The sequence below is a fragment of the Protobothrops mucrosquamatus genome, unplaced genomic scaffold (assembly GCF_001527695.2).
Source record: "Protobothrops mucrosquamatus isolate PMUCROS unplaced genomic scaffold, P.Mucros_1.0 scaffold1120, whole genome shotgun sequence".
Lineage (NCBI taxonomy): Eukaryota > Metazoa > Chordata > Lepidosauria > Squamata > Viperidae > Protobothrops > Protobothrops mucrosquamatus.
The window spans coordinates 167,512-239,600 of record NW_015387338.1 but is presented as its reverse complement, the minus strand read 5'-3'; the positions used below and the strand labels follow the sequence as shown (position 1 = coordinate 239,600).

Below are 72,089 nucleotides of genomic sequence, written 5' to 3'. Positions count from 1 at the left end.
ATTCCACTCTATTACCAGAAGAGGCCGTTACCCCTGGGAGGAGGGAGGCATTTGGTGCAGTGACCATCTGAAATTATACTTAAATGTGTAGTAGTTCAGAGAGTGCTTCAGATAAAGTCAGAATGGTCTTATTTACTCTGATTAACAGCTTTTTAGTGTTTCTGAACTGGGTCATCTGATCCATAATTTTTAAGTAGATGTGTAGGAGACAAATGTTTATGAACATACCATGTACAGTACCATACATTCCATGAAAAAAAAAGTTGGGAAATAAGGTGAACCAGCTAATGTGTTATATCAAAGATAGGAAATCACAATTGCATTTGATTCAAACATGTGAAAAAATACTAAGAAGATAATTTCTGGATTTTGTTGAATTGGCTGTTGCTAGTTGGGGGTGGGTGGGAGGAATCATAGAAAAGGAGAGGTTTGGAAGTGATGTCTGGAATGATGGCTCTTTTTCTTTCTAAAGATCCATATCCCTTATATCAAACTGATCATGAATGATTAGGAGCAGATACTTGGAAATGAGATGCTACACAGCTCAGAAGGCTAGGCCATCAGAAAAATATTGTGGACCTTATTATCTTGCAGACAATGAGGTTCTAAGGCATATCTGGGTTTTTGGTTTTGTTTTTTAATATGCAAGCTTGCTGAAAGCAGACTAAAACAGTTTTCTTGGCAGTTGTAAAAGGTCAGTGTGTTCTACCAGTTTGAGCTTATAGTTAAAACACGTGGATTAGCCTTAACTGAAATCTTCCTCCACCCCTTTAGAGGGCCCCACTTTAGCCACAGGAGATTCTATGGATTAGAACTTGTGTTTCCCTTGGCCTACCATTACCTTAAATGTCACAGACCATTCAGATGCCTGGAGTAAACTGGAACACTTCAATGAAGCAATAACTTCTTATTAGCTGTTTAATTGGCCAGGCTACTCAGTGTCCTGGGGAGTTGAATTTTCTCCTTCCGTGCTCCAAACTTGCACTGTTTTTGCAAGGAAATCATACTGAAGATACAACCATAGGAATTGCTTAAGTATTTCAGTGCACTTTGAACTAAAATATTTGCAAAAAGCATATATCTTACTAAAATAAGTTATACCAATATAGCCCCACCCTCCATTTTGGGGGAGGAAAAAAAAGTTGAAAAGATTATAAACCAGGACATGGTTAGTTCTAGTCCTGACTTAGGCATGAAAGCTGGCCAAGTGACCTTGGGCCAGTCACTTTCTCTCAGTCTAGGAAGAAGAAGACAATAGCAAACCACTTTTGAAATCCTGTGTGGAGAGAGAGAGAGAGAGAGAGAGAGAGAGAGAGAGAGAGAGAGAGAGAGAGAGAGAGAGAGAGACTTGATTATGCCAGACCCAGCTGAATTGAGTGAGGTCTCCTAAGTTAGTCTGCACATTTTTGCCAGTTCTACAAAATGCAGCTATACAGGCTACATACCAGAGACAGAAATCTGTACAAGAAAGAAAGCTTCTTAATACTTCCCCAGTTGATGCTTTGTCCTTTAGAAGTTGTTGCTTTTTGCAAAAATAAATACAGCTAACTTTGTTTTTGTTTCCTAACCCCGATTTTTTAAATTCTGCATTTCCCACGCCTGTAGATTGAATGTCATCCATACTTCACTCAACCTAAACTTTTAGAATTCTGCAAATTGCATGATATTGTTCCTGTTGGGTACAGTCCACTAGGCACATCAAGAGATGACAGCTGGTAAGATTTTGCATTGAAAAAGAGGAGGAGGAGGAGGAGGAGGAGGAGGAGGAGGAGGAAGAAGAAGAAAGGAGGTGTAATAGTGAAGCAAATGTTAAAGGATTTATGGTTTAAACAGAGAAACAGAAATAAAGAATGTTTTGTCATGGATCAATTGTGATGTTCCATCATTGAGATTGACATGGCATGAAGAGAGAAACAAATGTGAGGTAAATCATCAGAGTAGAAGTCCTCCTGGACTACTCATGCTAGCAAAGCAGAAAGTTGAATGGTGAGGATGATGACAGTCAGCTCTAACATTTTCCTGATCCATCCTCACTGAACTCCTTTTTTCTTTTAATGGCTGACAATGCACTACTAATAGAGAAGCAGAGAGGGATCAATTCTCTAATTATATGTCCTGCAATTTGTCCTTTCCATACAAGTCCTGTTTTATTTTAATGCTACAGCCATCAGAACTTAGCCTCAACTAAATGGGCTCATTTTCCTGATAATCACAAAGCGTCTTTTATTCCCTAACAAAAATAAGAGTTCAGACAAGGATTAAGAGTAGGATAGTCACCTGATTTCAAAATAGCATTTTGATTATGTGCCATCAAGACATTTTTGATTCCTAGCAAGCACATAGATACATTTTCTCCAAGACAATCTATCCCTAACATGTTCTTTCATGCCTCCCAATGGTGCAATTGTTGCTTCTATGACTAAGCCCATCCACCCCATCCATCCACTGCTACTTGTCTTCTTTTCTTTCTGTCTCTCTTTCCCAGCATTGGAGCTGGGTTGATTCGTTCAATGATCCATTGGTTGCTTTATTGGCTGTCCAGGATATCCTTAGGAATCTCTCTATACCAAAGTTCAAAAGCTCAATGCTCTTCATAATCCTGTTTCCTTAAAGTCCAACTTTTGCTTCCATAGAGTGCCATAGAGAATACTATAGTTTGCACAATTCTGATATTTCTAGGTGTATTATTATATTACTGCATCTGAGTATCGAAGCTATCTATCACTTTGATGTCTTCATTGTCAATTCTAAGGTTGTTTGTTCTACCTGCTATCATTAATTAGATGGTCTTTATATTTAATTTTAGTCCCATTGTTTCACTATACTCTTTGACTTTTAATATTGGGGCTTGCAGATCCTGTGCATTTTCAGCTATTAGGATAGTGTCGTCAGCATAGCACAGGTTATTGATGTTTCTTCCTCCATCTTCTTTCAATCCAGCTTCTCTTAATATATATTCTGCATATATAAATCTCCTTTTTTTGGTATTGGTTATGTACATTGACTTCTTCCTATTGCTTGGTTACTGTGTCATTCTTCCAATTTGCTGGCATAGTTTAGCTAGAACCTTGTATGATTTTTATTCTGTTGCTTGCCATATTTCATTGCGTATTCTATCAATTCCTGTAGCTTTCCAACTTGCATACTAATTTGAGGCTGAAACCCCCTTCTGAGTTCAGAGATCTTTTGAAAGATTTTCCCTGTTTTTCCATGTTTGTTTTAATGTCTTTACAGGTGTTATTGTAACACCATTTCTTGTCTCTTGTAATATGTGTCTGAAATGCTTTGTTAAGTTAATTTCTGAGAGTTTGGGCTTTGGATTCTCTTATCTTGCATGGTTTGTTCTGACATCCACCTTGCTTTCTTCTCTTTCTTTGTTTTTGACAGTTCCTTTTTTACATTCATCCTTAGCCGGCTCCTTAAATTCATACCATAATTCTTCTCTCAATGAAATTCAGGACTTCAAAGCAATTCCTGATGTTCTCCTTGAAAATGGTGGGTATATGTTCTAGATCATATCAGGGAAACTGACTGGTTTTTTTCTTCTTTAGCTTAATGTGGAGCCTGCATATGAGCAATTTGTGATCTGTTCCACAGTCAGCACCTGGCTGTCTCTTTGATGGTATAACTGAGCCCCTCCAGTTCCTTTTAACACTAATATAGTTAATTTCTATGTACTCCATCTGGTGATGTCCATGTATAGAAACATAATTTTGGATGTTTGAAGACAGTGCTAGCCGTGAAGAAATCATTGGAGTAGCAGAAATGGATAAGTCAGTCTCCTGTTCCTTTAACTTTCCTAAGCCATACAATCCAACTACATTCTCCTTCTTCATGTTTCCAGCTTCACCATTCCAATCACCAATCACAAGCAACATATCTTGCTTGGATGTTCTATTAAATTATACATAGAAAACAAACCATAGTTAATATTCTGATTCAGTACTTTTACTTAGAAAGAAAGCAACATTAGAAGTCTTGATCATCCTAATTCGTGGCTGAAATTATGTAATTTTTGAAGACATGAATTTTTATTTGAAAAAAAAAATAGAAGATGAATAAAAATGTGTATAAAAGACAAATAAAAAGTATGCATCAAATAACAACCAGCACAGGAAAATATAAAACATGGAAAAACAGACTCTTTCAATGCAGAGCAAAACCTCTATGCATGAAAATATTCAGGAGAAGATATGTGTCTTCTTGGCCGTGACTTCCATTATTGACTTGGAAGAGACATTCCTTTCTATATTAAACTGTCTCAAAGAAGAGATAGATGACCTCTTCTAAGGTCATGTCTTCTGCAGATGTCTTAAATTCTTCCATTCTAGCCAATTTACTTAAAAAAAAGCTGAATACATGGTTTAATGCAATTGAAAAAAAATTAATTATATATTAGTGCTACACATAAAAACAGTTGTCCTCTACTATGGCAGCTAAAATCATGCTTTCAGCCTGAGGACAACCTTTGAGTTTCAGTTGTCCTTTCACCCATCTGTTCATATGCTGGCACGGTTTGATTTCCCCAGGGAACTAATTCTGCATCCATACGTAACATGCCTCAGTTTGAACAAGGATCAATACTGCATCTGATTTAGTAACGGATGCACTTTTGATTATTTTCAAACTTGATCACAATAGTTGTTGTCTTGTGCCAGCTCCTTTTCAACCCCATGTTGTAATCTATCTATCTTCCTCCTAAGGAAAATCTGATTCTTTTCCCTTTGTGTTTTTTTACAAGGGTGAATGTATCTTCCCCTCCACTCTTGGAGGATCCCCTGCTAAATGCCATTGGAAAAAAATACAAGAAGACAGCTGCTCAGGTGGCCCTGCGCTTCAACATTCAGCGTGGCGTGGTGGTCATTCCAAAAAGCTTTAATTCAAACCGTATTAGAGAAAATTTCCAGGTAAACTCAATGAATGAATGCAGTGTACATTCAAAATGACCCAGATTCTTTCACGGACAGAAGTCTTCAATATTTTAGAGTTAGAGTCTGTTACAAGTGCCATTACTATTACTCTATCTCCAGTTATATCTGGGTGGAGATATTGCAGTTGTGATTCATTCATTGTAACTCAAGAATGAAAATCATTCTACACCATCAGCCTTCTTTAACCTTGCACCTTCCAAATATATCGGTTTACAACTCTCATCCTTTCCAGCCAGCATGGCTCTGGAGGAGTTTTCCAATCCAAACTATTTGGAAGAAGTCAGATTGGATTAGAAACCAGAGGGAATAAAAAATCAGACATCTTTTTTTTCCATCTCCATTCTTTCAGATGTCTGTAACACCTTTTTTATACATTTTGAAAGTTACAAGTTGTCCCCTTTAAAAAAGCAGATAAATATAGTAGGTAGCATAAATGAGAGCATCTATTTCTCAGATGTTACTGAACTATAGTTCCTAGCACTCTCAGATAGAGTGGCTGCTGCATGTTGAATTTCAAAACTTCTGAAGGAAAACAGATTCCATATCCTTAGAAATATTATAGACTGCTGGATTTGGACTGATTAAACTAAGGCCAGTCATGTTCTTACAGGGTGACATAACATGTGATAAATGTGAATGCCCTCTTTCTCTCCTTTTTTTAAAAAAAAAATCCTTCAAGGGATTGCTTCTTTCTTTCCATACAGTCAATTAAATTTGCTATTTTGTATCCTCATTTTAAGTGTCCTTTTTGCAATGTACTTATATTATGTTTTTCTTCCATAAGCTGCTGCTAGAACATGGCTAAGAGTGGCTAACAAACAATAATGAATAAAAGCAGGGTGAAAACAAAGTTTTCACCAAGTTACTTTCATAATCTGGTTGATTAAAATACTTGAGATACAATTGACAAAAGTGAACAGTGTTGTGCCTAATTATACAGGTTCTGTGACAAGTTACTTGTGAATTTGCTATTAATCTGCTTACTGTCATTTCCCACAAAGCTGTGGGAAGAAGGGAAGAAGTTTGAAGGCTACCTGCCTTTTGTGAATTAGCAGTTGGGACATTATTAAAAGACATGTTTAATTACTACTCATATGAACATTTTTTTTTCTTTTTTGTGTTAAGATCTTTGACTTTTCTCTCACTGACAAGGAAATGAAAGATATAGAAGCTCTGAATAAAAATGTCCGCTATGTGGAACTTTTAATGTAAGTCCCTGAATAATTTCAAAGATTGACAACAGGGGGAAATTTGTGATTTTTATGGGATACTCACTACTACACTGTCACTTTTTATGAAAATAAAATTGGGGGCCATAAATGACTTTTAAGCAGCCTGGGAAATGTTTGGTTTCAGCTTTGTATGTCTTGTGAACTTGCCCATCCATGCTTTGTATAACACATGGCTAAAACTAGAATAATGTGTGAAGAATCCAGGATCCTAAATAGCCATCATATTGGATGGATCTCTTGAGCTTCACACTTTGCCCATCCTTAGGACATCACAGAGCAGTTGCTAATAGCCAAAACCAAGAATTCCTTTGATAGGAAGTTGGCACAAACCAATTTTCTGTTAATTCATCGCTCTCCTAATATTCATGCTCCCATGAGTACAACAAAGATTAAGGTTATATGGGAATTATATATCAGTTTTCCTTTAAAAGGTAGGTTCACTTTTCCTCAAGCCCTTACCTCAGCACATAGAAACGTCATCAGTACCACAGAGTTCTATAACTAAAAACAGGGGAGCATCCCTCATGTACTTGAGACAGAAATTGGAATATAAAATCAATAGATAAATGCTAAGATCCATGACTCCTTCATATATTGGATTATAATCTCCAGAATTTTTAGCCAACTAGATAGTTTTGATTCTTCAGTCTTCCCACAGTGCAACAGTCTCTGCCATGAAATTCTGTTCATCCTGAAGCTGGAAAATGGCTTTAGGTTTCCCCTAAAAAGATTTAGGAGCACAACAGGCTATTTGATGAGGCTACTGCTCACCTTATAATTGATAACATTGAAATTGGTGTCAAGAAATCTGCAGAAGAATAAACTGTGTAAGAAATGACACCAAGAGAGGCTAGGTTTTATTTTACACACTCCAGCCTGCTGGAATCTATCAAGACTATCCGTGTCCTTAGATAACCAAATGAAGGTTCCAGCTTTAGCCTCAGCAGCCTAATTAAAAGGGTTAGCTAGTCTTAAATTGGATGCCTGGCAGTCCAAAGAAACTAACAAATAGTTAGCCAAACTAAAAAGGCCAGAAACCTTTGGCAGTACAGAGAGCTGAAACAAAATTCAGTAATGGCTGTAGTCCTCAGCATATATAGCTAAGTCAGCAAGTGTTAAAAGATGTATAATTTTCTTTCACTTCTCAATAGCCAAGCAATACTTTGGACATGTCCTTTACCTAGGACAGGGGTCTCTAAATTTGGCAACTTTAAGACTTGTGGCTTTTCCTATGGTGGCTGGGGAATTCTGGGAGTTGAAGTCCACAAGTCTTAAAGTTACCATGTTTGCAGACTCCTGACCTAAGGCTTAGATGTAGATCAGTGTTTCTCAACCTTGACAATTTTAAGGCATGTGGACTTCAACTCCCAGAATTCCACAGCCAGCAATGCTGGCTGTGGAATTCTGGGAGTTGAAGTCCACATGCCTTAAAATTGTCAAGGTTGAGAAACACTGATGTAGATTGTAAAATTCCAGACAGCAAGCCAGTCCCACAAAACTCATTGAGTGATTTTAGGCCCCCACTGTCTCAACCTAATCTACTCAAGCAAGTGAGGTGGAGTTAAGATTAGGTTGTAAGTCACCCAAAGTCATTGGATATGAGATGGGCAGCAAATAAATTTCATAAAAACAAACAAACAAACAAACAAATAAGATTGGGGCCTTGAGCTCTCAGAGAAAAGGAAGGATAAATGCAACTAATACGCTTACTAATACTAAGTCATCAAGCTGAGTCCATAATCTCCATCAATCATATGAAAATTAACCTGTCTCATTGTGAGATGTTTTTTCAACTTTCCAGCCTATCCAGATACTTGCTGAAAATCTTTCATCCAAGTAATAACCCAGTCTGACCTACCTTAGCTTCTTGAGGTTAATTTCAAGGTCAGCTGGTGCTGCCAGCTACTGTCACTACACTAGAACTAATAGTAATATTCTCTCCATTAAATATTTTAATACAATGCTCAACAAAGCTGCAATGACAACCAGCATTTTCATTTCTTCAGAGGCCTAAAGGGAGGTGGGACGCCAGGAAGAACACCTAATAATATTAATATACAACTGTGGTCTTTCTGCTACAGCTTCCAGTAGCCTGAGGCATCATGGGCCATACTAAATAATATTGAGAGTTCTGGTTTAGCAATTCTGGGAGAGCTGCAGTATTTTCATTCCTATGCTAGTTTTGCTCATAGCAAATGCTGTTTGTGAACCAGTTATGTGACTGTGGTTATTTTAAATTGATCTTATTAATCCTAGCTTCTAATTTCCTGCAGGTGGAAAGACCATCCTGAGTATCCTTTCCTTGATGAGTACTGAAAATTTTGGGCATCCAAGAACAAACACTCACTTGTAGTGATCTCAGCTAATATCTTATCTGGTAGCAGTTTGTATCTGGTGGTAGTTCTTAAGTCACATAGCCCAGTCCAATCCTTAGTGCTACAACTTATGTGGTGAATATACGAAATAAAGCACATTCAGAAAAATGTTTTAAAACGTAGTGTGCAAATACAGCCAAAGGTAAACTTTAGTAGAGGAAGACAGGATTGCCTTTTTTTTTTTACATAGATATGAAATATATATCTTTCTTCAGCTGTCTCAAAACTTGTCATGATTAACACACATGAAAGAACAATTCTGGTTAAGCCTGCAGTGAACCAGAACTACTGGATGCAAAGGCAGGAAACATTGATTGAGGGCAGCAATTATTCCAAGTAAATCTGGAAATAATTTTTGAAAATTGTTTGGGTTGCTTTTTATTTATTTTTTAATGGCCTTCCAGTTTAGAATACTCTTTTTACTCTTATATGTTTCATTCCTATTACAGTGTTTGCGTGAATAATCACATTGTGTCCCCCCCAAAAAAATAGCTCCCTGAAAATGCTACTGCCAGATGTGCTAGACTGCAGCTTTCATAATTTCCAGAGACCACTGGCTGCAATAGAGAATGGGGAGATAACAAGAAGGAATATCTGCCTTCACTTCCAACAGTTTCTTGATGTTCCACTCTACGCTGTAAACGGAAGGAGAGAGGAACTCAAAATGTGAGCCACAGAAGAATTTAAAGCCGTTCTACTCACTTAGTAAATCCAAGTGAACATTTTGTAGATCTAAGTGAATACTTCGAACAATTCAAAGTAAGACTACAGGTCAACGACCTTTTAGCAACCATTTGACATTACGAGGACACTGAGTGGATTGGTGGTTATGACTGATCCTTGGAGTTCTGCCTGTCCCAGCACCCCCACAGTCACGTGATCATAATCTGAGTACTCAGCAAACCACATTTTTTATTGGTTGCCAAGCACACTGCAGCCACATGCTCACCATTGCTACCTTCCATACCAATTTCCCCAGGAAGTCAAAGGTGAAGCTGGCAGGGAAGATTGCAGGTTGCTGGAATAAGCTTCCCTACCTGCACACCATCCCCCAGTCCCTCTACGTTTACACCATGCCAGCCTCTGGTGTGCCCAGAGTCCCCCTCCCCAGCCCATGTGGCTCCTCTTGTTTATCCCACCCACTCTTATGTACCTTCTCCAATCCACGCAGCATCTCTCATATCCCTGCTCACCCCTCCCATGTCATGCAGTACCTCTCATGCACCCTTCCAGATCATCCTCCACACCCCCATTCACCCCTTCACTCTCTCCCTCACCCAGCAGCAGCCATTTATCGGCCTGTAGGCCTGTGACTTGCATCTTCTTGGCAGCTTCTCCACTGACTTTGATTGTGGGAATTTGGCAGGAAGTTCCCTTACCTAATGATTGTAGGATTCAATTGACAAAGGCAACCGGGTCTTCAGAGATTGCTATCACTAAGCAATGCAATTCCACTTTAGGACTGCATTGCTTAGCATTGGAAATTCCAGGTCCAATTGCCATTGTAAGTTGAGGGCTATCTGTGCTGCTATTCTCATCCCACAGTTACAGTTTGCATTAGAAAAGGCATGGCAGTCATGCACAGAAGGGCAACTTCAGCAGCATCCTTACGTATCCTTGACTGGGATGTAAAATTTTAATCCTGCTCCAGTAAGATTAGTGGGACCTTGCCAGTAAATCCAGTAGGAGTAAAATGCAACACTCTGTGCTGTACAAAATGTGCTGCAGTTTAACTTCTGTATGCATTCATCAAAAAGCTGGAGAGGGAGAAGACATTAAACAAATAGTCAAGGCCACCATCCAAAGCTAGATGTGTCTACATCCCATTTAGAACATGATAGTCTTTTAGCAGCTGGACAGTCTGCTTTTATCTGAAACCACAACTAGAAAAACAATAATTGTCTTGGGGTGAATACATACTTTGCCTGAGACTTTCTTCCAAAACTTTAACCATTTGGCTTTCAAATGGATACCAGCTGACAAATCTGCACTGAGATGCAAAAGGCTCAAAATGGGAATGATAGTAAAATTGGTCCTCTAATTTGTCCAAAGAAACCTTGTGAATCCAGTCCTGTTTATTTGTTGAAGATTTAAAGCAAATTAAGCCAGGAGACCCCGTTTCTAAGAGGACAGTCAATTCCCAAACTTATAAAGGGGCAACTTTTTTTTTTACTATAGACATTTTGGAACTGGGGACAATCAGCATGTTATGATACAACTTCATCTTGATTTACCAAATGGCATATGCAGAATGCTATTTTTCTGTTAGAAAGATGAAAAGAATGTATTGGCTAATGCCATCCTTTGTTCACCAGGCAAATGCCAAGCCCTCATAAAGTCTGATACATTTCAATGAGCCACTTACTCACAAGTTGTGGGAATTTTTAAAGATTTGGGATTTATCATTCCAGTTTAATTTTTTGAGATCTTGGGCATTGGATACGATGTTGCCAATACTGCCAATCCAAGCAACACAACACATGGGCTGGTTGGCTGGGGGATTCTGGGGTTGAAGTTCACACATCTTAAAGTTGCCAAAGTTGAAAAACACTGATCTAAAAACACCTTTCCCAATCTAGCCCAGCAAAGGCTGAGCCTAGAGAGAAAAATCTCAGTGAGATAAAGAGTAACAACTGATAAAGTCAGTGGCAAACATCTGCTTTGTAAAACATGAAAATACAGTGAGGGGATGGGGAAAAAAGAATGTTATATTACACATTACAAAAAAAAACCCCGTGCACATAGCTATCCAAAGGAAAATCTGCATACGATTAACTGCAATGTCTAAAATTACCAACCTACAGCAATAGGTGTGAACATTTGTTAGAATTCTCGGCCATTATTGAATTATAGCTCTAACACATCTAGAAGGCATTAGGCTGTGAAAGACTAACCTAACCTCTTGAGTCATCCACTAGTTCCAGAGGCATGCAATGATAATCAAATAATATATCCCGATTCAGCAAAAAACACAAAATAAACCCAGTTGGCTATTGTAAGCAATACAAAATACAAAATGGTGTGTTCCCATGGCTTAAATGAAAAATAAGTGTTCTTGGTTTAGGATCAACACTGAAAAAGTGAGATGCCTATTTCAAAGTAATTCTTCAATTCACTACAATCAAGCAGAGAAGCCAGAATGAAGTGTGCTTAGAAGGATTCAAAAGTTGGGAGCCTTGTTTGAAGTTCATCATCCAAAGAGGATGACGACAAAGATGATTAGGGGACTGAAGGCTAAAACATGTAAAGAACAGTTGCTGGAATTGGGTATGTCTAGTTTAATGAAGAGAAGGACGAGGGGGGACATGATAGCAGTATTCCAATATCTCAGGGGTTGCCACAAAGAAGAGGGAGTCAAGCTATTCTCCAAGGTGCCTGAAGGCAGGACAAGAAGCAAGGGATGGAAACTAATCAAGGAGAGAAGCAACCTAGAACTAAGGAGAAATTTCCTGACAGTCAGAACAATTAATCAGTGGAACAACCTGCCTCCAGAAGTTGTGAATGCTCCAACACTGGAAGTTTTTAAGAAGAGATTGGACAGCCATTTGTCTGGAATGGTATAGAGCAGGGAGTTGGACTTCCAACTCTGTATTCTGAAGAAGAGATGTGGTGTAATCCAATGCACAGCCTAAGGGATTTGAGGTTCAAATCAGCTCCATACTATAAAAAAATAAGTGAAACATGTAAATGTAATATTTAAATTAGATTACAGTTACAACCTCCATATCTAACACATACATCTAACACTTTAAATATTACAATTTGGCAACAATTTAGAGAAGGGATTGAAAGAGGTAGAGTTTCAGGGAATATAACTTTTTTAAAATCCTGGCCTTGTTTCAGAATTGCAACAAGTCCATTCAAATTCAAAGGCAAACAAGTTTTTCTGTCCTAGTAAAGGGCAAATGTGGATAAGTAGGACAGATCTAACATAGCATATAGCAGATTGGTTAATAGATAGAGGAGCAGAGTTTTTTTTAATGGAATTAAAGATGTGTTTGACATACTGCTGTTTGAAATTTTATTCTTCTTGTCTAGTAGTACAGAACAAACCGGTTTTATCATTTCCAAGTATTCCATTAAGTCATCTGTAAAATTTAAAATTCACATATCCAGACATGAAAACTTAGAACTTACTTGCTGAGTTTACAGTTTAGAATAAATGGTGGTATTTTAAAGCCTTAGCCAAAAAGTAGATCTTTTCACATATAGTAGTTCTATTGACAGAAGTCCATATATTATAAAACAAATTCTTTTTTACTTGTATAATTCTATTGTTCAAAACTGAGCTTCCTACAAATGTACTGGAAAGAAAACCAACCTAAGTCACAGCTCATTTCCACAGCTTTCTTTGGATTGGGGGTTACTATTGGACTAATACATTGCAAAATTTCCTTTCAGCTCTTGGAATTATCAGAGAAGATCTCAGAAAAGATGCAAAGGGGAACAATGCAGATGTTTGGCTTGGCTCTTAGAAGTGAGGGGATGGCATTGTTTTCTGAAGCAGCTTTGAGCCATTGTCAAAGTAAAGGACTCCAAAAGTCTGCATGGCCCTATTGTGTAAGACAGTTGCTACATATGCAGGGAAGGCTCTGTATTACCCTCAGTTTTAATTTTGTCAATGCCTACTGTAACCAAACCTTGATGTCCATGCATCTGGAGAACATAAAAGTTTGGGGAAGGCTGCTGAAACATCTTCTCTTGGTATAGGATTTCCTGTCCCACTTCTTTTCTAGATTCTTTTAATTAAAGGAAAACCAAATAGAAAGCTGCAATGCTTCAAAGGGTCAGTTTCTAGAATCATCTTTATTTGCTCTATTGACATCCTTAGAAAATACAACTTGTGTTTGCAGCTCTGGGCTTTATTTGGAATGGGTAGTAAGCAGCCTCTTGATGACCAGAAGGAATGGGATATTTTTGCTGATAAATGGATATTTGATGGCTAGAAGGCCTAAAGTAACAGTCTTCTAATAACTATGCAAGCCTTTTTAGTGAGCATTTTAGGAAAGCGCCTCTGACTTGCTCTCGGAGTTTCAAATGTGCCCATTCCTGGTTTACATCTTGCCTTTCAAGCAATGAGCTTGAAAAAGGTAGACCTGTTCTCATCCATAAACTGATCTTCGCTCAGATCTTTACTTAGCTTTAGCAACATGGCTTGAGAATCACATCAGCTCTCTAGTGAATTGTCAGAAATATTCATCCCCTCCTTTATTTAAGGGTTACATGCTGCACTACAGCTAAGAAGGTGATGATGAAAATATAAATTGTATGGAGGCGATTTTCCAATTTACCACCTGGAAGCTGGTAATATGTGGCAAAACTATATGCATTGCAATGGGTTGGTAACTAAAAAAAGTAGAAAGTTAAAGTGGAGTGAGTGTTCCAGTTTCTCAATTCTATATTGAGCTTCCAAAATTGTCCTCTAAAGCTATGATTTTCACTCAGTTCCCAGTGGCAGGCCAACTGTCAGTCGTTCTCACGATGAACTGTGACCAATGGTCAAGAAACCAAGACTAGGGGAAATGGGGGTGGTTTAAAAAAATCAAGTGTGAGTTACTGGTATGCCATTCATGGCAAGGATGATATCCCTCACCTCTCAGAAAATAATCTGATAAAGAATGAGTTTTCTCTGCACTTACCTGGAACATTAAGAGACAACTTGGCAAAAGAAAGTAGGAAGAAAGGAAATTCCATTTAGACTCCTGCAGGATGGTAGATACATGACTAGAAACACAGCAATTAAAACAGTGTTTGTCAACTTTGACAAATTTAAGCTGTGTGGAGTTCCAGAATTCCCCAGGCAGCATGCTAGCTGAGGAATTCTGGAAGCCCACAAAGCTTAAAGTTGTAAAGTTGAGAAACACCAAGACTGATATATGCAATATTTTGTGCAGTCTCTAACTTGTGTATCAAACCCTTTTATCATGCCATGTTTAATTATGGCAGGGAGACACCTCCCACTTGACTCCTAATGTCAGTCCCTTAGGTTTTCTCAAAAAGGGAGGCTTTAACTTCTCCACCTCCCCTTATTAAGTGACCAATACAGTAAAAAAAAATGGCAATCTAGCTTTCCTTGCATTATTGTAGGAAGTGCAGTAACTCTACTTTATTTATACACTAAATCCTCATTATATAGCTGAATTTTGCCCTCCAAAATAGCAACAGAACATCCAACATTCAGAATTTAAATTCCCCCACTCTGCTCTTTTCTACAATGAACTTAAAACAGCAAAGCATTATCTTGAAAATGTGTCCTCTGACATATGAGCCAATTCCTTGAAAAAAGTACATGCCTTCTGGTTCTCCAGATGTTGCTGGATTACAAGTCATTCACAGCCCTCAACCGGCTCCCAAAGCTGAGGAATACTGAGAATTATGCTTCAGCATTACTTAGAAACCTATAATCATTTTCATGCTACAGCTATTAAGTAACTTTCAAGTTGATTTAAATTCAATCATTTCATGCATGACATTTTAATGGGCCAATGATTAAAGAAAATGAGCTTTCTGTGGAATACAACAGTGTTTCTCAACCTCAGCCAGTTTGAAGATGTGTGGACTGGCTGGGGAATTCTGGGAATGGAAGTCCACACATCTTCAGATGGCCAAGGTTGAGAAACACTGAAATACAACATCCCTTAACAGGAAGTGAGTGGAAGATATCCTAAAGATTTATGGGTGATTTTTATGCAAGATATAGATAGTATAAGCCAAGCCATGTTTAAAACATCTTTCGTTATGGTTCTCCATACCGCCTGCTCCTTCTTCTCAAGTGCATCTTTTTCTGAGCTGCAAAAATTGGGAGCATCGTTAGATTATAGGAAAGTGCTAAGATTGATTTCTGCAAGCCAGATCTGCTACCCTAATATTTTCTAAACTGTATTAATCCAGACTAGCATTATGCAATCATATAATCTTTATTAATCCAGACTAGTATTCCACAATCATATAAAAATTACCAAACCTCCTGAGATTTCACAGAAGAGTTGTTTAATCTCTTATTTATCCTCCTGCTGCCCTCTACCGTTAGCCAAATGAAACAGCTCTCCATTTCTTAACAAGTAGCCACCGTATAGCAGGCATTTTCAAAAAGAACTCCACAATGGATATCATGGTTGCACTGATTGGTTGGATTATGGAGAAGATCTGATTCCTATTCAGAAAGCATTCATTTTGCTATGCACCATAAAGAGGTATAATTGTGCTATTATTTCACGATTAAAGGACTAGGACTTCAGCCTCTTAAATGAAAGGACCTGTAAATGTTTGTGTGCATATTTGTTTGTGCACACAGCCCCATCAGTTTATACACATTTTGCATGCTTATGAAAGTTTTATGAAAACAAGAAGACCCAGTTTCACTTATTTCACTTATATCTTAATAAATGTTTCCAGTGATGATAAAATCATTGAGCAAAGTATTCAAAAGAGGGTTTGCCTTCTTTCTTTTACCTCCAAGAGATGGAAATAAAGAATCACAGACATCTTTTAAAATAAGAAATATTTTAAATTTATATATACATATAAAAAAAAATGAAAGGCCATGAAAAAACAACAACCAAAGAATTGCTGCCTTTACATGATCGCACAATGGGATAGTTCCTCATACTCAACAATATAGGCTGGATAAATCTGATACTTCTCAAAGATGACAAAAATAGAAGGATTCAGAACATCGTCCACGCAGCTATCATAGAAGCCATTCGATTGGTTAGGTCTAGGAGGAGGGCGGACATAAGAAGTTTTTCCTTGGACGTAGTCTCCAACCAGAACTCTAGCTACAAACATGGCCTTTGTTTGTCTTTTTGACTTGCAGTACGCGTGGGAGTAACAGGCATCTCTGGCAAAATAGCTTCCTACAAGAAAACACATTTTAAAAAACCAAATCCTTTGTAAAGAAAAAAAGGAAAAAAAACTCCTTTCAAAATAAATTTGCTATATATTGTTTAAGGTTTTAAATATTACTAAACTACAACTCTTAACATCCCTTTGGCTATGGTGGCTGGGACTACTGGATACTCAGATTCAGCAACACTAGAGGTCATCAGTTTCCCAGCCCCGTTATAATAACACATTCACCCATGTTTCTGATGACTATCTTTTACTTCCAGTGTTCAAAAGTAAGATCTCTGCTTACGTAGTCCAAATAACACAATTTTTATACAATAGGAATGTATCAGTAGGTTCAGTGTGTGTCACAGAGCTAGTCTGAGTGTTCATATATGGGAAATGATTACGTGGCACACTGAACCAAAGCATTCAAAACTGCAACTCTATGTCTCTCACCTGAACTTGTCCGATAGCATGATATGCCAAGTAATTGAAAGTCAGTGTAGTTGTGTAATGGTTAAGGACTTGGACAGCAGAGGCCCAAGTTCAAACCTCCACTGGACTAAGAAGTTTTTTCCAGTGATTTAGATCCAGCAACCACCTTTCAGATGAGCAGGGTTATTGTGGGAATAAAATTAGAGGAGGCTTCCCACATACTCAGATTTCAGCTCTCAGATAAAAGTCAGGACATAAATGCATAAACTTGGGGAAATGGATAGAAAAACAATACTTGAAGATGCTGAAACTCAGATATCTTCAAATCTTGCAAATTATGTGAATTCAAGGTAGGAAATACTTAGCTCTTCCAGAATGCACTACTTCTTCCCAACTCATCAGTACCTTTTCCATATAGTGTTCCATGTGTGCCACAAATTCTCCAGTCAAAGTTTTGCCCACAGATGTCATACAGGTGAGATGTGTTAGTGCCATGAAACAAGAGACGTTCATCAATTTCCTTTCCTCTATTCAACTTCTTCATCTGCTCTTTTTGCCTAGAAACATACTACTTCAAGTTATGCTTGATGTCAAAAAGAATTTAAATCACTTCTCTCTTCCAACTTGGAAGACATACAGCAAAAGGATCTAAGAACACTTTACACATTTATTATCCCAATTTAATGTAGCTTTTCCAAACAAAGTATTAAATTATTTTTCCCTGATCTATTAAGCTATCATTAAGCTATAGTATACATAAATGATGTAATTCAATCTCTAGCATATTGAAGCTGTGCTAGAATTCTGCAGAGCTGCAGTATGGCGACAATGATCTAAGTCAGTCGTGGCGAACCTATGGCACGGGTGCCAGAGGTGGCACTCGGAGCCCTCTCTGTGGGCACATGTGCGGTTGCCCCAGCCTTGCCTCCCCCCGTGACCCCCTCACCAGCAGCCCCCCTGGAGGAGAGTCGCCCCCGGGCGTGGCCCACGTGGAGCAGCGCAGCCAAGGACATGGCAGCCAGGCAGCGTACACAAGACTGCCCTCACACCCCATTGTGCACAGTTGATGCTGTGGGACACGGGCAGAGGGTGTGGCCGCCATGGCGCTGCTGGGCTGCCTGGGCGATCTGTGGCGGGCCCTGGAGGCGGTGGAGTGGCCCTGTGGGCAGGTGGGATGGGGCGGGGCAGGGGCGGGGCAGGGGGTAGAGCAGGGGCGGGGCCAGTTTTTGGGCACTCAGTCTCTAAAAGGTTCGCCATCACTGATGTAAGTCAAAATGGGAATAGATCAAAATTTACAGCTGATGCTTCCAGATTTCTTAGGGGTACTAAAGATGGCATTTCCCAGAATTATGAGTCTGTGCAACTAAAATAAATTCTGCAAGATGTAGTCTCAAGAACTTTAAAGATTAGAAAAGTCTGACTTAAATAACATCCAGGGTCCCTTTCTACATTTTGTTTATAGGCCACAGCCTATTCATAGCCAGATAAACACGATATATGATTACAAAATATACATTCACAACTGTACTCAATAAACAACATAAGTTCCAGATACTGGATCCAATTATTTTATCATGATTTTGACTCTCCAGGAAGAAAATTAAAATCTAGTACAAACCACTGAAAGACTTGCCAGAGAGAAGGATTCTGAATTCTTTGAAGTCTATGTATAATGTAATCTTGCATTGTCTTCTCAAAAAGCATCTTGATTTCATGATATTCTTCTGAAGAATCAGAGATCTCTACCAGCTAGGAACAAGATCAGAGCTATTGTGAATGAATTTTTTATTTGCTTTTGATCTATCAAAGGTTTTCATTCTTTCTATATCAAAATAGGGACTCATAACATAATCCATGCAGATGAAATAAATTAAGAGCAGAATAAGTTTCTTAAAAATAATCATAGTTGGGTTTACAGATTGGACTAAGTAGTTGTAACATCTTTTTCACAATGAACAAACCTAACCACTCTACTTTATAAACTATGGCCTCACCATGTACATAAAAAAGTCTTAACCACAGTACATCATTGTTCCATTTACTATGACTTTAATCCCTCTAATAAATTATTCAACCTTGATTTACAGTTAAGCATTACATATGAACAAAGACATCATGCTAAAAGACCACAATTAGAAACAAGCCATGGTTTAGCATGAGGCATGAATAAATAACTTACTGTAAATCATCCTATTCTAACCTTTGACCCTCAGATATTAACTTCAGCTCTTAACATACCCAAATGTTAAGGATTATAGAATTGTCATCCAGCAATATTTCAGTACTCAAGATTATTTTTAATGCTGCTGAGTATACCCTGCTTGATAGATTCTTCTGTACAGATTTTACTATGAAAGTTTGAACAGAATATTGCCAAGGTACATGATGGGGTAACCTCAGTAAATCTATTCACATAGCCAGAGAGCTATTTCACATTTAATTCTATCTGATGTTCACAAAAAACATAAGTATCTTTCAAGCTATCTAAAACCCAATTTCAGAAGAAGTGGTGGACTATTTCAAACTATGTGGCTTTTATATGACATAGGCCAGAAGTAAGAAGGCATGGGTGTCATCTCTATGCACTTACAGGGGCAAAGGGAATAGCAGTAGCAATAGCAATTAGCCTTATATACTACCCCATGGCACTTTACAGCATTTTCTGGGCATTTTCCAATGAAGAAGCATTATTTGCGTATTGCCCCTAACAATTTGGGTCCTCATTTCACTGACCACAGAAGGCTGTATCAACCTTGAGTCCTGTTGGAATCGAACTCCAAGTTATGAGCAAAGTTTGCCTGCAGTACTGCACTTTAACCACTGTGCCACCAGGGCTTTTAGAGAAACTTATGAACCAACCATACCACCAAACAGTATTTTTCTTGGCTAATATCTTTCCCTAGAAATGTTGTAAAGAATGACCTCTGTCAACAATTCAGCAATGGTCAAATGGCCAGTAACAAAGGGAAATGCTGGTCCCCAACAAACTCTGAATGCATTTGAGCCCTTATGGACTTCAGACAAAGTTCTAGGAAGTAGGGTGGCATCAACCTGGAAGAATGTACCAAGTTTGGGGTGGGCAGAGAAAGAAAAAGGGAAGTTAGTTCCCCAACTGCACATGGAAGGTGTTTTTTAATGAGGGCAGAAACAGAGGTTGTTTCTAAAGTCAGATAAAAAAGAATACCTTATAGCCTATGTCAGGAAGGGCTGACTGATCCCAGGTTGAAGGAAACAAGTGGAAGGGAAAAGAAGATTCAAAACGGTAGCTGCAAATGGGAAATAAAGAAACAAAGAGGATTCCTGTTGTAGACAAATCTCATTTAATTTCCAATTTTCTCTATTTTAGAGCAGACTTCCCCAATTTGATAATCTCTGCTGTTTTTTGCTAAAATATTCATTGTGCTGGAAATGATGAAAACAGCAGTCTAACTCTCTGAAGGATACCAGGTCAAGAAAACCTGTGTTAGTTACCCAAACTAATTTTTCCAACTGTATTTGCCCATTCCCAAGTTATTGAAAGCTATTAGAACTGGAAAGCTATTCCTAATCTCCTCAATTTTATTTCATCAAATCCAGGATTAGTAAAGGGGTAAAATGATGGAGGGGAGATGTTTGTGTATAACAGTGTCCCAAGACTGGGAACTGAGCCGAAGCTATGAGCAATGAAGCAGGTTTTATAACTTTAACAAAAAGATGTATTTAAAGAAATATATGATAAGAATAGACCTAGCACCCACTTGACCACAGTTTACAGGAGGAGAGCCAGAGAACAGGCTTAATTCCCCGAAGTATCTATATCTCAGAGCTCCTTATGGTCAGATTGGTTGAGAATCACACTTCCAACAAAATCATTGGGAAGCATACAGTACCTTGGAAGTGGAAGCTGAATATAAACATGATTCAAGTTTCAGCAAACTGCAGGAATCTATTGTATTTAGGGATCCTACTTGAAAACAGCCCAGAAATTAGACTCAAGCACAGCTATAGCACAACTCAGGACAAGGTTACAAATGCATTTCAGCAGTATATTTTTTATGAGACCTAAGCATTACTGAGAAACACTGAGCTTCATTCGTTTAATGGGAGGGTTTATGTACTTCATTCGTTTTATGGAGGGTTTTATGGGAGGGTTTATGACACACTAGGTTTTTAGCTTAGCGTGAGATGTGAATCCACTAGTTTGATTTGGAAGTTTATGATAAAATGAGTGTGAATCAGGGCAACAAAACCATGGTTTAAATCAGTAGTTCTAAGCCTGTGGTCTGTGGACCCCAGGGGAGCCGCAATGTCATCACAGGGGCCCCGTGAAGACTTGAAGAAATGTTACAATTTAAATTTTGAGTTAAGTCTTGAGGGTCCATGGCCATGGTCAGTGACCACAAAAGGAATTTAAAGGGGGACCATGGTGAAGAAAAGGTTGAGAATCACTGGTTTAAATAATAATATAATAATATAATATAATATAATATAATATAATTAATATAATATAATATAATATAATATAATATAATATAATATAATATAATATAATATAATATAATATAATATAATATAATATAATAATATTATAATATAATATAATATAATATAATATAATATAATATAATATAATATAATATAATATAATATAATATAATATAATATAATATAATATAATATAATATAATATAATATAATAATATAATATGTACAAATCCAGTTGTTATTTATTTGTTTAGAAATGTTTCGTTGGATTAATGCAACAGAGATTTTTTTTCCACAGACCTTTTGCTTTAAATGGCTGAAATGCCTTTCTTCATTTTCCTATTAAAATAATTGCTATTTTTTCTTCCCACAATATTATGTGGTTTTAAACAGAGGTCTGGAGTATGATGATACCGCCTGCCCAAAGGCCACAGGGACTGTGGCTAGCATCACTGTGAAATTACTGAAGTAGCAGAACTGAAACTGGGAGAAGGGGGAGGGATTTTTACATCACGTGATCAAAATTTGGATGGTTGGCAACTGGTTCATATGGTTGCACATCCTGGGGTCATAATCACCTTTTGTGACCTTCTGACAAGCAAAGTCAATTGAGAAGTCAGATTCACTTTACAGTTGTGTTACTAACTTAACAACTGCAAGTGATTCACTTAACAACTGTGGCAACTATGGTCGCAAAATGGGGCAAAATTCACTTAACAACTGTCTCACTTAGCAACAGAAATTTTGGACTCAATTGTGGCGAATCCCCAGTGCTGCTGCACAGAATCTAGCCACCTGTGCTGTGATCACTGCCTGCTCGTCCTTAAATAAACATTTTAGATCTTTTTAATAATCTTTTATAATCAATTTTATTACGTGTTTTTATCCAGCATTAGACTATAGTCAATGTATTTTTATTGACAGGTCAGTATGATTCAGTTTTTCTGATGCTAGCTAGTTTTTTTATACTGCCTGTAAAACTAGGCAGACCTAGGTCACCCATTGATTACATCATGTGTAATCAATGGGTGATTACACCCCTTCTTGTGTTGGTTCTGTTTAGTTTTGTTTTATTTGAATGTTTAATTTATATGTTGGCCTTCGGCTGTAATAATAAATTGATTTGACTTGACTCAATGGTGGTTGTAAGTCGAGGAGTACCTGTAAATGATTTTGTGAAAAATATTAATTACCTCTTCTCACTTTTGCGTCTACCTCCAAAAAATACAAGTCGGGGCCATCTGCAGACTTTCCTCTGTGTTTCGTAGTACACATTTCTCTGAACCATCTCTTGAAGGAAAAAGCAATATACACTGTCAAATAACTCATCTATGCTAAGAATTAATTCACTTATCAATTTAACTTAAATACAAGGCATTGTAGGCTGATACTCTTGGGCTGCTGTTATCAATAAAGCTATGTGGACTATGCAGAAAAGCCACAAAAAAGAGTATTTTATGTATACTGAGGGACTATATTTGGTGCACTTGATCAGATTTACATTTGATTATCAATATAATAGAGGGAAGCCTTTCTGATTGGAAATCAAAAGACTTCCAAAGAGGAAGAGAAACACCCATTTTCACTTCCTAAAAACACTGTGCTACTCCACAATTGGCAATGTTGGGTTTAGTAATATTTAAAAATAAGGTAAGATACCAGAATTTCAATCAGATCAGTCTCATGGAAATTTAATCTTTAAATTTAAAATATTATCAAGAAGTGACAAATTATACCACGAGGACTCTGGATGAACAAAATATTTAATTATTAAATTTGTTAAATTAATGATCTATCAAGAAAATGCCTATTATTGGCAACAGTAGATACTTGTTCACGATGTTTTTTTAAACCCACAGTACTATTCAGTAATTTTAAATGATAATTGTTTTGCCTGTTTGCCTATATTTTTTCATGTGACAGTTTGAATAAATTAGGCTAATTCATATTAGCAATGAATGTTGGGAATGGCTGCAGGGGGAGTTTTAAAAAATCAAAATGGTAGCCTCAACAGTGTGAACAAAATTCCATCCCTGAAAAAGAAATCCTCATCATATGAGTTGCAGCTACCATCTTGACTTCTTTGATATATATTCACCTGGGCATCCCAGTTAGCAGTCATTTTCACATACCAAGCTATTATTGCTAAAAAAAATACCTTGAAAATGTAATGAATACAGCTGAGTCCCAGCCTGGAAGAATACAACTCTTCTGTAGTCAGTTAGGAAAATAACTTCTAACTCAGAGGATGATATTGAGGCAACACAGTGCTCAGAATCCTGCAAAACAGAAAGGAAAAAATACGGTAGAAAAACACAGACCAAAGGGAAAGGAAAATGGATAATTTAATTTTGGTCATTGTGTTCAAACCCATTGGAGAGCAAATCACAAAACAGCATGTTACATTACAGTAGTCCTTGCTTATCAACTCTCTCAGTTATGATGGTGATGAAGAACTAATTTCACCACCAATGCTCACATTTACAACTTTTCCAGGTCTACAAAGCAAAGAAAAGCTGAAGTATGATCATAAGCACAGTTGTGGTTTCGCTTTGAGATCAATTCACTTAACAATTGAATTTCTGGTCCCAATTGTGACCACTAAACTATCCATCTGTACAGATAGTCCTTGATTTACAACCACAATTGAGCCCAAAATTTATGTTGCTGAGCGAGACAGTTGTTAAATGAATTTTGCCCATTTTATAAACGTCCTTGCCACAGCTGTTAAGTGAATCACTGCAGCTGTTAAGTTAGGAGCTTGGTTGTTAAGTGAATCTTAACACTTAAGGTGAACCTGGCTCCCCTATTGACTTTGCTTGTCACAAGGTTGCAAAAGGGGATCGCATGACCCTGCACACTGCAGCCATCATAAATAAGTCAGTTGCCCAGCATCTGAATTTTGACCATGTGCTGCAACGGTCATAAGTGTGAAAAATGGTCATAAGTCACGTTTTTTCAGTGCTGTTATAACTTTGAATGGTCACTAAATGAACTGTTGTAAGCCGAGGACTACCTGTATTTAGCTCTACCATCCATCCTCTAAAGCAGAGACAAGCAATATTCATGGGCCCAGATGCCTAGAGCAGCAGAAAACGATCAGGTTCGAATATCACATTCAGTAATAGTTTGCTTTATCATGATTTAATAAGCTGTTATAAATATTAATAGCTGAGCTCACAGTGTCTCAAGTCACAAAGTGTGCAGCACACTAAGCCAAAGGCAAAGAAATTGCTTTACATTATAATTTATTGCCGTGTGTGAACCCAGCTAATAAATCTGTGTAGCAAAATTGAAGCTCTTTGAAGCAGCAACAACAGCAACCTAGGTCTGATTCAGCAGCAGATAAAAGTTTACCTTTTGGCCATACTCAATCCACTTGCCATTTCCATCCAGCCAATACCAGATAAACTCTACTCTGACAATGGAGTCAAACAGCATGACCACTGGCGTTTGCTAGGAGAGTCAGATATGAATTCTGGCACCAGGCATCTTCTGAGAAAAAAAAAATCAGGCATGTCAGCAAGCACGTAAAAACAAAGGAGGGAAATCAATCAATTCACATTTTACTCTGAGACAAAGAGGTAGACATTCACTGTCCTCCAGTTAGGTTCTTCTGTGTAGCAACCCTGCCCTGTGGAACACCTTACCCCCCCCCCCCCAGAGATGAGCAGGGCCACACTCTTCTAGCCTTCCGAAAGAGCGCTAAGACCTGGTTTTGCCAATTAGTATGTGGGTCAAACAAAGAGTGATAGGGAAGCTTGGGGTCATGATGAGATTCTCTCAACCTTTTTAATGTTTTAACTTTAAATATCTTAACTCTGTCTTTTAAAAATTGTTCTAACTTGTTCCTATTTATGCTTTTATTTCAGATATTTTTACTGTAACCTGTGTCACTTAGGAGAAATGAGCTGTGTAGAAATGTGATGAATAAATAACGGTAGCCATTTCCCTACCAGGCTGATAGAAGTAAAAGAAAGGTCTTCAAAATTTAATATTGAAAGAGAAATTTAAAATTGAATTTGCTGCAATGGAAATTTACAGAGTATAGAAGCTATGGTGGGAAAGAGGAAAGGTTAGCATAAAGAAAGGATATAAAGGAAATATGTAGGCAAAAATAGCTGGGTCTTAAGAGTGGGAAAAGGAAGAAGAAAACATCTGTAATAGAAGATAACTAGCAAAACAGGAAAGAACCTATTTTTCTAAGAAGTCATAAAAAAGAGGGCCAGAATTCAGGCAACTGAGCATGCGCAATTAATTGATTAATATTAACTGACACACCTTGCATAAATTATCTCCTAATTTTAATGTACATGTGATGTATGATTTAGTATGTAGTAGGAAATATGTAGGAGGCGGTCGGAAAGAGTGTAACCTCATAGTACCTCAGCCAATGGGGAAAGAGGAGGGATGTGGCGGCCGGGATAAGGGATGTATAAAGAAGGAAATATTTTGGGTTAAAACTTTGGAGAGAACCAAGCTTTGATAGCTTCTCTCCCCGCTTATTGCAATAAACGAAACAAAAGGCCTTCACTGTGTCTTGGCTGGTTATTGGTCAGGCGAGCTTGCCTCTGGTCATGAAGGAAAGTAGCCAGGAACACATAACAAGGCTGTCTTGCAAACTATATGGCTTGCAGTGCTACCTAAGAAAGAACAGAGAAGCAAAATCTGTGTTTGGCAGCCAACTTCCTTTCCCTAGGAATGGCCTCCCATCTTGACCCATAAAAGAAAAATAGCAACATTAGAACCATCCAGTGTGACTTCATCAGTCATTGCATAATGTCCACTTTAACCCCAAATCTCATGGCCAATGTTACCAACTAGCACCGACAACACTATAGAAAAGACTGTATGCTTGATCCTGGCTTAGCACACTTTTATTTCATTATTCATTGGATTTCTCTCCTGCCTTTCCTCAGGAGCTTGAATTCTAGTTGTTACATCTTCAGTTCTTTAGGCATTGAACGAGGCAGAGTGTTGAAACAGCAAACAAGTTTATTAACTCAGAACAGAAGCAGCCCTAAAGGCTGCTGCACAGCTATTTATACCAGGGGTAGTCAACCTTGGCTCTTTTATGACTCGTGGAGTTCAATTCCCAGAATTCCTGAGCCAGCTTAGCTGGCTCAGGAATTCTGGGAGTCCACGAGTCATAAAAGAGCCAAGGTTGACTACCCCTGAATACAGTTAGCCTCTAGGTGGCAACCAATAGATTTAAAGTAACAGTTTCCTGCCCCAAACCTCATTATCAGCTTGGAGACAGCCAATCTGGCTTTCAGTAACAGCAACTGTTAAACAATACAGCAATGTAGGTCAGACATTAAGCAAGTCATTTAAATCAGTTGTGGCCAATACATTACACTAGTCTTCCCCCCAGAACAGCTCATCTGTAAGGTAGGTTGTGCTCAGATTGGTCCAAAGTCCCCTAGTTGGTTTCAGTAGCTGAAAGCGCATTTGAAGCTCCATCTTCCTGGTGCCAGTCCAAGTTTAACTGCAACATGGTGTGTGAATCTAGCTAGTCTTACATTCAAAATTGTTTTTATATATATATATTTTATTGATTTTTAACATACATCTTAATATTTGATAAACAGCATGTTGTCTGGGTTAGTGTTTAAAAAATAATCAGTAATAATTAATTTCTATATATAGTCCATATAATAGCTTTACTTGATTTCCTCTTCTTTCAATAATATTCTCTTTTGCCAACCTTAAATTAATACAGTTCTTATTTAAATAAATGACAATTAAATTTAGTCATTTTTCTCATGTTTCTGGAAATAATAACCAGATCAATATAAAACTTCTTTTCATTGATCATCTTGATTGCCTCGTCATAAATCCTTTTTACATTCTTATTTAAATTTGTTTTCCCCACAATATTCAAAACATTCTTACTGGTTAAGATTTTCTCAAAATTAGCTACACTAAAGTATTTAAGTCTTTTTTCTCACACAAGCCATCATATTTTTACATTTCTCATATCTTAAAGAAAAAGAAAAAAGAAAAAATAACCCTCAAGTAATATAGTATGCCTTCTTTCTTTTTTCTTTTGTTTTTGGTTTTTTGACATGAGAAATATAAAAATGTTGGGATGGTTTATATAAAAGAAATGTTTTCAAAATTGTTAAGTATCCATCCCTTATGCAGGGCTGATCTCTTCCATCTTCTCCAATTCTCCTGGGGAAAAAAAAAATCTTACTCAGGCTCAGGATGGTCATATCCTATCACAGCAACAAAAGATTTGACCAATGCAATCAAGGAAATTATCTATATCTGAAGTAGATCTGAGCAGAACTGAAAAGTTGTAAAGCAAAGCACTTGCTTTCAAAAGACCTCCATTTTAGATATTAGTTTCTAGGGTAGCATTGAAAATACTACTAAACTGTCTGAAATTTCACAGTATCCAAATCAAACCTGCTTTGATAAGATTCAGCTCGATAGAGCCATGGTTTACAGTACTAGACACCTTCCTAAATTATATAGTACAGAAGCAAATCTGGGACTTGATCATGCATTATCCTTCCTTTTGGATATAAAAACCAAATCCAATGACCACATATCTATATCTATTTCTATATTGCAACACTCAATGGGCATCTCATTATTATGAACATTGTAACATGCTTGACTTGGTTATTGAGTCTGTTGAATATCATAAAGCATAAACTGAACAAATGCCCTGGATTCATGCAATACAGTATGTTAAACTATCTCAGACTAGCCAGCATGTTGCATACATTCAGACAGTAGGTTTGCAACTGACCTAATTTAAGCATGTTTGTGTGCATACAGTTCCTTCCTCTTGTTGCTCTAGTTTAGCCAAGATGCATTACCAATTAAATGGATATGTTATTCTGTTATTATCCCCAGTTCAGTGGTGGGATTCAAATATGTGAACAACCGGTTCTCTGTGTGGATGTTGCTTCCCAAAGTCCATTCTGGGCCTGTGCAACAAAAAATTAGCTACCGGTTCTGCCGAACTGGTGCAAACTGGCTGAATCCCACCACTGCCCCAATTCCTTGGAAATACATATTTCAAATAAACACTTTCAAAGGATTTCAGCAAGCAGCACATTAAACTTTGCCCTGAGGCTTTCTTGTGAACATATTTAAACGATACCTTTCTCAATTTAATGTTCCCAGGTTACAACTTCATCATATCCACCCAGCTGTCCTTTGCTAGGCCTGGGGACAGATGCTGTTAAAAAAAACCCCTTAAGAGAACCAATTTATTCACTTACCTTTTCTTCAAGTTCCTTCTCTTGTCTTTTATTATTCTCTAGATAAATCCAGCAACAATATTCATGTGGAAACAGCAAGGAGAAAAAAGTATATATTCATTTTTTTATGTGAACTAATTTTGCAGCAATCAAACTATACTAGTAAGTTTACAACCAGCCCAGCAAAATACAAGGCTTAATCAAATTCATGCCAGAGGGGAAGTTTTACAAACAATCAGAAAAGGCTACAAAATGAAAACAAGGAAACAAAACAAAATCTCACTACAAAGTTTCTAATTCCCAAAATTTTATGGCAGACGTCACTTCCACCTAATTCTAAAGTAAAGCTTTCATATTGCAGGTAATCAAAATCCCAGTGTCACTTTTTTTTCTTCTTTTTCACGGAGACTAAATACAAAAAAATCTGCCAAGCCTTGTCTTCTGTCTGAACTTTTTTTGAGCTCCTGCTCTCTAACTCAGCTGGGAGGACAAAGAACAGGCCTCCAGGATTATCTCTTGGGCGGGATAATTAACTGGAAAGTCAGCTGCTCCTAGGTAAAAGTCCACCTATTAACCCCTTCCCAGATCTTTCTTGGACTAGTTCCTGCCTATAGAAAACTATTATTCATGCAGATGTTACAGTCAACTGGGATAGGCTTTTTAAAAAATAATTTTACGGCCTTTATGTTACAAACTTCCATTATTATTTTATTCCCTCCTGAACCAGGAAATTAATTCAGAACAGGAGAGGATACTGGCAGAAAACTCTCCATAGTCACGAAACTATAATTATTCCCAGAATTCGTGGAGCTGGCTCTATTGATTTGTCTATTTTTTTCTGTACACAAGTAACACTGTACTTCAGAATAACCACAGAACTTGTATTTGAACAATCTGCTAGGCTAAAAGGTGGCTAGCTGGTTTATGGTGCAGTGTACCTAACAACCACAACCTAAAACTAGTGGATATAAATCACTCCAATTTCAATCAAAGTGATCCACATCTAACAATCTCTTGATAGCAAATGCATTGTCAAATTGGGGAGCATTGTATTGACATAATTGTATCAGTTAGTGTGTGTGTGTGTGTGTGTGTGGTGTGTGTGTGTGTTTATGTGTGTGTATACTGAATGTGAGGAGGAGGTAGAATGTTTTTTTAAAAAAAATCGTTGTAACTGAATCTAAGAACAGTGAGGTAGCCACAATACTGGATGGATGGATGGATGGATGGATGGATGGAAGGAAGGAAGGAAGGAAGGAAGGAAGGAAGGAAGGAAGGAAGGAAGGAAGGAAGGAAGGAAGGAAGGAAGGAAGGAAGGAAGGAAGGAAAAATATCTGGAAGAGTCATGAATTAGCAGATAAATTGGAACATAGATAGGCTGAAACAATCCACTCCACACAATATTGGTTGAGTTTCCACAATGCTAATCTAGTGAATCATAGATCTCTAAATAAACAATTGTTTGCATTTGTACATTATATTGAATCATAAACTGGCTGAGTGTTTAAAACACTGCCAGAAACTAACCAATGCCATTATAGCTGAGCTCACTATGTGAACCCAGTCTTTATTCTTTCCTGTCATAAGTGACTTGGTTCATATTACCGAAAGTAAGGATGGGAGATCTCTAAGCTTTTCTGCAAAATTGAACTACAACTCCCAGCACTCTGAGCAAATATTCTCAGCGATGAAGAAATCTGAACATGAAGCTGGGAATGACCATGAAGATGGTAGGATTCCCTCATTCCAACTTCAGGTTCACATGTAGCTGTTATGGCAGGCATGTCAAACCCGCGACGTCACGTGACGTTGTGCGACGTATCGGAGCTTTTTTTGCCATTGCCGGCAATGGGGTGGGCGCGGCTCCAGTATGATGAAACCGGCCCGTGGGCCGGCAGTTTGACACCCCTGTGTTATGGCCTCAGTTCCTGGTTCTGGTCTATTATTATTTAAAATAAGGAGATGAACATATGTAAAAGTCGGCACAATTGTGGCATACCAGTTGTGCAATGATCTCTTCTAAGAGAGATTTACCATCAACTGGCTTCTTTTTCCAGGGGAAGCTGAAATCTTTTTGCCCACCCAAAGCTAAATAAGCAGGGAAAATATATAGTTGCATTTAACATGACTAGTTTTTAAAACAAAATGTGAGACCAGCACAGAACCAAAATTTGCACTGATCTTAAACATTTAAATACACTTAATATTCTCTGTGTTTCTTCTCCATCAAGTTCAATTTACAGCAAGTTTTGGACACTGAATCCAGAGGCTGAACCCAAACTTCAGAGGGTCACACATTCAGAGCCAGTGAGGAAGATTGTTCATTTAGAAGAAAGAATAATAATAATAATTTTATATTTTAGCATGATTAACATCAGCATTTCTTGATACATTTCTGTTTCACAACTGCTGATTTGAAAATCATTCTGGTGGTGCCAATAGCATTAACTATGGACAAAGAAGAACTGGATTTGGATCTATGATCAGCTGTAATTCTCTGTATAAAATCTCATACCATTAAACCAGTTATTACTCTTCAGCTCTGGCACTGAGAACAGTGACAGGTAAAAGCCAATAAGCATTAATAAATTACAGCAAGCAATTAAAATACAAAATGGTCAAAGTCCATATTACATAGACTGGTCCAAGTGCTTTTCTTTTCAGGAAATGGAATCTTGATTTGAAACAAAATATCAAATTGTACTCAATTTTTTAAATGAGATTTATTGAAATTGATAGAAATCAATTTTTGTCCTGAAAGAAGACAGTGATGGCGAACCTTTTAGAGACCAAGTGCCCAAAAACTGGCCCCGCCCCACTCTACCCTCTGGCCTGCCCCCACTTCACCCCCCCATCCCCCACCCCACCTGCCCACAGGGCCACTCACTGCCTTCAGGGCCCGCTGCAGATCGCCCAGGCAGCCCAGCAGCGCTATGGCAGTCACACCCTCTGCCCGTGCCCTGCAGCATCAACTGTGCACGATGGGGTGTGAGGGCAGAGTCTTGTCTACGCTGCCTGGCTGCCATGTCCTTGGTGCGCTGCTCCGTGTGGGTCACGCTCAGGGGTGACTTTCCTTCAGGGGGGCTGCTGGAGAGGAGAAGGTCACGGGGGGAGGCAAGGCTGGGGCAATGGCACGTGTAGTGCCGCCTCTGGCACCCGTGCCATAGGTTTGCCACCACTGGTATAGTCTAATGAAGAGAAGGATTAGAAGTGATATACTACCAGCCTTCCAGTACTGGAGGGGCTGTCACAAAGATGAAGGGGTCAACCTGAGGTCAGGATAAGAAGTAATGGGTATAAGCTCCTTAATGAAAAATCCTATCTGGAACTAAGGAGAAATTTCCTGACAGTGAAAACCTCTCAAATTAAATCCTTCCCATTATTTTTTTAGATTTTTTAAATCCTGCCTTTATTATTTTTTTTATAAATAACTCAAGGGGGCAAACAGACGTAAAGTTTCTCCTCCTATTTTTCTCCAGAACAATAACCTTGTGAGGTGGGCTGGACTAAGAAATAGAGTGACTCTCCCAGCTAGCATTCATGGCCAAGGCAGGACTAGGATTCACCATGTCCTGGTTTCTAGACCAATACCTTAACTATTACACCAGACTGGCAGTTTAATGCTTCTTCAAATGTTACACCATCATTTTCAGTCCCAATAAACAAACTTGGATAGTTTACAGCAAAATGTATATTTTATGACAAAAGGCATATAAAATGAGTATATTTTTCTACTTATTTTCAAAAACATACAGATTAAGGCAGAAATAGTACATATTTATGAATGAACACATGTGAAACATACATGGACTGAAAAGAATTAACACTGCTGCCATTTAATATACAAAACATTTACAACATGCTCTGCCCTCTATCTTACAAAGACATGCATTTCAGTCTGACAGATCAATCTTAAACATGTTAGTGAAAGAATGGAATCTTGCTGTTTTAAGCAAAATACTATGCAAATGCTGCAGAACATATGGGACCATGGCCCTGCTATGCTACTACTATTAATGTTATTGTTATTGCTGCTGCTGTTGTTGTTATTATTGTTATTATTTGTTTGGCTAGATCCTAATCACTGCAACTATATCAAAATCATTATTCTTTTGCATGGGTAGAGAACAATAGTTTTCTCCCAACTGAGGTGATGGCACTGAAGTATTTAAAATTAACACTTAAGTTACTAACACTTAGTTACTAACACTTGCTGAAGTGCCAGTAAAGTAACTGAAAGTGGGATGTCATTGTGGTTGAAAAATCCTGTTAAAACTGTATTCCAAATGTACACCATCAAAGTCAGAAGGAATGTCAATGGTGATTCAGCACAGCACCCTGGTGTGCAGGAAACCCATTATAACACCACTGGTCATGTTTAAAAATATCTTGAATCCTACCAAATGCACTTACACCTTTGAAAAATGTGTCTTTTGTAAAGCTTTTCATAGGCTGAAAAGCATCCAAAATTCTCTTTAACCCAGAAATGCTTGTCAAAATATACCATAACTATAACAAATTTATGGTATTTCAAAATCTACAAATAATGTGTTTCTACCCATGCTTTACGTAGAAATAGAGAGGTATGCAGATGCAACTGCATCAGATTTATTGGTTGCACCTAAGTGCATCTGCATTGCAGATGAGGATAAGACTAAGAGCAGCATAGATTACATTTTTAAAACAATCAAATAGTAAGCAAAAATAGTAAGCTTCTTTGTGCCTTTGATCTCTGATGAACATCCCATATGGTGTTGGAACTCCAAACTGGAAACAGCTATGCAAAGCTACTCTAGGTGTGATAGGAAATACAGGCTTGTACAGAAGTCTCCCCAAAGTCAATATTTCAAAGTAAGGACTGGTCAGTATGTCCTGATCTCCTGCTGTACCACCTTCAAGAGGATCTGAAGCTTCAGTGTAAGAAAGTCTGCAGGAAGAAAACAGTAAAGAATATGAATATGGTGGTATTTTAATTTGGTTGGCTGAAGCAGTCAACAAATTCAGAAAGGAAATATAAATTTAAATAAAAGTTAAAAGTTAAGAACAGCCCCCCTATGCTGATTGAACAGTGGTAACTGTTCTACTGGTTTCCTAGAACTTTATCATTTGGGGGGGGGGGCTCACATCCCCTTATTGATAATCCCCTTATTGATAATCAGCTATGATGTAAAGTCAGACTCCAAGCTGTAACATTTCTCTAGTTAAGGCTCATATGTATGTTCAAGTTTGAATTCAAGCTAAAGAAAAAATATTTTTTTTGTCTGGAACCTCAATTCTTTCAAAAGAATTTTGGAGTGGGCAACTATAAGTTTAATTAAATAAAGAAAAGTGAAACCGTGTGCAGAATGTTTGGAGGAAGTTCTATTTGGACAATAAGAAGCCCAATAACATAATTTAGGAACCAGATTAATCCAAGAATGTGTTTGTCTGGATACTCTTTGTGTCCCAACCTTGACACCTCCAGATCTCAAGACTTCAAGTTTCAAAATGTTCAGAAATACAGTAGCCATGTTGGCTGGGAATTGCAACTGAGTTGCCAGAACTGAAGGTAATTCTTGGACTGGGCTGGTCTTTAAATAATGTAATTATTTTATTTTTGTGATGTAAATAATATAATTATAATGTAAAATGTGTATTATTGTGTATATGGATTAGCCTAAAAAATTCTATTCAAAGTTAATCATGTAGGATGGACTATTTTATGCTTGCTTATTGGCTTAAGCTATATAATGATCCCTATATTATATATCAAATACAGGGTACTACAGGTGAGGCAAATGCATGCAAAAACCTCCTAGTAGAAGATGACAGACATGCCCCTTTCTCCAGCATCCTGACCCATTTTGTCAAGCTTCCTAGAGATATCAGAAGTGGAAGCTGAGCAACATGGGAGATGTTGCTCCTGCTTCAGCTTACAGTATCATAGGCTATGATTTTAAGGACATCATAATCCAAAATGATCCACTCACAGAAAGTTTTGCGGCAACAATTTGGCATTGATTGTTTGATGAGCAAAAAGTAAACTGGAAGACCACTTAAAACGATGGCACATCCAATGCTGATATTAACTGGGTCTGAGTAGAAAGACATTCCCACTGTGAAAAGGCAGATGACAGTAAAGGAAACAGGAATGAAAAGAGGAACCTGGAGAGAGAGAAAGAAAGGTATGTTATCAGGTAAAAATGTTTCATAGGAGGTCTTTGTCATATTGTAATTTAAGTCTCCATCATAGATGGAAGCTGCAATGATCTGTGAGAATGTCCTTGATAAACAGCAGCAGCAGCCTAGGCAACGGTCAAATAAAAGGCAACTGAACCTCCCTAGTTTCTTGAACTGTAAAGGTGAGAGGGAGATATATGTATTTTCAGACTTGCAAGATTCGGTGACTGTAGCCTTGTAATGAAGGTAGTGTTAGTACTCAACGTATTTTTGTCTGGAGTATCTCTGAGGGTTAACAGATCCTTCTAGGGAATTATCATCTTGACACGGTGGCAGAGCTCAATAGCTTCTGTGAACCTGAGAGTGATTCCAGCGAGAGTGTAAATTTCTAGTTGGATCCCCCAGGTGGTAAAGTTCAAAGGGGAGGGAAGAAGCTAAGGATAATCCACTGCAAGAATGAGGACAGTAGGGCTCTGCAGGTGACAGGTTAGTCAAATTGCCTTGGAGAAATCAGGGACTGGGTAGCACCTTTTCCAACAGACAAATTCTATTCAGAGGCATAAGATTTTATGAGCTGCAGTTTATGAAAACATGTGCTTTTAATTACATATTTAATCAGAAGTTATTAAATCCAAAACCAAACCAGAAAAAAAGACAATCGCCATTCCTTTCTGCTAAGAGAGCTGTATGGATGTGACTGAAACCTATAGTCAAGTCTAGATAATGAGATGCATCCCATTCACCCTCCCCCCAAAGGTATTTGTCTGATTAATGGGGAAGACCATCACATTCTCAGAAGCACAACCGTGAATCAAGACAGGGTTTTTGTGGCCTTTTAAGAGGATTAAGGTTGTTTTCTCAACTACGGTTATAAGGGAGCAGCAATTTTACATCTGTCATAATCATATCTCTTTTTTCCTAGATCTGTACAAGTAACATGCAAGTTGCAGAAGTGTCATTCCAATTTTTTAATTAGTTTTTTAAAATGTTTGTAAGAAGAACATTTCACCACATTCGTGTGCTTTTGAGAGTTGCATAGATTTTGGTATAGGAAAACTTTGAATTTCTGAATTACTAAAAAAGGAAGGTGGAACAAAGTAACTTCAGGACTTCTTGAAGGCAGAGTAAACACTCTAGTTGTGTTAGTGCTCATAAATAACATTTGTGTGCCACCCTTCTATCAAAGACCCAGGACTTATATTCCATTAAGACAGATAAGTTGTTATTGATCTCCTTGCCAGTTTCATGGCTAAGCAGAAGTTTGAACCAGGGTATCTCTAGCTCTTGTCCAGCACCATTTGTATGTTGGCTTCAGATTAACTTGCCAATTGGTTGATAATAATTCTTTTTTTTTTTGTTTATACCCAGTTTGTAATTCTGCCATCTCTATCCTTCTTTCTTCCTTGTTTTTATTATCCTGTTTTTCAAATAATTTCTAAATTGCCCAAAGCAGCTAATAATAATTCCACTTTTCTGAATATATTTGAGAGGAATTAGACCAAAGAACTCCTGATTCACCTCTATAGAGCTAATGAAAAAAGGTCAAGCATTATGTTCCTAAGAGACTTCAAACTATCAAAGCATACCTTGAATGGACTTAATATATCAGGATGGCGGCAGCGATGAACTATAAGCCCAAGGGTGGCTAATCCTATGAAGAGCCACCGGGAAAAGCTGAAGAAGTTCAACAGGTGGTAAAGGTCTCCTACACAAATCATGGCTGTGACCAAAGGAAACTTGAAGAAATAAAATGAAAAGACAGTAAACTAAACCATCAGCATTTTCATGGGAAGAAGGCAGAAACCCAAAGCTAACTTGGCTCATTTGCTTTGGACAAAGCATGAAAAGTATGTTGTTGTTTCTTTCAAAATCATTTATAGGGTTTGCACTTGTATTGCCAACAGTTTCAAGAATGCAAGATGGTTGCTGCTTTGTGAAAGGAGTTTAAATTTAAGACACATGTTTTAATTTTGAAATCACAATAGCTCACAGGTCAAATTCCAAAACAGAAACAAATTTCAAAGCACAATATTTTAAACTAAATAAGAACAAATCCACTGAAATATTTTATAAATCATCAATAGAAAATCTATTGCCAATGTGGGCTGTCAAGCAATTAATGAGTTTTAGATTATTTGAATTTTAACATATGATCAATACACCAGCATATTCATTGGTTCCATCAGTCTTAGAAGGTAAAAAATCTAGTAAGTGGGTTGTTTCATTTAGGAGTAACACCTGGCATTACACGAAAAAAAAGCATTGTAGAAAATTCACTCAGAGACGGAACACATAGATAAATCTTGCAAAATCAGGTGCCATCTGGATGTCTTGAATTAAAGCCATAAAATCCCGTATTAGCAATGGCTTTTCACTGCTATTAACTGCCTTTCATACTCCACAAGAACATACAACTGACTGGTGAATGGGAGTTGTAGTCCAACACATATAAGTGCCATCAGGTACAACTAGAAGACTAGCATAGTAATTGAAAACTCTTTTTGTAAATCACATATATATGCATGAAGATACTTATGCAGACATGCCACCATTCACTACACAATCTGGGAAATCTATATATTTTTTTGTTTAAGACGCTTAAATAATAGTATTGGGAAAGGTAGAATAAAAGAGAAGAGGATGACAGCAGTGATGGATTTATTTATTTACAGAACTTACAACTTTAGAAATGCTGAAGGGCCAGTGGTGGAGAAGACCTATCTACAGTATATAGTTGCTAAGAGTCAACACTGATTTGAAGGCACAAAATCATAAGCAATAATCAATATAGGCAATCATGATGATTTTAAAAGCAAAACAACACACTTTAACAACTTTTGGTATTATTGTGGTCAGGGTATCAATAACACAGGCTGTTTGCCTTATTGTCAGCTAAAGATGATTGTCACAGGCTTGCCACACTAGAGCCACTGAAGTAAGAAATGAATCTGACACTATAGACAAAGAAGCATACCATTAGCATGACGGCTGGCAGTGGGGTATGGCGTTGGATGTGGATCATAGAGAAGAGGGTGGGCCATTGCCCCTCCCTGGAAGCCACAAACAATGTCCTAGAAGTAGAAAATTAGCTGTCAAAGAGCTCAAAAATGTAGGAAACTTCACTAGTAGAAGCCTGGTAGATTGGAAATACATTTCATAGAGGTAACTTTATGCCATCCTTCAAATGATAGCTCTAAATGAAATAATATTTTTTAAAATCTAAATGCAAAAGCAGTCAGCAGAGTACCTCAACCTCTCATTTCTCTTGTTTCAAAATATGCTTTATTTTATTGGTATTGATTTAATTAACTATTTATAGAATGACTTATTCCTCTTTTATCTAAATGGCTACTATTTTCCAAGACATTCGGTAATTTTAGAGGGGACCAAAAAGGCCATCATTCAGGGTGTTATATGCACAATCAAAGCAACAGGAAACATCTGCCCCGCCTTCTGAAATGTAAGTTGATTTTGGCTTATCAACTGTGTCAACCCAGCCATTAATGTTTGCAAGTCTAAGTTTATATTTATATGAACTTGACCAACAATGATTTATTTAACAGTCCATGTTAAGCAAGCTGAGGCTCAGCATAATGTTCAACATCTGAAAATGGAGTATCTGTAAGAAAAACACAATTTTCTCCTCCTTTGCTTCAAAACGTTAGAATGGGCCATCTGAAGGAGACAAGCAGTTCATTCCTCCCCCTCTCGTCTTTTTCCCCTGAAATTCCCACATCTCTTTTTTCTCCACAGCTGACTTCCACATCTGTGTAGTGAAAATGAGGACCTGGAAGTTAATTAGGGAGGGGAAAACAGCTAACAGCAAAGGCCCAAGAAGGAAATGTAGGGATACAAAATTCCTTATAGTCCAGTGGTGGCGAACCTATGGCACGCGTGCCAGAGGCGGCACTCAGAGCCCTCTCTGTGGGCACGCGCATCGTCATCCCAGCCCCGCCTCCCCCCACGACCCCCTCCTCACCATCAGCCCCACTGGAGGAGAGTCGCCCCCGGGCACGGCCCGCACGGAGCAGCACAGCCAAGTACATAGCCGGGCAACAGGGACAAGATGATGCTGAGGGGTGTGGGCGGAGGGTGTGGCTGCCATGGCGCTGCAGGGCTGCCTGGGCGATCTGCGATGGGCCATGGACACGGTGCNATAGGAGGTCTTTGTCATATTGTAATTTAAGTCTCCATCATAGATGGAAGCTGCAATGATCTGTGAGAATGTCCTTGATAAACAGCAGCAGCAGCCTAGGCAACGGTCAAATAAAAGGCAACTGAACCTCCCTAGTTTCTTGAACTGTAAAGGTGAGAGGGAGATATATGTATTTTCAGACTTGCAAGATTCGGTGACTATAATGAAGGTAGTGTTAGTACTCTACGTATTTTTGTCTGGAGTATCTCTGAGGGTTGACAGATCCTTCTAGGGAATTATCGCCTTGACACGGTGGCAGAGCTCAATAGTTTCTGTGAACCTGAGAGTGATTCCAGCGAGAGTTTAAATTTCTAATAGGATCTCCCAGGTGGTAAAGTTCAAAGGGGAGGGAAGAAGCTAAGGATAATCCACTGCAAGAATGAGGACAGTAGGACTCTGCAGGTGACAGGTTAGTCAAATTGCCTTGGAGAAATCAGGGACTGGGTAACACCTTTTCCAACAGACAAATTCTATTCAGAGGTATAAGATTTTATGAGCTGCAGTTTATGAAAACTTATGCTGCTTCACAAAAACATGTGCTTTTAAATACATTTTTTAATCAGAAGTTATTAAATCCAAAACCAAACCAGAAAAAAAGACAATCACCATTCCTTTCTGCTAAGAAAGCTGTATGGATGTGACTGAAACCCATAGTCAAGTCTAGATAATGAGATGCATCCCATTCACCCTCCCCCCAAAGGTATTTGTCTGATTAATGGGGAAGACCATCACATTCTCAGAAGCACAACCGTGAATCAAGACAGGGGTTTTGTGGCCTTTTAAGAGGATTAAGCTTGTTTTCTCAACTACGGTTATAAGGGAGCAGCAATTTTACATCTGTCATAATCATATCTCTTTTTTCCTAGATCTGTACAAGTAACATGCAAGTTGCAGAAGTGTCATTCTAATTTTTTAATTAGTTTTTTAAAATGTTTGTAAGAAGAACATTTCACCACTTTCGTGTGCTTTTGAGAGTTGCATAGATTTTGGTATAGGAAAACTCTGAATTTCTGAATTACTAAAAAAGGAAGGTGGAACAAAGTAACTTCAGGACTTCTTGAAGGCAGAGTAAACACTCTAGTTGTGTTAGTGCTCATAAATAACATTTGTGTGCCACCCTTCTATCAAAGACCCAGGACTTATATTCCATTAAGACAGATAAGTTGTTATTGATCTCCTTGCCAGTTTCATGGCTAAGCAGAAGTTTGAACCAGGGTATCTCTAGCTCTTGTCCAGCACCATTTGTATATTGGCTTCAGATTAACTTGCCAATTGGTTGATAATAATTCTTTTTTTGTTTATACCCAGTTTGTAATTCTGCCATCTCTATCCTTCTTTCTTCCTTGTTTTTATTATCCTGTTTTTCAAATAATTTCTAAATTGCCCAAAGCAGCTAATAATAATTCCACTTTACTGAATATATTTGAGAGGAATTAGACCAAAGAACTCCTGATTCACCTCTACAGAGCTAATGAAAAAAGGTCAAGCATTATGTTCCTAAGAGACTTCAAACTATCAAAGCATACCTTGAATGGACTTAATATATCAGGATGGCGGCAGCGATGAACTATAAGCCCAAGGGTGGCTAATCCTATGAAGAGCCACCGGGAAAAGCTGAAGAAGTTCAACAGGTGGTAAAGGTCTCCTACACAAATCATGGCTGTGACCAAAGGAAACTTGAAGAAATAAAATGAAAAGACAGTAAACTAAACCATCAGAATTTTCATGGGAAGAAGGCAGAAACCCAAAACTAACTTGGCTCATTTGCTTTGGACAAAGCATGAAAAGTATGTTGTTGTTTCTTTCAAAATCATTTATAGGGTTTGCACTTGTATTGCCAACAGTCTCAAGAATGCAAGATGGTTGCTGCTTTGTGAAAGGAGTTTAAATTTAAGACACATGTTTTAATTTTGAAATGACAATAGCTCACAGGTCAAATTCCAAAACAGAAAGAAATTTCAAAGCACAATATTTTAAACTAAATAAGAACAAATCCACTGAAATATTTTATAATCATCAATAGAAAATCTATTGCCAATGTGGGCTGTCAAGCAATTAATAAGTTTTAGATTATTTGAATTTTAACATATGATCAATACACCAGCATATTCATTGGTTCCATCAGTCTTAGAAGGTAAAAATCTAGTAAGTGGGTTGTTTCATTTAGGAGTAACACCTGGCATTACACGAAAAAAAGCATTGTAGAAAATTCACTCAGAGACGGAACACATAGATAAATCTTGCAAAATCAGGTGCCATCTGGATGTCTTGAATTAAAGCCATAAAATCCTGTATTAGCAATGGCTTTTCACTACTATTAACTGCCTTTCATACTCCACAAGAACATACAACTCACTGGTGAATGGGAGTTGTAGTCCAACACATAAGTGCCATCAGGTACAACTAGAAGACTAGCATAGTAATTGAAAACTCTTTTTGTAAACCACATATACATGCATGAAGATACTTATGCAGACATGCCACCATTCACTACACAATCTGGGCAATTTAACCTTTTTTTGTTTGTTTAAGACACTTAAATAATACTATTGGGAAAGGTAGAATAAAAGAGAAGAGGATGACAGCAGTGATGGATTTATTTATTTACAGAACTTACAACTTTAGAAATGCTGAAGGGCCAGTGGTGGAGAAGACCTATCTACAGTATATAGTTGCTAAGAGTCAACACTGATTTGAAGGCACAAAATCATAAGCAATAATCAATATAGGCAATCATGATGATTTTAAAAGCAAAACAACACACTTTAACAACTTTTGGTATTATTGTGGTCAGGGTATCAATAACACAGGCTGTTTGCCTTATTGTCAGCTAAAGATGATTGTCACAGGCTTGCCACATTAGAGCCACTGAAGTAAGAAATGAATCTGACACTATAGAGAAAGAAGCATACCATTAGCATGACAGCTGGCAGTGGGGTATGGCGTTGGATGTGGATCATAGAGAAGAGGGTGGGCCATTGCCCCTCCCTGGAAGCCACAAACAATGTCCTAGAAGTAGAAAATTAACTGTCAAAGAGCTCAAAAATGTAGGAAACTTCACTAGTAGAAGCCTGGTAGATTGGAAATACATTTCATAGAGGTAACTTTATGCCATCCTTCAAATGATAGCTCTAAATGAAATAATATTTTTTAAAATCTAAATGCAAAAGCAGTCAGCAGAGTACCTCAACCTCTCATTTCTCTTGTTTCAAAATATGCTTTATTTTATTGGTATTGATTTAATTAACTATTTATAGAATGACTTATTCCTCTTTTATCTAAATGGCTACTATTTTCCAAGACATTCGGTAATTTTAGAGGGGACCAAAAAGGCCATCATTCAGGGTGTTATATGCACAATCAAAGCAACAGGAAACATCTGCCCCTCCTTCTGAAATGTAAGTTGATTTTGGCTTATCAGCTGTGTCAACCCAGCCACTAATATTTGCAAGTCTAAGTTTATATTTATATGAACTTGACCAACAATGATTTATTTAACAGTCCATGTTAAGCAAGCTGAGGCTCAGCATAATGTTCAACATCTGAAAATGGAGTATCTGTAAGAAAAACACAATTTTCTCCTCCTCTGCTTCAAAACGTTAGAATGGGTCATCTGAAGGAGACAAGGAGTTCATCCCTCCCCCTCTCGTCTTTTTCCCCTGAAATTCCCACATCTCTTTTTTCTCCACAGCTGACTTCCACATCTGTGTAGTGAAAATGAGGACCTGGAAGTTAATTAGGGAGGGGAAAACAGCTAACAGCAAAGGCCCAAGAAGGAAATGTAGGGATACAAAATTCCTTATAGTCCATCATTTCTGTGTTCTAGGTAATTTCCTTCCAATTTGCCTCCGAAACAAACAAGTGTCCTTGTTGTATTCTGTTACTCAGTTTCACATGCTTAGAGTCTGAACTGAATTGGGAGAAACTGTATCAGTATCAAATGTGCTGCCCTGATTACCAGTCCCTATCCTGCCTCTATGACTTTTGGGTCCTAATCAGTGTCTGTCACAAGCTGTAATAACATCACTATGAAATGGTATCGTGAGATATAAAGGTAAACATTAGAAATTAGCCAGCTACCAACCTTGAAAATGTAAAAATTCCCCCATTCATGGTTCCAAAACAAGACAGGGAAACCAAGATTGGAATCACAGAGATAAGGCTCTGAAAAGCTTTCCGTGCAAAACTCTGATGGGGGGGGGGGAGAGAGAGGCATGGTTATAATTCACATATGTGAAACACTGCATGAATCAACTCAGCTGCGAACAAAACCACCAGGAGGCCTTCAGAGAGCTGTTAGGGCATCAGCTGAACAGTATTTTCATTTCTAGTTTTACACCTGCTTGTTCCTTATGTCTCTAATATTATTACTGCTTGCTTCATCAGTCTTTAAGAAAGCTTTGGAAATACTTTAATCTCAAAATATTATGCGTTTGTATGTATGCGTGCATGCATTGATCTGTCTCTATATCTCTATCTCTATTTTTATCTATCTCTCAGTAGCTGTTCAAATCTGGCAACTTTAAGATTGTGGACTTCAGCTTGCAGAATTCCTCAGGCTCCATGCCAAATCCCATTTCAGAACTTTCAGTTCTACAATATAATAAGATAGAACAAAAAAATTAAGAACAGAACTTGAGATTTTTTTTAAAGAAGAGATAACAGTGCTCTCCATCTGAGCCCCTACCCCTGTGTGAATATTCATGCTATTTGCTATTCCAAAGCTTAACAGAGACAAAACAAACTCTTGGGAGCCTTATTCTGTGAAACTGTGCTTAATTGCCACTTAATTGCCAAACCTCTTTTTCGGTCAATTGCAAATTGAACCCTTTGGAATGTCTGTGTCCAAAGGGGTGCAGTGAGTGTGTGTTTTTGTTAGTTTAATCTGATTGTAAAAACAGTCTTGACTTTCAACTCACCACAGCCACTGCCTGGGAGGCAAGGACATCTGCTGCTGTCAGTACTGTGTAATAGGAAACATTGGTGAGCATATACCCCACGATCACTGTGATCACAGACACAATCACAGCCAGAGGGATATTTCTAAAAAAAAGGAAAAGGAAATAAAGATTTGTATGAGTACATCCGTAGCCCCATCTCAATTAAGATTTAATTCAGCTATCCTTGACCTTGGGAGTACTGTTTTATTAATTTATAAATTATTGTTAATGAAAATTCATTATTTTTTTCTTTTTTTAAATGTATATCCCTGCTGTCATTCACTGCTGTTAACTGCCTTTCATACTATACAAGAATACCCAATTTTATAATTTAAAAACATTTTTGGGAACAATTTCTTATCTCTCTTCATGTCTATGCATTGGCTAAAGAGGCTGCAGAAATCAGTGTTTTAAATATAACATCAAGCCTCTAGAGGGAGCCAAAGATAATACCTGGATGAGAATTAAATTAGTTACTTTTACACAGAGCTCAAGTATATTTGGCTTGTCCAGAAAGCAAGCATGACATATTTATTTATTTATTAATCGCATTTATACCCCGCCCTTCTCCTAGTGGACTCAGGGCGGCTTACAGCCAGTTTAAAACAGAATAACAATACAATATACAAATTTAAAATGTGGTTAAAATAAAATATTAATATAGGACTTTCTTTTATTTTAAAATTATTTAAAAACCAAATTTAAAATACCCCTTAGGCCAGTCCTGCCAGCTGAAACAGCCAAGTCTTGAGGGCACGGCGGAAGGAGGGGAGATCCGGAATCACCCAGATCTCTGGGGGCAGCTCGTTCCAGAGGGTGGGTGCTCCAACAGAGAAGGCTCTCCCCCTGGGGGTCGCCAACCGACACTGTCTGGTTGACGGCACCCTGAGGAGACCCTCTCTGTGGGAGCGTATCGGCCGGTGAGAGGTAATCTGTGGCAGGAAGGAAGGAAGCTGAACCCTTTTACAGGTTTTGAGAGTAAAGATCTATATTTAATATTGTTCTCTCACTGGTTTATCTATTCTCCTCCTCACAGAGATTCTACAGTTGTAATACAGCAAAGTTTTATAGAGCTTTGCTTGAGCAAAAGTTAGGGCAAAGCACCTTGGCAAAGCTGCTTCATTCAGTTCCACCCCTAGCAGCTCCCATAGCCAGAAGAAATGTTCTACGTGGATGCACATCAATCAAAACAGAGCTGGAAGGAACCTTGGAGGTCTTTTAGTCCAATTCTATACCATTTCAGACAGGTGGCTGTCCAGTCTCTTCTTAAAAATCTCCAGTGAAGGCAAGCTGTTTCATTGGTTCATTGTTCTCACTGTTAGGAAGTCTCTCCTTAATTCCAAGTTGCTTCTCTCCTTGATGAGTTTCCATCCATTGTTTATTGTCTTGCTTTACATGTGCAGAATCCTTTTCTGGCTCCTAGAACTCATTCAGGCATTTGCATCCTATCCACAGTGTGGAGTGCTTTGCAAAGTGCATCTGTCTTATATATCTTTAATTACTCACTTCTTTTTATTATTTTTCATACATGAACCCAGACTGCCTCTGCAATTCTATATGCATGCACAAAGAAGGAAGTCTTCCCTTTCGGCTTAATAGAGTTTATCTCTGAATGGACACACATAATTTGTAAAAGACTCTTAGGAAATCAATTTTAACCACAGAATATTGCATGTCTGTTTGAAACAATGACTTGTCTATTATGAGACAGAGCTGAGTTATCTACGTGACTGCCTTTCCCTAAGGACATCTACTCATCCAACCAAGTCAAATAGGGCGGGCACAGTTCTAGTCTCTTCAAGGAGAGAAGCAACCTAGAACTAAGAAGAAATTTCCTGACAGAACAATTAACCAGTGGAACAACCTGCCTCCAGAAGCGGTGAATGCTCCAACACTGAAAGTTTTTAAGAAGAGATTGGACAACCATTTGTCTGAAATGGTATAGGGTTTCCTGCCTGAGCAGGGGGTTGGACTAGATGACCTCCAAGGTCCCTTCCAACATCTTCAAAGAAAAACAAGAAAGTCCAGTTGCCTTGTGAAAAAGCACCTTTGGGATAACCATGACCTGGATGACTGAGAATCTCCGTAGATATTTTTGTGAAGAGTTTCTCAAAGGCACTGAATTGGCCACTGTGATGTGGTTCTTAATAACAGCCTATACTAATGACTTCAATCAAGAAACCACAAGATTCTTTGAGAAGTCTATAGCTCATAGGTGCTTCATCAGTGCTTCATCACTGGAGGCTTTCAAGAAGACACTGGACTGCCATCTGTCAGAAATGGTGTAGGGACTCCTGTTTGGGCAGGGGGTTGGACTAGATGACCTACAAGGTCTCTTCCAACTATTCTATTCTATTCTATTCTATTCTATTCCTAAATATTGCCATTTGAAGGAGTTCAGGAATTGTGCCTTTTCCATGGTAGTGCATGCCCTATATGGAACACACTTTCCCCCTTAAGTTCGACAGGCTTCTATTCTCCTTGCTTTCCATAAAGCTTTGACAACCTGGCTTTTCTTCCAAGCACTGGGATAAGTTGAGGTGACTGAACTTCAGAATCTGACTTGACTCCAGGTTCTTGTTTTTAATGGGTTTAGTTTTTAGAGTTTTAATATGGCTTTTATGCAGTTTTAACATTTGATTGGAAGTTGCCCAGAATTGGTTATAAGATAGATGGCTATATAAATGTTTTAAATAAATAAATAGTTTAGAATCTTAGGGTGGACTCAATAAGATATAGGAAGAACTTCTTCATCCCCCTGAGATATCCTTAAACCACTTTGTTAAAGTTTTAGCATTCTTCTTGTAAAAAAAAATTATGCCAATGATCCTTGTTTTTATAAAGCTGGAAGGAAAAATGAGCATTTTGTTCTTTATCTACACAATAGGGAGCTAATCTGGCTTGTCAGTTTTCTAGTTAGTAAGGGCAAAAGCATGAGCTATGATATTTGACTGAAAAATTAAAATATTGTGGTTTAGTTTGGGCAGTGTTCCATCATTTCTGCCTCCTCATCGTTTTCTTTTTGAAGTACTATACCACAAAAATGTATCGTGTTATGCCTGTTACTCTAGCCCAGTCTTCTCCACCAACCTGGTGTCTTCCAGATGCAACTCCAGCATTTCCCACGAACAGAGGAGTTCAGTCATCTGGAGAGGGCCAGATTGGGAAAGACTGGTCTAGTCAGAATGAAGTTTCATCTTTCCAACTCACCGTTCTGGCTTCACTAGTTCTTCTCGTACAAAACTAGTTTGAAACCTGCATTAAGGGAGGAGCAAGAGACAGAAAGAACTGTTTCAGTGACTGTGAGAAATCACGAGAGGGTTTCAGAAATATATATTAAGAATGCATACCATCCAGAGTAGGCAAACATCCCTGCATAAAAAGCTAAAGGTAGTTTGTCCAAAACGAGTGCTTGGGTATTGAAGGCATCCTGGAAATTTCCTGTACAGCCTAAAGAAAACAGTAAAATTACAAAACAAAGGCACAGCAGAAACATATATTCTGATTAGTACCAAAGTTCAGGTTTTATTGTGTATATATGCATGTAACCTGGTGGTATAGTATATACTTTGTATAAGAAAGATGGGCCCAGATTCAGAGCAACTATCTTGTCTAAAAGGATTGTGTTGCAGGACATAAGAAGACACTCTGCCTGCCTGAGACCTCACAAGCCATTGCCAAACATAGACAATGAATGAATTATAACAACAAATAGGTTGGGTTAACATATTACAACAAGCCATGTTTTAACCATCATCTGTTGAGTAAGTCATATTATAAACTATAATGATTGGCTTTCTTATGGAGAACTTTCTAGTCTGTTTCGGAAAATACCCCCCTTCTTCTTCATTTCTCTCAAATTTTATACATAGCATTCAAAGCATTCAATCCTCTGAAGTATTCCTTATGTTTTTATCATTGTGTTGATTAATAGGCAAGAACAACAATGTGAAATACCTTGAGCTAAAAGCATCATGCCTGGGACAATAATGAGAGAGAGTGCTGCCAACTTGATGATGGATAAGATGGTCTGAAGCTGGGCACTCCAGCTGACACTGCAAGAATTTAAGACGAGGACAATGTCTAGAGTGGCAAGAAAGAGAAAGCACACAAAATCAGCATGACTCACCACTGCTAGGGAAAGAAAATGGTCAAGATTTCCATTGGGACTTACAGTAGCCCAAGAGAGCAACAAGCTTCACAGCCAGGAGTGGAGCCGGACAAGGTGCAAAAAATGGTTCCAATATGTAGCGTCCAAATGCTAAAGCGACAACGGCACTGTTGGCTGGTCTAGAGAAAAATTATATTCTTTGAGGAGACTTGAAGATGTTACAGAGCATGGTGCAATGCAGTTGATGGTGATGATGATGATAATGAGAAGGAAGAAGAGAAGGTGGAAGAAATACCAGCAACAACAACTGGGAATGAATCTTCAAAATTCAGTTTCTCTCAATTATTCACTCTCAATCATTTTTGAAGCAGTCAGATATAATTGTATACTATCTATCAAATAATTTCAAAACCAAGCATATAGCCATCAAACATTTTTTTTGTATTTGATATTGGCTGTCCAGAAATCATATCTAAGTTGTAATCATTTTTAATGTTAATAATTGTTGCAGTGTTTCTCAACCTTGACAATTTTAAGGCATGTGGACTTCAACTCCCAGAATTCCACAGCCAGCAATGCTGGCTGTGGAATTCTGGGAGTTGAAGTCCACATGATGATGCCTTAAAATTGTCAAGGTTGAGAAACACTGGTTAGGGCATAGTACAAATTTTCTGCACCTGGTGTTAGGGAAATCGATGGAGGGGATTGGGTGGGTAAAAAAAGACAAGATGGTAAATGCAACTGTACATTTGAAGCCCCAAGTCTTTAATCACATGGCCATGCCATGTGACTATCCTTTGTGAATGCCCCTGCCCAGTTTTTACCCAACTGGGACAGCTGATTCAGGACAAAATAAAGGCAGGACATTATATCCTTTTGCTAATTATAAAAGGTATGTATTGCCTCATAAATGTAACACTGTATGGTAATTTGCCTGGGCCATCTTTTATTTCTGTATCCAAATCTGCAGGTTATTCCATTTGTGTTTGTATATTAGTTATACTTGATAAATCAATAGCTCAGAGCATTTCTTCTTCATGATAATGTTTGCTGAATGTTGTAATGGAAAAGTTTACCTTATAGCAAAATATTCGGCCCATAGGAACAGGAATCCAGGCAGAGGACCTAGGGTTTCCAAGATATAAATGTAATGGCCTCCGGACTTCGTGATTCGCGTGCCCAGTTCTGCGTAACTCAAAGCACCTGGAATTATTTAATTACAATTTTAACAAATCCTGATGAAGACTTTATATTGGAAAGGTTTGGACATTCTAAAATGCTGTCCCAGGAAAAGAGAAAATTAGGCCTTTCCTAGCCTAAATTATAGGAGTCCCCTGTATATTATGTACTCTGGCCTAAACGTCTATGAAGAAACAGACAGAATACATTCAAAACAATCATTTCATGGTTAAATACATTCTGTGGTCCTAGTAGATATAGAGAAGAATTTCAGAGAAAGAAAGGACATCCCCGTATCCTTGAACTCTACTGGCTTAAGCTCTACACCTCATGCAGCCCTGGGGACACATTCTTTTACTAAAGAAGGATCCCCATTCCCAGTCTGTAGTAGTTACATTTTCCTTGCCTTGCAAGGGATGGGTACACTCCATAGCAAATTAGGTGGGAATGAGAGCTAAAATGAATGAAGTGATGGTACCAATTCCATAGAACCATGTCATATACAGGGCGAGGGCAATTTTTAAAAAAAATTTTTGTAGTGGGAAGGAAGAGCTATCTGGAGTCCTTGGTGCTCTCTGAGCCTGGTTGCTCACTTGCAGCATTTCATTATCATGAAATTATCATGATTGATTGATTATGTGCCATGAAGTCATTTTCAATTCCCAGTAACCTCATAGATTTTCTCCATGAAGCACTGGAAAAGCCACATATATAAGTTCCCAGTAGCTTCACATTTTAAAGTATCAAGTGATGAAAAAGTTATCTCACAAATGAAGGCAAATATACGAGTCCCAGGATAATGTTGCAGGGTCCAGTGTGGGGTCGGTCATTGGGACCAAAGGTTTAGTCTTCCAAGCTTTCAGACTTGTGGGATCCTCAGGGAACGTCTCTCTACTGGGATGTGTCATGTGTACTTTCTGGTAGAGAGAAGTTCCCTGAAGATGGTCTCCAGCATGAATCCGAAAGCTCAAAAGCCTAAACCTATAGTCCCGGTGATCGGCCCAGATTGGATCCTGCAAAAAGTTCTCTGTTTGATAATGCCAGTCAAGATCAAACAGCATTGGGCAAAACAATGAGCTGGAGGTTTTTGAAATCAACTTAGATTTGTGTGAGCAAAATTGATTCTTAGATTCAAGCCTACTCATTCCCAACTAAGCTTCTAGCCCTATGTTCATGCCATGGAAACTCATCAGAAATAAAACACAGATATGACATTTAGAGAAGCTGGCTAAATGCTAGACTCCCACTGAATTGAAGTAGATCGTGTTTGTTTTCAAAATGGTGCCAGGCTTTCTGTAGGTGGAATCCATATTTTAGAAATGGCATTCAGCTCAGGGTTCCAGAAGCCTATTAATCTTCTCATTCAACCTCCTCACCTCTCAACCTCCCTCCCCCCCCCATACACATACACATTTTTCATCCTGATAATGTTGGACATATTAGAGCCTGGCCAAAAAAAGAGATGGTGACTTGTTCTTCCCGCAACTTTTTGTTTTTTTACTTCTGCAAATCTTGGAATCTCTGTGAACATACTGATTTCTCGATGCTTGTTTTCAGTAGCATCTCTTTGGTATCTAGCCATCTTAATTCAATACTTGATGAAGTGTTAAGAGAAAATCTTGCTGTTTTTGATCTTCCAGAGCAGTTACATTACAACTACATTACAGATAAATGGGGTGAAGCTCATGATTAGAATATAGCAATTATACAGCTTGATAAAAAGGTATAGAAACAATTGAAAGGGAGATTTCAAAAATCTAGGTTAATGGGGAATGCGGCAAAGAGCATCTTAGTTAAAATAATAAGTAAAGTAATACAATACAAATAACTTATTTGAAATAAGTACATAGTAAGTAAAAGCCCATGTAGGTATATAAAAAATGCCTACCAAAAATCTGAAAACTGAAAAGGACATTTATAGAAGATGGAAAGAGGAATATGGATAGATCACCAGGAAAAATACATGGAGATAAACTAGAATTGGAGGAATGGTGTCAGAAAGGCTAAGCATCAGATTGGTGAAGGGAAAATGCCATCTATATTCAAAATAAAAGGAAGCAATGAAATCAGTACTGCATTAATCAGCTCAGAGAAAATGGCAAAACATCAGTGGATAACAAAAAAAGAGGCATTACTTAACTCTTATTTTGGCTCAGCCCTCTCTAAACAGAGAGTATTTCACAGGGCAATTGGAAAGGGCAGGATGTATAGGTAGAAAGGAGTCATTTGCCACATGGTTCAGTCCTGGGTCCTGTACTCTTCACTACTTTTATTTGTGACTTGGATGAGGAGATAGAGGGAATACATACAAGAAAAGGCTTAATATATAACACAGTAGCCTTGAAGGCTTAGTAAAATTAGCCTAAAACAACGGACTGATGTAAGAGAAACAAAGAGTTTCACTTAGGAAACAGAAATAAAATGACAAGATATAGAATGAAAAAAAATGTCTTTGCAATAATACTTGTGAGAAATGTCCGAATGAGTATGAATCAGCAGTGCAATATGACTACAAAACTGGCAGACAATTTTAGATTGCATCTGTTTCACTCCACAGGAACTAGTGGTTGGGGTTTGGGAAATGCAAAGTGCCCAGACAAACACAAAGTGTTGTCTACTTAGAATACAAAAAGGGGAGACTCTTATAGCCTCCTGGGATAAGAGAAGGAAAATCAGATTGGATTGACCAGAGAGCAGCATTGGAATAGAGTAGGGTAGTTTGAAAATATACAAGTGCTTCTGTAATCATATTCTTCAGTTGTCTTATTTGGCAATAGTTGACTTCTAATAAAGATTAGTTGTGTCTTGATATTCTAAGAAGGCATCTCTAACTGAATTTTTGAAACCAGGCAGTTAGATAACAAGTCTTTTCTGATTCTGCAATTGTTAGGTTAATCAAATTACTGTGCCCAGTTCTGAACACCACAGTTTAAAAAGAAATAAATAAACCTGAACAGGTTTGAACAAAGCAACAAGATTCCAGTGAAATAATATAATCAGGCCTAAGGTTACTGTTTTTGGGAAACAGGCTGTTGTCTTGGTTTTAGCGGTCGTTTTGAATCCAGGCTGTCAAGTTTCATTTTATTTTTAATTATTTTAATTACTATTAAATTTTGTAATATAGTGTAACATAATAGTGTATTTAATAATAACAATTAAAATCTGGATAGTGGACAGGATAGTGGACAGTAGACAGCAGAGCAGAACTGAAAAAAAATCACAAAATACAAAGACCTGACACCAATAGACCTATTTTATCAATAGAAGTAGAATAACTGTGGCATAAGAAAGAAAAGATAATACCAATAGCGATAGGCTCCTTGGGTGCAATCCCAAAACATCTGGAGTACCATTTGAACACAGTAGGCATTGACAAAAATCACCATAGTCAATTGCAAAAGGCAGTTTTACTTGGAACAGCTTACATCCCACAACAGTAACCTTAACACCATCAAACAATAACATAAGCCTATCCCAGCTCCTTGGGAAGGGCTTGAAATGTGGATAAAAATGCTGTATCCAACCTAAATAGCTGGCTGTGTGACAAACCATAATGAGCAGATTAAAACATTGTGAGATTTCCAAGTACACATAAATAAAGTCTGATAAAGTCTTGGCCCATAATACAACAGATATAACTGCAGGTGAAAAGAAGAAAGTGTGCATAACTGATGTGGCAATACTAGGGATAGTAGAATAGAAGACAAAGAATTGGAGAAGATCAGAAAATATCAAGATCTGAGCATTGAAATTGAAAGATTATGGCATAAACAGGCTGTGGTAGTCCCAGTGGTTGTGGGCACAGAAGGTGTCATACTAAAAAAATATATTGAATGGCACTTAGAAAATCTGCACATTGACAATATTTCCATCTGTCAATTGCAAAAGACCCCACTGCTTGGATCCACACTTACAGTAAACTATGCCAGGACATTATGACATCTTAAGTTCTCAGGAAGAACTTGATGCGTATGAAGGCAAACACCAGGTAAAGAACTGGCAGCTGAAGTTTCACATTGTTGTGAATAATAATAATCAGGGCTTTTCTTTGTCATAGAATGTACGGAACGGTGTTCCGGCACCTTTTTTCAACGGAATTTGTGGAACTAAAAAAAGTTCAGTCAGACCTTCCAACTTCTTGCAAAAAAAAAAAAAAAATCTCACAAGGAGTTGGAAGGTCTGACTGAACTTTTTTTAGTCCCACAAACTCCGTTTCCCTGCAGCAGAAGAGAAACACGCCAGAGCTGGAAAGCAGGTTAGCAACTCCTGTTTTTTACTCAGCCTGTCCTCGGTCTCTTTAAGCCTCTGGATGGCCACCTGGGGAGAAGGCCCCTTCCCGCCACCTTTCTCCCCTGGGCTGATCCTGAACAACTACCCCAGCAGCCCGGACATGGCTTAACCTCGCACAAGGAGAGCGACCAACCGAGAACCCCAGCCCGGAGGAAGTAAGGAAAATGGGGAGGGAAAGGAGGGTCTCTAGAAGATTCTGTGGTTGCTCCCAAGGTACTGAGGTAGACGTGGTGGCGAAAGCTGATCCTTGTGGTCCCCTCCCGCCCTCGAACTGTCAATCAGGTTAGTTGGCCACACAGGCCAAAGGCCTGACACTGACTGCTCTCTTAGACCAGCCCTCAGCAGCGCATCAGCCTCAAGTGCCCCCCGACTCACGGCCCATCGTAGAACTGCCCCCAATCCTATACGTCACTCATACAGCTATGGCAACAGTGGTAACCCCACCCACCTCCATCTTCCCTCTTGGCTCAGTGGGTGTAAATAACCAGCAAAGTCTGCCAGGAGTTGTAGTGTTGTTTGAGAAGGGACACTGTTGTATAAATATGCTTAGACACACAGTATTATTCTTGTTTCGTCAGTTCCTGAGTCGTTGTAATAGTTTCATTCCCGCCCACCCCATCCACCTTAGCATGGCAGTCCGGCTCGGGAGGGGAGCGAAAGGTTACCGATCAAAGAATGGCCTGGCAGGGGGAAGGGGGGGCTGAGTTTCGGCATCTTTTTTCTTACAAAAAAAGCAGCAGCAGCAGCAGCAGCAGCAGCAACAACAACAACAACAACAACAACAACAACAACAACAACAATAATAATAATAATAATAATAATAATAATAATAATAATAATAATAATAATAATAATAATTTGCTGCCCTTTTGGGGGAAATTAACATTTGACAGGCTCTCTGCTAGTACATAGAACCACCAACATAGGTAGCTAGATATGACAACAGCAACTACCAATTCAATAAGAGTCAGTAACATTGGACCAACAGAACTTCTGATCTCTTGAAAGCTGAAGACAAAAGAAACTCACCACGCACCAAACATGGAGAGAATTCCACAGGCAAACCAAACAATCAAGGAGAGGCCCACATTGCCGGAGTTTTTCAGGACCCCCTTGGGAGAGATGAATATGCCACTCCCCACCATGCTCCCAATGAGAAGTGAAAAGGCCCTCAGGAGTGTGATCTTTTTCCTCAGAAAGACAGCCTCTTCTTTCTTCTTAGATTTTCCCATGGCTAGTGTGATTCTGGGTCAGTAGAAGAATAAGCAAATGTCAAAGATGTTGATGCTGGTGAATGTCTTGAGAAACCATAAAGATCCTTCCTTGGATTCTTGATCAACCTACATTGAAAAAGGAAGAGCATTCATTTTTAAAGTTAATAGTTAAGATAGAATTGTACATTTTGAAGTAAATATAATATTCTTATACCCATATTTGCATCCTGACATTAATGTGGTGGCAGAAGCATAATAACCTATATTACATCCACTAGTGTTTATACAAGTAGTACTCAACTTACGACCACAATTCAGCCCAAAATTTCTGTTGTTAAGTGAGACATTTGTTAAGTGAGTTTTGCCCCATTTTATGACCTTTCTTGCCTCAGTTGTTAAGTGAATCACTGCAGCTCATAAATTAGTAACCTGGTTGTTACATGAATCTGGCTTCCCTATTGACATTGCTTGTCAGAAGGTCGCAATGGGACACAGCAATGGTCATAAATATGAACCAGTTGCAAAGCATCTGAATTTTGATCACGTGACCATAGGGATGCTGCAAATGTTGTCACTGTGAAAAACGGTTGTCACTTTTTTCAGTGCCATTATGACTTTGAATTGTCACTAAATGAACTGTTGTAAGTCGAGGACTACCTGTATAATGAAAACCTAGTTGATTTTTTGTTTCCCAGCTATTAAAGAATCTCACAAAGAAGTTCCATTATTTGCAGATTTATTGTTTCCATCTAATAGTATAGCCTGTGAGATATATGACCTTAACTCCAGCCACATTTTTTTCTACTTCTTTGTTTCCCCCTATGTTCACTCAGTGATATCTGACTGAGAGTTCACAGTTTGTAATTAGTTTGAAAACTTCAATCTGGGGTGTATGGAGTTTACAGGTACTCCTCATTTACTAATAACAGTTGGAACTGGCAACTCAATCGCTAACTGATACAGCTGCTAAGTAGAATATTACGTGACCACAACTGCTTATGAGTTTATTACAACTTTATTTTATCCATCACCATGTTGGGAGGAACTCTCCCGTTTTGGGCTTTTCCAGCCGGGATTTCCGCAATCAGAACTCAAAAAATAAATAGAACGAGAAGCCAGCTACTGGAAAGAGAGGTTTAATCAGTTGAGTGACAATTCAGCATGAATCCCCAGCTAGCTAGGAAGAGTGGTCTCCAAACGTGAGTTTTTATACCTTTTCTTGGTTTTCAAAACTGTCATTTCTGATTCGGGGTTCCAAAACTGTCATTTCGTGGAGCAGTGTCTATTGATGGGCTAATTTATTAGATATTGCTCAGGAAAAAGGTTAATCCTTGCCTCAGGAAAGGATCTGGTGTGTTTCTATGTGTTTTATTATTATTGTGTTCTTTCTGTGTCCCTATTCTAATCCTGTCAGTCTTAATTGTCAATAGCCAGTCTCGCATTCTGGCGGTAAAGCTTATCTTAAATGTTTAAGCTGATACTTTGTATCTGGCATGTTAAGTGGTTGTTTGCCTTGGGCTACTTAGCTTGGACCTGAATCAGACTGATTTTCTTTGCAGGGGGGGGGGGGTTAATGTATTTTGTTTGATTAAATTGAATCCTTTTTATTGGGGTGAAGGGAGTCTTTCATCAACCATGAGAAAAGAACAGCGGTCCAAAGATTGTATGTAGCAATTTGTGTTTATTTGTACAGTAATACCAACAATGACTGTCCTGTGAAACATTAGTTTATTTATTGGCATATGAAATACTAGGACAAAATCATCATCATAACAACAGTAACAGTAAAACTAATAATTCTGGCATCAATTATTTTACACAAGTCATCTCTAAAGACCTTTGGTAGAAGTCTAGTGTCACCAGCCTTTGAAGGCCAATTATCCTCATCTTAGGAGGAAAGCATTTCCAAAGGACTGGAACCCCGTCCCGTCCCAAGACTGTAACCCAAAATAAGAGGGGATTTTCAACTGGCAGTTCCTGGTTATCTTGTTTAGGCAGGCACTTCTTAGATACCTGCTCCCTAAGCTAGATTGGGCTTGCACTTAGAAACAAACCTGGTAACCAGTGTAATTCCTGTAGCAATGGTGTAATATGGCAGTACTGTGATTGCCCAGTAAAGGGATAGACTGCTGTGTTTTCAGCCAACTGAAGTTTTGAAGAAAAATACATCCATAACCAGGAAAGATTGTAACTGACATACCAGGAAAAGTTGGGCAAAAGCCTTTCTGGCCACAGCTTCTAGCAGTGGGATGTGTAAGTTTAGAAGAACCCACAAGGAGTAGGTCTGCTGGCTCTGAGGGAGTACAATTATCTCAGGAGTCAAAGTTGATGATCTCTTGGACCTACCAGGTTTCTGAATTAACAATCATTTTGTCTTGGTTGGATTGAAATTGAGCTTGGGGGGCGGGACTCCAGGCATTGGGTCAGGACAGCTATAGCATTTGGCCCAAGTGGAAAAACATAATTGGGTTTCACTAGCAAACTGATGATAATACACTATGAATCAGCCGATGGCCTTTCCCACCAGCTTCAAGTAAATTCATTTTGCCAAACCCCCAGAACTGTTTTTTTCCATTAAAAAAAAATAGGAATCATTCAATAAAAGAACTGAAATGGAAATGGGCTGGTCACATAGCAAGAAGACCCGATGGCAGGTGGACCAAGGTAGTGGATCCCACTTGATAAAAAAGAGACCTAAAACAAGATGGATCAACAACATCAGCGAGAATTGTGGGTCCACTTGGCAAAAGAAAGCTTGGGACCATTTGGGTTGGAAACATGCAGAAGAGGCCTTCATCCTGCAGTGGATAGACAATGGCTAAAATGATGTTTGTTCACTAATTCCATAGAAAAGTGTACAGTGTACAGTGTTATCCAATAGGATTTGTCTGCCGTAATGTGTGTTTTGTATTTGAATCTGAAGTTCTGCCCTATGTGATACTTTTGCCTGTCTTTCAGTGGGTAGCTGCTAGGAACAGAGCAGAGTTGTAGCCCCAGTTTTATGGAATGCTGTTCTTATGGAATGCTGTTCTTATTTCACCCCACATCAGAAATCAACTGTTCAGAAAGGTCTTTAGGCCAAGTTTATGTGAGATCTGCTCCCTGTTTTTCTTTACTTATCTGCTTCTGGTTTGGATCTCAGCGTTTTAACTGCCTCTGTTTTTGTGAGATGTGTTTTCCGAGTCACTGAGTTCTAGGCTACTGACAAAGCAAAGTAAACTTTTTTGAACTGTTTACATAAGAAGAGTTGAGCTGAAAAACTGTCTACCTCAGAGAACAAGAGAGAGACTTGTTTTTCTATCTAAGAGAAATCATATGCATCTGGCAGGACTGTTACTTAAGCTTAAATTTCCAGACATAGTTTCAGATTGCTTGGTTAACCTGAAAAAACACTTAATTGTTATAGCTTTATAAATCTCATAACGTAATAATTTGATCTCTTCCAATATTGTCTTTATTCCCATATTCCATATTCTCACCATGAATATATGTTGGCTTTATGTTATAGCACAGGGGTAGTCAACCTTGGCTCTTTTATGACTCGTGGACTTCAACTCCCAGAATTCCTGAGCCAGCTGTGCTGGCTCAGGAATTCTGGGAGTTGAAGTCCACGAGTCATAAAAGAGCCAAGGTTGACTACCCCTGTTATAGCATCTCTCTCTTCCACCACAGCAGAACTTCAGGTGACAAGAAGTCCTACAATTTGGCATTAAGAATTTTCTCTCGTTTTTTGTTTTTACTCATTTCAACTATCACAGCTCACATTTTGTGGGATTTTAAAGATACCAAATATTTAAATGTGATATTTATACATCAAAAATCTTATCATACAACAAGTACATCCACATATCCACATCAAATGGATGACACCTTTTATAAGAAAAATAGCTCCTTTAACATCAGTTCTGTATTTAGTATATCAGAAATCAGAAAGAAAGAAACATTTATCATTTCAAAAGTGTTGATTTCCATTTTCCCTAATATATACTAACTAACCTTTAAAATTAGATGATAGTTCCAATCAATAAATGATCGATGTTCTCCATCAAAAATACAATTAAATAGATTTATAAGCTTGTAGAAATCTATTTTCTGCTGACTATGACCTCTGTATCTTAATCACTTTTAAAACTTGTTTTAATAAAAAGAACAAAAAAAAGAATGATATGAATATTTTAACTATCAAAATGTCACCTAAACACAATTACACCTCAGTACTCATCATTAATTGGTTCTGGGAGATGCAATGAGTACTAAAAATTATGAGCACTAAACAATTTTTTCTCATAAGGAATAATATAGTGAGTCACAAGGCAGCCAACACAGACAAGTTCTAGCTTATGCATTGAGTACCAAACAAACAATGAGTACCGGGTTAAAACTTTCACATCAAAATATGTTGAGCATCAAATTCAATGAGTTTCAAAGCAGTTGAGTACCAAGGTACCACTATTATTGTACCAAGGTACAATAATAAGTTAGCTGCTACAAGAAAATTGTACAGACTGACTTGAGTTATTTGTAAAATAATAAAGGCAGGATACAAATAAAGATGGATGGATGGATGGATGGATGGATGGGAGGAGGGAGGGAGGGAGGGAAGGAGAGAGAGAATAGTGCTACAACAGAGTAGCACTAAATCAGATGGGCTGCTGCAAGAAGGCTAATATTGTAGATGCTTGATACATATGTGTACCATTGCTTTATTGTCTGTTTCTTCTTGCTCTCACATGAATTTGGAAGGTTACAAATACATCCATTTGGGTGCACTATTGATACTTCCAACTTTACAGATGGTGCAATTCAATGTTAATAATGAACTTGAATCCTGGGAGGGATTGGTGAACTGTAATGAAGTAATAGATCTCTTCCATCCACACTCCCAATCACAAAAATGCCAGAAATTTCCCCAGTTATCTGTCTCAAGCATATTCTGTTTTGCAGAAAAGAAGAGGATAGGTCTGCTCATTTAAAACCCCGTTGGCCTACATACCAGGCATTTAAAAACATGAAGCCTAAGTCTGTTTCTCTTCTACTATTTTAGGGATGGATATTATCGCTTACTTTTCGTAAAGTGAAATATCTCAATAAAGCAAATCACTTTGGCTTTTAAAGCCGAATTCTTTTATAAAATGGATTAAAATTCAAGAATGTTAATCCTTATAGCTACACTTAATACTGTTCTGTATGTGAATGGTATAAATGCAACATTTATAAAAAAATCTTTTTTGTTCACGCTATATGGATTTTTGGCTTTTATTCCATCATATTACTGTATACTGTATTTTTACTCAAAGAATCAGGTTTTTAATGGCTGCCCCAGTTCTGTTATGTAAATTGAAATCAATTTAAGCATTTTATAAGCCAAAGGAATACTCATTGCTCTCTCTCTCTCTCTCTCTCTCTCTCTCTCTCTCTCTCTCTCTCTCTCTCCCTCTCTCTCTCTCTCTCTCTCGTGTGTGAATGTGACAGAAATAGAAAATGAACCAAGATAAAATAACAGTAAATGCATTGACAAATTCTGATCTAAAATATTTGTTCATAGGCAGATATCATAGATTTAGCTATGTTATGTGACATGAATAGATTTGAAAACAATAATTTGAGCAAAGCCCCAAGTTCAAGTGCACACACCAGGGTTTTCTACTTGCACAAGACCATGTCTTCATCTGATCCTCAATCTGAGGAAACTTTAAATTTAAGTTTAAGCCTTAATCTGAATATTTATTTAATTTATTTATTTATTTAATTTAATTTATATGCCGCCCTTCTCCCAACGGGACTCAGGGCGGCGCACAACATACTTAAAACCAAAACATATATACAATCCCCCCCTTAAAACCGAATTAAACCAAATTTAGAGTTGCGTCTTTCAAATTCCTAAAAGACCCAGTATAAAATCCACCCTAGGTCAGGTCCGCTTGCTGAAAGAGCCATGTCTTGAGGGCGCGACGGAAGGTAAGGAGATCCGGAATNCAAAGGGAGCCCCATGTAGAGAGCGTTACAGTAGTCCAGGCGGGAGGTGACAAGAGCATGAGTGACTGTGTGTAAGGCGTCCCGGTCCAGAAAAGGCCGCAACTGGTGAATCAGGCGAACCTGATAAAACGCCCCCCTGGTCACGGCCGACAGATGGTCATCTAAAGTCAGCCGTGAATCCAGGAGGACTCCCAAGTTGAATGGGTTCCTCTTGTTCAGCAAAGGATATTATCAGTCTTTGATGATAATAAAAGCCATGGTGGTGCAGTCTTGCAGGCTAACTTACTGCTCACTGCCTGGAGTTTGATCCTGACTGGCTCAAGGTTGACTCAGCCTTCCATCCTTCCAAGGCTGGTAAAATGAGGACCCAGATTGTTGGGGGCAATATGCTGTAAAATCTGTAAACCACTTAGAGAGGGCTGTAAAGCATTATGAAGCAGTATATAAGTCTAAGTGCTGTTGCTACTGCTATTGAGCTGTCAGACTCAAAGGATCAGGACTATAAGTTAAGTTGCCATCCAGAAATATTTATTGTTTAAGCCTATGTGCAAGAATTTAGTCAACTAAAGTTCAAATCTCAATTGGTGCCTGATAATGGTCAGTGGAATTTAAGGGAGTCTGGACTACTTATGGCAACACAAAGACTCTAAGCTGATGATACATTTAACTCTGCCCGCAGCTCTCCCTGCTCTTCACCTACCGGAGCCAGGTGACTTATAGGGATGGGATCCTATTAGCCATCACTCTGGGCTTTGGCCATTGTGTTCCTGGCTAACCTAATATGAGTAGGTTAGCCAGGAACCAGCTGTTCCCACAAAGTCCAGGTCTTCAAGCCAATCCGCAACTTAGAGTTATGCATTAGAGAATTTAGCCCCCCAGTAACTGATAATTGGTTCCAGGGGCTATGTGGTTCAGAAGATCACCCATTTGCCCATGCCTATTCTTTAAGCCAATTAAAGTCATGGAGAAGAGGTTGCTGATATAGCAAGGGTTCCTGTGCCATGCAACCCACCTTCCTGCAGCTATTAGTTGTTAGCTGGGTTATTTATACTTAGACAACAGGTAAAAGTAGGAAACTTCAAAGCTATCAACTCTCCAATCCCACAGATGAAACCTAATTCCTTTTCCAGCCTGGGAATGGAGGAAGGAAAAGGAAATGACCCAACTAAAAGAGCAGTGCAGAGGAAGCGATCCTCTCATTTTGGTCTGCAATCCCCCATAACACCTGTCAGCTGTTTGTGGACGACTTTTTGATCCATATGTGCAAAACCTGGAGTGAGTTTGGATTGATGACCAAGTTGATTAATCTGCCCATCTGTCAGAGTTCGCTTGTTCTCAAGCTCATTCCCCATCTCATGTTTATTCTTTCCTGCTGGCTGGTGACATTTGGTGGTAGGGGAGAGAAATAGCACCGGGCAATCCACCAATACAGTGACATCCAAGAAGGAGTAAAGGAGGCAGGAAGATAAAAGCAGCATTGCACCTTCCCAATGCAAGCTCTACCATTTTAAAACATGTGTTCTGATGTCATACATTCACCCAAAAGGAGCAAGCTTGTGGTGTGAAATTACTCTAATCATTCTGATACTTCAAAGATATCAGAGTTGCAACTAGATCTGGATCTAGAAATTTCACAACAAAGTTGCTTCAATCTCTTCAAAAGTGAAATAACACATTGCCACAAATGTAGTTGATAACAGCAGTGGATCTCTCTCCATCCCAAGTCTCCTCCTGTGCCCCAGAGCTATATAACTTTAGTGCCTCTTAGAAAAATTATAACACAGAGATCTGTGACCAGGAATATATGAATCAATGGGCCATGCTGGAGCATTGAAGTTTATGAATATCCACAAGACAGAGAAATAAATTAGAAGCCTATTCATTGACATAAAGAGTGTAACATCGTCATTTTCTTCCTCTGTATGACAGCTGTTTCTCACATTGATAAGTGATTTTTAAAACAACCAAGTGCAGAATGCCCAGCTTTGTAAGAGAAAGCTTCCTTCCCCTATACCGAAAAACTACAAGAGCCCAGAATCTTGCTACCTTAAATTGTCTAAATGTATATTTCTCACAAAAAAATAGAGGACCGGTTGGAATTCTTGTCTTACACACTTAACCTTCTTTCTAATAAATAGTATTTATCATTTTCTGAGTTACTTGCTTTTTGGATTAACTTTTTCTATTCCAGGTTGCCACAAGAAAAGCATGACATTTTACTTGTTTATCTTTCTTCTTTACAGTCAGTGAAACTTATGCTCTCCATTTTCCCCAACAATCTTTTACTGAGAACTATAGGAAAATTCTAGAAGATTGGAACGTTTTAAGAAGCTTGTTTCACATTTACAAATCAAGATACTGTAGACAGTCTGCTCCATAATGCTGGGACTCCATGTTTCTTTAATGTGAGATGTATTTCTAATTTTGAAAACACAAACAGTCAACGCAATTGAATGCATCAGTCAACAGAGCTTCAGTTTAGGAGAATTGAAGGGCACCAAATGTTGTTCAGAATGTCGCTTGAGGTCTTCCCTTGTTATAAACACAGATATTGAAGTCTAGACTTTCCTCATACAGATCATAGGCTTCACTTCCAATCTAAGAGTCAATCTTATGAAAGCCTTTACTATATTAACCTAACAAGCACTCATTTTTCATTTAAACTTCACACCATTCCCATAATTTCTTAGGTTAGCTACACTATATTTAGCATACATTCATCAACTGTAACAACAGCTCAGACATAAGAAAAGACACTTACCCAACAATTAAAGGAACCCTATAGAAATGAACTGATGCAGTATTACTTAATCCACTGAACAACGCTGAAAATTACTTCTCTCATTTAAGTAATCTCTAACAACAAGAATGGGCAAAAACATCAAACTTCAGACTCCCCTAATTTAGCAAAGAGTTAAAAAAAATCTTAACTTCTTTAGAAAAATAAGCAAGGAATGTGAAAGCATTAAGCAGTGTAGATAAGTAGGATCACAGAGCTGTTGAACAATAAGAACTGGTAAACTAAGAGCTAGACACAAGTCCCTTAGCCAAAAAAAAACAACAACCCACAAAAACAAAACTCCAAAACCACACACTTTTTAAGTGCATGTTGAACTCTGGAACCAGTTGGAATGCTTCAGGAATTTATCAGAAGCTTAACATAATTATCAGTTTGAATGATAATTGTTAGAATGACTGTGTGTTCAGCTTTAAAAGATAGTTTTCTTTTTAAAGAGTCATCAAAGGAAAATCCTCTCGTTGAGGTCTATTCTAACTGAACATTACTCTATCAAAGTTCAGTATAAAGAATCACCAAAAAAGTTAGGATAAAGGTTACTATATCAAAAGCTAGCACGTTTTGATCTCAGCTGGCAAACTAAGAAAGGCTTCTGTTTCTACTAAATTCATACTAATGTTTTCTAAAAAATATATCAATCTCTATAAAGAGTCATAGGGAGATGCTATGGAAATCCCTATATCTTTTTAAGTTCTGCATATCACTTTTTTCCACTGATGGAAAATGGCCAAGCTATCATTAACAGTAGATAAGTGCTTAAAAACAAAAAAACAAATACATTTTTTCAGGAAAGTAACTGGATTTTCTATGAAGAAAAAGTAACAGTACAAATAAAGAAGCCCATTCTTCCATAAATACCCACTAACCTCTGTACATTCAGAGTACTGTGTTCATAATAAATATAGGCAATAACCTGTTGAGAAATTTATGATTTAGCCCAGTGCAACCCTCAAAGCCAACGTTCCCAAACATTGTGTCCTAGATAAATAGTGAATGCAAGGCTATGCTGGTTCAGAAGTCTGGAAACTATATCTGAAATGGACCCCATTGGGGGAGAGTTGTTCAAGCTGTTACATTAAATCCTAGAGTCTGTCTATAAAATAGGTGAAACAAAGCATGTAGAAGCTTATAGTCCATTCCTCATCTTGGCTGGCAGAACTTCAACCAAGAGAGCCATCATTCTATAATGGCACAGTTCTCTATCCTAGTGATAAACATATGAAAGAGTCTGCCTTCATCTTGTAGGAAAAATAGGTTCCTAGGAGCAGATGCAATTTCCCAAAGACCTGAATGTAATTTCCATAGCTCCTCCATAATTTTGATTTTTGATGCCAAGAGAAAATGATTATTCATAAATGCATTGCTATATACTAGTAGTACCTATATAGTAGCTCATGTAACTAGTTGGTCCTAATTTTAATTAAATTAAAATTAATCATAATCTTTTCTCTGTCCCCATCTACTTTTATGTCTTGGGCCTACCAACTTTTGGGGGTATAATTCATGACACACCATTCAGTGGCAAAAATAACCTTACTCCTTATCTTTCCCAAGGCCCCTGAATTGAATAAAAGAACAAAACACCAAAGGAATTAATAATATCTCTCCCAATATCCTAAATAAACCCATTATTCTCAGAATAATTGGTTCTACTGTTGAATTATTCATTATTGAGATTTCTTTTAAAAAAATCATGGACACAAAATCTGCCTTCCTGCAAAACGGACAGTTAGGAATGAAAATGACTAAAACTTAAATAATAAAAAGCTGATCTGTCTCTTTCGAAAGAAAACTTTGATGATTCAAAAAACTTTACAACCCCAAAATATGCTTGCTTGGTTGATTTCAACATTCAGCCAACCAATCATGCTATTTTGAGGAAGCCAAGAGAAAAAAACTCAGCATGCTGATGCCTCTAGGCCAGTTCCTTCTGTGAACAGAAGAGTCTGTTTCAGATATTCCCAAAGAGATATCTCCCCTTTTCCCATAGGAATCTCATGACCCTCCATTTTGTTGGTAACAAATGAAAAATAAGCAAGCCCTTTTCCATGTAAGGACAGGAGAGGTTTCTGTCTCATCCTGCCACTGTTTTTTTAGCTGTGTTGAAGAAAACAAAAATAAAGGCCAGCATTCTGTAGGGGTCCAATATTGTAGCAAACAACCGCTTCCCAGAAATTTTTATTCCGTTAACCATTTCAGCTCCAGCAATTGGCACTACGGTAGTATTTCTCATATGAACAACACACCAAAAGTGATCCCGCAAGCTTCCCTAAGTCTTAGGAACATTTGGCTGAAGCTCTGTTTAAAAACAAAACACCTGCCTCTTCATTGTCTTAGATGACTTTCAAAGCTGGTAACACTTTCGCTGCAGAGAATGTGTGTATCAATAGCAAACAACAAGAACATTACAACAGAGCTTCCTTACTCAAAGGCACATTACCAAATGCTAAAAATAAAGTGGAAGGAAAGCAGCTGCTCTGTTGCTCTGTTCAGTTTGCTTGAAGAAACCAAGAGCAGGTCTCGGATAGTGTGGTGAAGATATTCTTAATTGGTATTTTTCTTAAAAAAAAAACAAAAACAAAATCCCAGACTGTTCAGAGGCTCACAATAATGAAAAACCTAGACAATAAAATGAGACCTCCCAATTAGGCACTTATCCCCCAAACCCCACTCCCCAAATCTGATATATAGTTTGAGCACCACCCCAAAAAAAATCATCAAATCCTTTGATGCCTAGTGGTTATCCTGTTTTTCACAGCCCATACTTGCTGGCCCTTTTTGATTTCCTTGCGTGTGGGCTTTTTAAAATGACACAGCAAGAGCTCTTACGTTCCTCACATCTGAAAGGCAAATAAAACAAATATCTACACAGCCAAAAAGAAAAAAGAAAAAGGTTATTTAAAAAGAAATATCCTTGCAGCTTCCCATATTACTGCATCAGCTTTGCAGATGACATTCAAACACAATTCCAATTGCATGGATGTTTATGAAATATGAGTATCCAGGGAGCTGACAAAGTTTCAAACTCCCCCCCCCCAAAAAAAAAACATATTTTCATATGGGCTGTGATTTTCTAGCTAAGGATGCCTGTCTACTGCCCATACAAGTAGCTTCTTTCAGAGCCATTATATCAGCTTCATCTACAGAATTTCATTGCAGTTTTTCACCGCACCGGGACATGCAATATCAAGTGGCAATTAAAGGAACATTTCTTTTTTAAAAAATGGCAGTCCTATTCCTGGTTTTTCTCTAGCCTTCTGACAATTTCTGCTTCTGTGCTACCTATTCAAGAGGCTTCTCTAACCTTCCCAGTCTATAATCTGTTAATTATAACCCCCATCTTCCCCATCCAACATGACGAGCTGAACATTCTGGGAATTGTAATCGAATTCATCTGGAGAGCTAATCTGACATTTTTTGTATCTAAAAGTTATTTCTTTCAGAATGTCCAAGTTACTCACTTTTCTTTGCAGATGTCCAGGCACTAGTTTGGCAGAGCACCTTATTTCTCCTCCAGGACCAAGAACAGAGCTCTACTGGATGCTTTCTCTGCTGTTGGGCTTTTAGCTCAGCTGTTATCTATTTATTAAAAAAAAAATAAGCCAAAAGGACAAGTTGCAGTTAAGTAAACATATTTTCTTTTTAACTCTGAAGCTGCTATCATCATCATCCTCTTTTCTAGATTATTAATCAATTAAAATTCAACTATATATGTGTGTGTAATTAGTTGTTTATTCCCTACATGCCAAAAAATTTAAAACAAATGAGTATATTTCTCCTTATGATTAGATAATTTAGACTGGAGTAATCTTTGCTTATCCCTGTTAATCCACCAAAATACTGTTGGGCTTCCTTATTATTTATTCATAATTATCCTATTCTTTCATCATTAATGAAAGATACCCATGTAGGATAATGTCTATTTCTGGACATAATGCTGTATATTATTCATTTACACTACTATTCAAAGACAATACAAATTGTTCCCTGTTATTACTTTTTAAAATTTAAAAAGAAAATCTCCCAGAATAACTAGAAAAAGAAAGTAAGACTTTCCTGCCAGACAAAGTGGCAACAGTTAGTAGTTATAACAAATCAAAACTAAATAAATAGAAACACTGATCAAAGAGGGTTTGATGCCTGTAAATAAATCCCATGTCTACTGTATCTCCAACTAACTTGGCACATTTGGGGAACAGGCATCAAGTCAGAGTTGTCTTTCTTGTGTTTGACGTATGATCCTCCCAAAGCTAATGTGATCAACACTTTTAGAAACAAAATTCTGCTGTCAAGAACATAGAAATAAGCCTTACTCTGTATTATATCATAAGTCCATCTAGCCGTGTATTGTTTACATTGACTCATTGCCACATATCAAGATTTCAGGTATGATTTTTCTGCTGTATCTGGAAAGCCCAGTCATTCCACCTGGGATCTCCTTCATACAAGGAGAAGAATAGAATAGAATAGAATAGAATAGAATAGAATAGAATAGAATAGAATAGAATAGAATAGTTGGAAGAGACCTTGTAGGTCATCTAGTCCAACCCTCTGCCCAAACAGGAGTCCCTACACCATTTCTGACAGATGGCAGTCCAGTCTCTTCTTGAAAGCCTCCAGTGATGAAACACTGATGAAGCACCTATAAGCTATAGACTTCTCAAAGAGTCTTGTGGTTTCTTGATTGAAGTCATTAGTATAGGCTGTTATTAAGAACCGCATCACAGTGGCCAATTCAGTGCCTTTGAGAAACTCTTCACAAAAATATCTATGGAGATTCTCAGTCATCCAGATCATGGTTATCCCAAAAGTGCTTTTTACAAGGCAACTGGACTTTCTTGTTTTTCTTTGAAGATGTTTCGCTTCTCATCCAAGAAGCTTCTTCAGCCCACCATCCAGTCAGAGCTGAAGAAGCTTCTTGGATGAGAAGCGAAATGTCTTCAAAGAAAAGCAAGAAAGTCCAGGTGCCTTGTGAAAAAACATCTTTGGTATCTTAACAAAAACAGTAAGAGGAGGCTGTTATTAATTTACTTTTTTCCCAGATTCCCATTTTCATTATAAATCTATCTTTTTCAAACACAACCCCCTTATGTTTTCAGAACATTTTATGAATGTCCATGAATAACATTTTGCGATCAATGAGAATTGATGAGTAATGGTTTGATAGGTGATGGAACTAGGACAAAGAGCCATAAAACACAGCAAGGTAATCTTATTAGCACCAAAGACATGGGAAAGATGAGTGTTTCTCAACATTGGCAACTTGAAGTTGTGTGGACTTCAACTCCCAGAATTCCCCCACCAGTGCTAATGGGGAAATTCTGGGAGTTGAAGTACACACACATCTTCAAATTGCCAAGATTGAGAAACACTGAGATAGACTATTTCTTTTCCCTAACTTACAGTGCCTTGATTTTGTTCCTTTGCTTCTCTGTGAAAGAACGGGAAAAAAACTCTTAATAATTTCCTGGATTAACACAAAATGGAGATAAGAGTTATCTCCATTTGTTGTGTTCATTAATCACCAACCTGGGAAAAGTATATGGACTAGGGTTCATGGGAGCTGAAATTCAACATTTTGAGAAGGCACCTCGACAACAAGAACATACATTAATTAGCCAGTTAAAGTTCAGATGTGAATCTCCTATTGCTCCCAGACAGCTTGCCAGCTTCTAAAGGTGAATGCCCAGAATACAGATACTGTCTAGAGTGGACACAGTAGGTGAGAGTTCATTTCAGCCTCAGCCTTTTCCCTGACAGACTAGAATAAGCCAATGCTTGGGATTAATCACGATGCTCAAACTAAAAGCAACGGAAACTAGAGAACCTTCAAGCAAATGAGATGTCCCTTAGGCAGAGTCCTCCTATTGCAGGGGTCTTCAAACGTGGCCCTTTTATGACTTGTGGACTTCAACTCCCAGAATTCCTCAGCCAGCATGCCTGGTTGAGGAATTCTGGGAGTTGAAGTCCACAAGTTATAAAAGGGCCACGTTTGAAGACCCCTGTCCTACTGGCACTCAAGTAATTAGAAGAAACCAGTCACTTGCTGCCTTCCATGCAACTCCTACCACACTCACACACACTAAGTAATCTTGCGATTCATTTGTCACTGAAAGAAGTCGCCTGGTGTATTACATCTCATTACTGCGGCATATGCTAGTGGAGCGCAACATTAATAATATTGCAATGATTATATTGGTAAGAATTGCATTTGGAAGTTGTTGTTTTTTAATAAACTTTATTCCCAGAATAGTAGGTTTTGCACATCCTCAGTGGAGCGTTTAGTAAGACAAAGTAGCACAATCATAGGTTCCAGATTTTCATGTGGGCCCCAATAGCCTTGGGTTCAATCTACAGAAGCTTCCAAAAGCTGTTACCAAATTGTAATTTTTAATGGAAGGAAAGGGGAAAGTATTATATATGTAGTTAGGAAACCATAATATTGGTTATCTTTAATGTTATTTTTTTTTCTTGTTCCACTCATTGCATTTGGTACTTTTTTGAATGTGAATCCTGGCTTATCACTTAAAGTCCAAGTGCAATTTTCAGCTTAGGGTGGGGGGGATGCACTCCACTATTATAAGGAATGCAATGATTGAATGATTCAGGGGTTCAATTATTCAAACCATGTAATTGCTCAACTGAGAGAGCCTGGAGAAGGAACATATAATTTGTTTATAATCCATCAGTCTTTTAAATAAGCCTATAAATGTTTGTAGCCTGTAATTTAATTTAAATTTATTTATTTATTTACCAGCCTGCTGAGGGCAAAAAGAAGACGATTAGACAGTTCTGAATCTTCTGGCTACTAATGTACTTCCACATTAGTGCAAAAGATATTTCTATTCTTGGACAATATGCTTGGTGTTTATGCTAAATGCAGATGTATCACAGATCAATCATTTCTTCATCAAATTCTGTGATATAAATGAGACATCTTCGTAACCAAAATACTATATCCAGAAGGGCATATTCATATAAACAACAAGGATCCTGTTAGCACCTTTTCCTACAAACCAATTTTATTAAAAGCCATAATCTTTTGTGAACTACAGATTTGTTTTTTGGCTTCTGGGCATTTTTTGCATTTCAATTACAAACTTGTATTTAATGATGTGAGCTGCCACTCAAGGGAGCTTATGCCTTTTATTTAAATATATTAGTAGGAAAAGGAGTTACGAGCCCCTGATTTTCTAGCTCTGAATTTGTTAAATCAAATCACACGATTTGGGCTGCAAATATCCTGCTAGCCATTGGATGGCAGAAAAGACTTAAGATTTCTTTGCTGGTATCTAGTCAATGACTGGAGTTTTGCAGTCTTGCTTTGGTACTCCTAGTAGCATTCTTGCGTCCCTGCATTCTTGTCACTTTTTTTTATGCACATGTAATTAACATTTCCGGGAATCTAATTTTGCAACAGATGGAGATTCTTTTCCTTGTTGACTATTGTTGTTAGCACATTTGGAGGCTACATTGAAATGTTATTTGGATGATTTATATTAATTTAATATGCTAATTTTAGAGTTCCTTTTCTGTTTATTATTCATCTTTTCTTTCTACGAAAACAGTCAAAGGGCATTCCACCCCTTTGTATACATAATTATGTAACATGTAGTTTGTTTCTGTATTGTTACCATATTATTATTACGAACAGGAAAAACTGAATTTTTCAAATTAAAAACCTGAAAGGAGTTAAAATTCTTTGCTGTAAAATAAATAACACTTCAGCCATTCAGGTCAGGGACTAGGGATGAAGGAAAGGAAATCAATACACATCATATTCAGTATTTCTGGGTCAAAATCTGTGGTAGGATTCAGCCAGTTTGCACCAGTTCGGCAGAACCGGTAGCTAATTTTTTGTTGCCCAGGCCCAGAATGGACTTCCGGAAGTGGCATCCACACAGAGAACCAGTTGTTCACATATTTGAATCCCACCACTGGTCAAAATGTAAAGGTCTTTTCAGTTAAACTTTGCTTAAGTAATGAAATATGTTGGAAAACACTTCCCTGTAAAACACTTTATGCTAAATGCAGATGTACCACAGATCAATCATTTCTTCATCAAATTCTGTGATATAAATGAGACATCTTCGCAACCAAAATACTATATTCAGAAGGGCATATTCATATAAACAACAAGAATCCTGTTGGCACCTTTTCCTACAAACTAATTTTATTAAAAGCCATAATCTTTTGTGAACTACAGATTTGGTTTTTGGCTTCTGGGCATTTTTTGCATTTCAAATACAAACTTGTATTTAATGATGTGAGCTGCCATTTCCTCGTAAAACTTGATGACAGTCAAAAGGTCATCTTCTTAACTTCTCTATTAGATTTCAGGTCTGCTCAATCTCAGTTTTCTACCACAGATGGGCTCTTTTATTTTAATGACACTGAGTAAAGTGCTCTTGCTTTCCTGAACTTCAGAAATAAGGATAAATTCAAGTCTTTTCAATATATTCTTCTTGAAGCATTTTTAAACATCTGTTGTAAAAAGAAAGCAAAAGATCCAGCTTACACAGATATTGAGCTATATGCCCACTGCAGAAGAGAGCTAGCTTAAAGCCCTAGCTCCATGTGAGTGGACAATGTTAGACTAGATGTCACATGTTCTCTATGATTGTTCCAGTTTTGTGGAATATGGTCTCTCTAAAAAAAAAATCCATTGTCCCCTAGTTGTTGACTTTATGGAAGGCCTTGAAGATCCTTCTTTTGAAGCTGGGATTTGATATTTAAATCTG

The 72,089-nt window shown here is 38.0% G+C and overlaps 3 protein-coding genes across 3 annotated transcripts in view; 1 reads left to right on the top strand and 2 right to left on the bottom strand.

Annotated features, from left to right (window-relative positions):
- Positions 1-8,660, top strand: part of AKR1D1 (aldo-keto reductase family 1 member D1) — a 40,605-nt gene extending 31,945 nt beyond the window's left edge. The window contains exons 6-9 of the mRNA XM_015820319.1: positions 1,606-1,715; positions 4,742-4,907; positions 6,057-6,139; positions 8,437-8,660. Coding sequence (XP_015675805.1) covers positions 1,606-1,715; positions 4,742-4,907; positions 6,057-6,139; positions 8,437-8,479 — 402 coding nt within the window. The 3' untranslated portion in view covers positions 8,480-8,660. The remainder of the gene's footprint in view (positions 1-1,605; positions 1,716-4,741; positions 4,908-6,056; positions 6,140-8,436) is intronic.
- Positions 8,661-16,110: 7,450 nt separating this feature from the next.
- On the bottom strand, positions 16,111-28,954 carry LOC107291335 (protein mono-ADP-ribosyltransferase PARP12). The gene is made up of 8 exons (XM_015820329.1): positions 28,509-28,954; positions 24,625-24,762; positions 23,426-23,546; positions 22,461-22,557; positions 19,988-20,069; positions 18,422-18,552; positions 17,209-17,360; positions 16,111-16,394 (listed from the first exon to the last, which is right to left on the bottom strand). Exons 2-8 carry the CDS (start codon positions 24,706-24,708, stop codon positions 16,114-16,116), a joined length of 948 nt encoding a protein of 315 aa, XP_015675815.1. The 5' UTR covers positions 24,709-24,762; positions 28,509-28,954; the 3' UTR covers positions 16,111-16,113.
- A 4,242-nt stretch (positions 28,955-33,196) lies between these two features.
- On the bottom strand, positions 33,197-54,593 carry LOC107291330 (cystine/glutamate transporter-like). The gene is made up of 12 exons (XM_029284920.1): positions 54,398-54,593; positions 48,969-49,095; positions 47,956-48,071; positions 47,739-47,864; positions 47,132-47,231; positions 46,992-47,036; positions 43,761-43,884; positions 42,926-43,029; positions 41,754-41,850; positions 40,368-40,517; positions 34,457-34,631; positions 33,197-33,414 (listed from the first exon to the last, which is right to left on the bottom strand). The coding sequence occupies exons 1-12, from the start codon at positions 54,591-54,593 to the stop codon at positions 33,350-33,352; spliced, it is 1,425 nt and encodes a 474-aa protein (XP_029140753.1). The 3' UTR covers positions 33,197-33,349.
- Between the last annotated feature and the right edge of the window lie 17,496 nt (positions 54,594-72,089).

Coding starts and splice junctions, on each gene's coding strand:
- LOC107291335 (XM_015820329.1), bottom strand. CDS start 24,708: ATGCTGTTTGACTCCATTGTCAGAGTAGAGTTTATCTGGTATTGGCTG. Junction 23,547..24,624: donor GGATTGAGTATGGCCAAAAG/GTAAACTTTTAT, acceptor TCTGTTTTGCAG/GATTCTGAGCACTGTGTTGC. Junction 18,553..19,987: donor TTCCTGACATAGGCTATAAG/GTATTCTTTTTT, acceptor TCTTGTTCCTAG/CTGGTAGAGATCTCTGATTC.
- LOC107291330 (XM_029284920.1), bottom strand. CDS start 54,593: ATGGGAAAATCTAAGAAGAAAGAAGAGGCTGTCTTTCTGAGGAAAAAG. Junction 47,865..47,955: donor TGTTGCTCTCTTGGGCTACT/GTAAGTCCCAAT, acceptor TTGCCACTCTAG/ACATTGTCCTCGTCTTAAAT. Junction 33,415..34,456: donor TTGTTGCCGCAAAACTTTCT/GTGAGTGGATCA, acceptor TTCTTCCTGCAG/ACTTTCTTACACTGAAGCTT.